The 72,089-nt window shown below is 34.1% G+C and overlaps 1 protein-coding gene across 7 annotated transcripts; it reads left to right on the top strand.

The window, feature by feature from the left end:
* Window positions 1-12,019: 12,019 nt before the first annotated feature.
* LOC108973044 lies at window positions 12,020-50,868 on the top strand. 7 transcript variants are annotated; one of them, XM_018940048.1, is made up of 10 exons: window positions 12,020-12,040; window positions 13,585-13,758; window positions 26,909-26,994; window positions 41,395-41,619; window positions 43,093-43,176; window positions 43,234-43,371; window positions 43,432-43,571; window positions 43,710-44,075; window positions 44,130-45,933; window positions 47,520-50,868. In XM_018940048.1, exons 4-10 carry the CDS (start codon window positions 41,464-41,466, stop codon window positions 47,664-47,666), a joined length of 2,835 nt encoding a protein of 944 aa, XP_018795593.1. In that variant the 5' UTR covers window positions 12,020-12,040; window positions 13,585-13,758; window positions 26,909-26,994; window positions 41,395-41,463; the 3' UTR covers window positions 47,667-50,868. The 7 variants fall into 7 exon arrangements, with proteins under 7 accessions (XP_018795593.1, XP_018795592.1, XP_018795590.1 ...); XM_018940047.1 differs by having other exon boundaries at window positions 12,022-12,186; window positions 13,640-13,758; XM_018940045.1 differs by having other exon boundaries at window positions 12,022-12,186.
* The last annotated feature ends 21,221 nt before the right edge of the window (window positions 50,869-72,089 follow it).

Here is a 72,089-nt window from a genome sequence, read left to right as displayed (position 1 = left end):
AAATTTTTGTTTTATGGACGAACAATATGTATGATTAATAGGTCTTAACAAATCATTACGCCTTTCTCTAGATAATTTTGTGTAATAACTACTTTCTAAATTTCAAGTGATAACAATTTTAATATGTCATATATCCAGTGCTGTCGATGAGTAGTAAAGTAAATCAAAAAAAGTGTTTTAATTTTTATACTTGCTCCGGGCATAGTGCGCTCGCTTGGTTCCAAGACAGTCCCTTTAAAAACATTTCCGTCATAAATATGTTGCATCTTTTTCCTCAATTCATTTTGTGTATTTTAATGGGAAAAAATTTTTTATTGACATTTCTAGTGGTGCAGCCAGTAAGATGACAGCTATAAATATTCCACGTACATAATTACTTACTATTAATATTTATTTGACTTATAGAACATATTTACCACCATTTTATGAGAAAATATATTCATTTAATGTTTATAGCAATTATTTTTATTAATTTGTGTTGGGAATCATAAGTTGGTGACTAAAAAGCGTAAATTCTTGTACAAGCTACCAATTGCTATATTTTAGTAATGCAACACAGTAATTTACGCCAATTTCAGTTCAATACAAGAAAAATTTAAATTTAACATACAAATTTATTTTGTAAGAGTTTCTAATATTTGAATAGCTAAGGAAGAAGTTCATTAACAAATTGTAGAAAATTGTCACTCAGATAAACACAATAGTTGTAGTTCATTTACTTAGTTAAAAAATATCACTTAGATCAATTAAATATTATAGCCAGCATAATTATCGCACTTTAATTAAACCAGAAAATAGCAAGTAACTAGGAAATGAGTTTTTGTATATGCTTACGTTTTAGAAATTTAGAAGACAATAATTAGAAAGAAAGTATGCCCTATGCTATAGCGCAATGTATTTTCACATTTTTACCTTAGCATATATAAATTATAGCGTGAATTAGTATACTTTTAGGCGCATCTTTTGGTATTTGGTATCTTGCTTTACATAGTTGCACTAATGCGTATTCTTTTAGTGTTGCCTTAGTAAAGAAATGTTTCTCTGCTACTTATAATGCATATGCAACGCTGTGCTTGTAAAATAAGACTAAAAGCATATAATGAGCCAGTTTCACCTTTCTAAAATAATTCTAAAGCAGACACAAGATGGTGAACCTTCACTGGCTCTGGATATTCTCTGCTTAAAGAAGATTTAACATATGTAGTTATATTAATGATCTACGAAATAACTGCATTTGTAAGAACATATGAATGTACAAATTGAATTGTAGATTGAGGTAAGAACGGCACTTATAAGGGGATGTGTGACAGCAGCTATGAACTTATTTGTAATGTCTAAATTTTCACATACTCAAACAAGATTAAATATAAAAAAAAAACGATATTTAATATTTTGTTCTTCTACGTATGTATCTTAAATATTTGCAATAGCAACGTTTTGTACTGTTCTATTGCACTTCAAATTCATACTAAGTTGCCTGTAAAAAACTATTTAGGTGGGCAAAAATTTGATTGTGAATAGTTTTAAACAAAACCACAGCGCTTCTTATTTCGCTCAAATAATACTTATTCAAATTTGGAGAGTAAAATTATATTTTTCCAATTCCGAATTCTAACACAGGTTTGATTTATGCTTCTTGTCGTAGAGCAATTTAAGATTTTAGGTGCGTTATAATGTAGTATTACTGCAAAATGTCACCGCAAATGCATATATCGACGATGTGGATATAACAATACATGACTTATTATTGTCCACGGTCCAGCCACCTTTAAGTTGTTGGGTTGTACATGAAATTATTTTCACAGAGCATTCACATTTATTTTGCTCGATTTAAATTAATTTTGTGGCTAGTCGGTACCTCCAATATTATCATAACATATTCATGACCAAAACAAATAACTTCACGATGTTTTATAATATGTATGTCCTTATATGCGAACATTTACGCTACATTTCCTAGCTAAATTTCAACTGAATAAGATAGCAAAAATTTTACATATATAATCGTATGTGCAAAGCAATAAAATTAGTCACTTAATATTTTTCTATCCTCTCTAAGTCACACTCCTCGCAAGCAATACGCACTTTATATTAAAAAATCGGATTCAATAATTTTTTTATTCCTTGGAATACTAATAAAATTGCCTTATATTCAAAATAATAATAATAAAATTCAAAATAAAATAATTATACATTATATTGTAATATAAAAGCAACCCTATTGAAATCTTTAGCAATAAATTGTAAAAATAATTAGGATATTATATACTATTAGATGCAAAGTTATAAACTTACTTAGGTCAAACACATGTACAAAGTGTATATATCTATTTTATTTAGTAAATAATTACCTAATATATAAATTAATGGTATATAAATTAAAGCATATGGTATTCAAATATAGCATAGCACACACATAAATTCGTACATCCTATTTTGTAATATTCAGTAAATTATTGACTCATTATTTACTTTTCATTTCTCAGTACGTCCACATTAAATCACTTCTTTGAATACCGAAAAACAGTTTAAAAATTTTAATAAGCTAAACAACACACTGTAAAGTAATTGCGTAAATAATTTCAAAAACAAATTCGCCAATTGCCTTCAACTAGAAGAATTTCGATCTAAAACCATATACAAAGCAAAAGCGATATACATAATAAAAATAAATAAAATAAAATAAAATAAAATAAAGAAGGGCAGATGATAAATACAGCATGCAGAAAATATTAAATCAATAACTAAGTGAGAATCCAAACTAAAACAAAAACCAAAAATATTATATTACAAAATAACTTAAACCTATCAGTAACTAATTGAAGCAGCGCGACAACTGCTCTCGGAAATACGAACAAAATTTACAGAAACAAAATATACACATATACATGCATATATACAAACTGAAATAAATAATAAAATAGAAAGATAGCAATGCAAAAGTTTACGTAAGCAAACAAATTATTAGACTTTAGCATAAACAGCAACAACCACAAAAGAGAACTGAAGTAATTGCAGAGATTTTATTGCCATATTTGAATTATATAATAAGCGGTAAAACAAGATAATATAGACTAATATACATATATAGTATATATACAATATACATACATATACACACATATGCGAGTATATATAGATGACGTGAAACTTTAAACAGAAAACTTACTCGATTATTTTATCTACATACATGAGAATACTTATAAGCAAGAACAATAAACAGAATCATACGCATACAAGTAAATAAACCGTTACTTACATATTTAAATGTATCATTAATTGAAACAACTAACGAAATAATTAATACATAATCATGAAACAGAACCAATTAAGTGAAACAAAAAGTGAGGAAAAGAAGTCGATTTCATGCGCAGGAATTTATATCAATTACGAATATAGCAAAAGCAAAAGAGTATTTACATAGGAAATTACGTAAAAAAAGCTTCAAAAATGCTGAGTTTTGTAATTAGAGGCCACATGTAAAAGGAAAATATCCGAACAATGCTTGACAAAACGTAAGGAGCATATAAATAAGCAGAGCGTGGAAGAAAGACGAATTTAGTCCATCTGTGTAGCTTCAATGCCCGTCATATGTTAATTACAAGTACAGCGACTGCGCTATAATCAACCAAACATTCAGTTTGTAATCAAAACTTATTCTTCAGAGTTCATTTCATGTGTCTAACATCACTTCGAAAACACTGTGTCAGAGGCTTCCAAAAATGTACAGCAAGCAATACGTATACTGTGTTGACTATGTTAAAGGGTTCCATTTGCAGAATTCGATATAAAAATTATGTTTTTTGATTTCAAAAGTCAAAGTGCAATAGCACCACATTTCTGTGGTTGAAGGAACGATTACATAGAATATTAAAGGAAACAACAGGTGATTAATTAGACTGTAATCTCTGACATGAAATCACGTTCATTTCAGGTTATTTTATTATTATATATTATTCCGCTGTGCACATATGTATAAGTACTAATAATCAAAGTTTCAAAAAATAATTTCTATACGGAGATTGGAAGCAGATATCTAAGATTTCTTTGGAAAAGTCATGACAAGTAGAAGTTTTGACTTCTGTTTGGAAATAAAAATAAGCTGAATAAATAATTTTTTTCTGAGAAGCTTCTTCAAAAGTGTTCACATTTAGTAAAATCTCGAATTTTCCTCGAAATAATATTCCAAATTAATTTGAACGCAATATATAAATATTACATGAGGGTGCTCTTTAAGGGTCAACCGCTGCGCACACTAATTTTGCTTTTGTTTTTGTCATCAGGATCCCCAAAACATCCGTTCCTTACCATTTGCATATGTTTGATAAACCAAATTTATTTTCCCAGAGATCTTACTCCAGAAGTTGATTTTTAATTGTGAGAATGCGTTAGGTTTTCGAATATGAATTCAGCAGTATTTCGGTACTAGTAGTATTTTAAAACATTAACGGAAATAACAATGAATCGCAGAGAGAATTTTCATGCCTTTACGAAAATGGCGTTAAAGATCGGAGAAAGTACTTCGGCTTGAGCACTGAAATGACTTTAAGATTACAAGCATCCAAACTATCTACCCGATGATGTTCACTTGACTTGACTTGAGAAAATGCTGCTTATTCGTTACTGAAATTTTGCTTGAGTTTTTGACAATGAACATGATAATATACTTCGCCATAATTGTAAAAGAATTAGAAAACCAAAACCAAACTTTAACAATATCTTTATTTCTTAATTGTTCGTGTGAAAATAAAATTAAAATATTTTTTGTTTTAGTGTAAAATTAACTGTAAACTGGCATGAACTCACCAGCTTCCGTAGCTCTGTAAAGTCCTCACTTTTTGTTTGTACTCTATCGTCTGCTATCAGATTTGATTTAATCGCACAAATACACATAAGTTGCTAAATAAATATTATATAAAGAAGTATTTTCGATTTAGTCTTTTACATTTTGTTAGTAAATCCGCTGAAACTATTATTATTAAAAATAGATATTATATTCTAGGGTGAGCTTATGTTTAGGTGTATAAGTGAAGTTCGGCAATTAACTAAAGCGAGTACTCCGGAATTACTTCAGAGAGAGCCGTTGTCAAACAAATACCTTCCAAGTAGATTCTTTTCGTACGCTCATATTTTGACTTGTTCTTATGTAATTATAGAAATATTAGGAAATTTTAAACAGTGACATAAATTATTAAGCTTATAGATGAAATTAGGGATTATACTGGATTTTAGGAAGCATTTTAAATTACTCATCACAGTTAGTGGTTATGATTTTGTTCATAATAAATGCGAGCATGGTTAATAAAGCTTTAATTTGAAAAGCTGTAGTGAAAAAAAAAACAAAAACACAAAAAAAAAAAAAACACATTGCAATAAAGAAGTATTGAGTGACGCGAAATAATGTATGATCATTTGAGTTGAGCGTTTAATGCATATTCAAACATACATTTTTACATTCATAAGGAAAATTTAATTAAAAAGCTAACGTATAAGAACCAACTTAAGTGGCAATGCAAGTATCGAGAGTTTTAGCAATATTTACGTATTATATACATAGCAACCCTCGAGCTGAAATCTTAAAACGAAAAAAATAAATAATGCGGAGCTGCTAGAATTGAAAAGAATATTTCTGTGAAATATTTATTACAATAATTTATACTTGCATATTAGCATATACAATAACACTTGCGTACATAGAGGTATGTGAATTGTAGGCGTGCAGACAGAATTTATTGAGTAGTAATTTTAATGCAAATTTGAAATCTGAGTCAACATCATGCAGACAAATCGTACATAAGTATGAACAAAATGGGAATTATCTGGCTCACGTTGGTGAAATTTATGCGTGTCATGTGAAATTTAATTTGAGTGCAAAATCAATTGCAGTATATTGCAATAACATTAAGCAATTTATCAGACAACAAGTAATAAGTATAATACTACCTAATTTATAATATTGATAAAGCAAAAAAACAAAAACAAAAAACCAATACTGTATTTAAAATGAAGGCATATTTAAGAATAGCCGACGGGAAGGTAGTCTGTCGAATATCACATCTTCATTTTCAGGATTATGTAATCGTATTACGAAATGTAGTCAATATACTTACGCATAATTATAATTATTACTGCTAACATTATCAAACACATAAGTAAACCTAAAAAGCAAATCGACATCATTATAACAATAAATAGAAGTAGAAGATTTACAGTTCAGTCAGAAAAAAAAAAACCTCACCTTACGAAGGTGAACTTGAAAAACGAATTATTGAAAAAGGAGCACATGCAATTCTTAAAAATTATATGGGGAAACCGACGTGTGAAAATGAAAAGAAAAGAAAAGTAAAAGTGAAATTATTATAGAAAATCTTACTAACGAAAGAATTTAATTCAATAAACTTGTAAATAAAACACATGCACCCATAATATACATTTAGTTATTTCATATTATTAACGATATGATTAATAATATTGTATAAAGACCTAAAAACATATATAAAGAAATACAAAAACAATATAAGATTAACATGAAATTTCTTAAGGTAACAGTAATATATTGAAATATTATTATTAAATTATAATATAAAATAATATTATACGATATTAAGTAAATGATGAGAACGAATTGACAACGTTGTATGATTTTGATCAGAAAGTACATAAATAATAAAATTTTTTCGATTTGTTAAAAAATATACATACAAAAGCGGTCTTTCTTCTTACAAAATGGAATATATTGTAAAAAATATAATTCACGGTCCATAATTACCTGTCGAATATGATAAGCTGTGAAAATAATTAAGAACATGAAAAAAATACTAACGCTATAATATCTTTTACAAAATCAAAAGGTTCCTTAAATTACCCAAATCATGGTAATCGTTCAGTTTGTATGGAAGTTATATGCTATAGTGGTGCGATATCGCCTGGATTGAGAAATTATTATTGCTTTAAAAAGTCGAAGTCGAAAACACAACATAAAATCATGACAATATTAAATGTTATGTTGACAGCTTTTTTCGATTATCACATCGTGCCGCAACCACGTATTAAACTGCCTCAGCTGTGTGACTTCTGGCTGTTCAGCAAAATCAAACGACCTGGAACTGTTTTGAGTCAATGGAAGACTTTAAACATAGATCGCTACACTCATTTAAGGCTATTTCGGTAAATTGGACTACATAGACGTTTAAATTATGAACAAAGCTTAACAATTTTGCTCATAGTATCACGAAATATTTATCTAAGGTATTTGGTTCATTTCGTTTTTCCCAAATTTAGATAAAATCCCATTGTTTTATTTCAAAATTAGTTTTAGCTGCAGATGATGAGACGAGTTGAAATCCAAGTGAGTGTCTTTCCATCCATCGTCTGTCAGCTTGCACAGGCTTGAATAACAATTGATATATCGTAATGAAGTTTTGTACACGTAACCCTTAGTAAAAAAGGACGAGTTCATAGATAGCTGGCACTGGAGGGCCATATAATTCCTTTGATCGAAAATCTATAAAATGCCGTAATTAAACCCTAAATTAAGATATAAAACTGCAAGTTGGTACAAGGAATTTGGCAAGATTTGACAATTTTTAAAAGTGGGTGGCATTAGACTCTCTCTGATAATATAGACTTACATGTCGACTAGTACGTTAGAACCTGCCTGCTATCTTTATCGATTATCCAGTGAGAATTTCATGACATTTCATTTACTGAAAGTGAGGTTATTGCGTTTTAAGTGTCAGTATCTTTGTGTTATCGGTGCGAAAATGAGCTTCGAACACAGCGCCAACAATAAATTTTGTTTCAAGATTGGTAAAGCCTTTAAAGCAATTGATGAAACAAGTTTATGGCGATGATTGCCTATCCCGTAGCAGAGTGCACTAGTGGTTTTAACGTTTTCATGGTGGTCGTGAGGACATAAATGACGATGAACATGTGGGAAATTCCATCGAAACTGTGCGTAAATTCACCAAAAATCAGAAATCATCATTGAAATTCATGGAAGTGGAATTGGACATCTCCAAAGCATCGATTTATCGTCTTTTTACGAAAGGTCTGTGCACAGTTTATTCCGCACAAATTGACTGACGACCAAAAATTGCTCAGAATCCACATTCGAAGGACGATTATTTGACCAAAAATCACATTTTAACCATTAACCACTAACCGTATTCATCTGATATGGCATCATGCGACTTCTGCCTTATCGGAAAAATGCATTTGCCTATGAAAGGAAAGCGTTATGTAGACGTAGAGGCCATTCACAAGGCTTGCACCGGCATACTGACATGGTTTTGGGCTATGCAAAAAACTGTATTGAAGCGGAAGGATACCATTTTGAATAAAATAAATTGATTTTGCCGAAAAAACCTTTTCTTTTTTTTTTAGAGTCCTGTTTACTTTGGAATGCACCTTGTATATCAGCATAAATTAGAGCTATATCACCCAAATTTTTGCAAGCCATACATAAACTCGTTTGATAACCATGGGTTCCCATATAGCGATTTTGTTCAAGACTACTAAAAGTGCGACAAAGCAATAACTATATGTGTCATAGAATCAAATCTAATATCCAGAATGGTACAATAGGATTTTATAGGGGCAGGTATCGAAAATGGGTGATGGGCGTGGCACCGTCCACATTTAAGTGAAAATCTTTATCTCAGGAACTACTCTACCGATTTGAAGCAAATTCGGTACATGATATAATCCTAAAATTCTTACGTTACGGTATTAAAATGGGCGAAATCACAAAAACAGCATGCCTACTTCTCATATAACACAATTTGAAATTCCATCTGATTATTTAACTTTGTAGCATACAAATGGAAAAATATTCAATGTACCTGCATAAATCTTTGCACAAGTCAAGTGCTCAATAAAATAGAGGTAATTCATTTTACATTCAAAAATTACTTTTCATGCAAATATTGGATGTGAGATACACCCAGACAAGAAAGTATCGGAAATTCTTCATTTCACCTTTCTCTCCCGCTTACATGGAAGAAATGTAAATTTTTTTCCTATGTTGGTACAACTGTCCTTAATTATGGTGACAAAAATAGCAACAAATACGATATAAGAGTTGAGGTCGACTGAATACACTGGTCGACAGATAGTGTTAATTTTTCACATCATAATTAAGGATAGTTGTACCAACCTAGGAAAAAATTTAACCTGTCTTTCATGTAAACGGGAGATTTAAATGAAGGCAGGGTGTAAAATATTTGGTTACAGTCGACTTAGACGCCCTTTACTTGGTTCAACTACCTTTACCTATGTGCGATACAAAAATGGAGATTCAGCTGTAAAAATTTACCTATAAGGGTGCTACTGAAAGCTGACCAGAGTAGCACAAGTCGTTGAGGCTTTCCTGTTCAGCAGCGATTATGAGTGCATCATCTAAATGTAATTATTTTGTACGAAATGTATATTGTTTTTAGCAACTTAACCTATGAGTTGTATGATATTAATCTCCACAAATGAAAAGACAACGGAGGAGTTGTTCAAATTCAATAATTCAAATATCCGACATTTGAACATTTATGTATTGGCAATAGATAACTTGGTACTTAAATGGTGCTTATTGATTAAAGTTGCAAGTTCTCGCTTAGATAGTTGATGAAAAATTTTCTAACTATTCTCATTATAAGCAAAGGCACTTTTATGCTTTGTAAAAGTTTTGTAAAGTTCTTATTGAAAGTTTAGCTTATATTTACCACAATTATCGAGCTCCTACTGAGCGCTCTTCAAACACAGAGTACATTTCACATGTTATTAACTTTTCTTTTATACTTTCACAACAACAAGCAAAAAATATTGAACAATAGAAAATAATCATCATACATGGAGTCGCTTTAATGGTTTAATTAATAATTTTTTGATTTTCCCCAGATAACTCTTGTTCAAGATCTGTAATTTGTTTATATGTACCAAAGATGGGTAATCAGTTGTCTTGTACATTTTCTCATTATTGTATCTCTAGTGCACACGAATGAGATGTATGTTGTTCTTTTCATTAACCTAATTTTGGATTCGATTAGCTAAATATTTTAAGGCAATCGACGGAAGTTAATGATTTTTCTTTGTTGAAGAGACAGATCTCTAAAACGTTTGAGTACGCACACTTAATAACTGCATCAGTAGATAAACAATAATGATGACTCAACCAAAAGCACTAGAATACCTGAAGATGAGAGGAGTTAAAGAAACAGCAATTCTTGTTTGAACTATTTAGTTGGTCTAGAGGTAAAAAGCTTTTCGGGCGTTTTTGTTAGCGAGCATAAAAAATTGATACTCCGGCTATAAATATATTTATGTTTATTTGCTTATAAGCACGTATATGAGTGCAGATATTATGCGCGCATAAGAAAGCTAAAAAATATTAAATTACAAGCTAAGGTGCTTAACTCCGCCCACATGGTGCTGCACGATAACGACACGTGTGGACGATGGAAAGTATGACAGTAAGAAGTAGAATTGCGCGTTCGTGGCTTAAGTCTATTGTACCGTACTTCCAGAATTTATTATAGCGTATTTTAGTGTTATTAGCCTATGGCTACAAAATAATAACCAGGCGGAAGGAATTTAAAGAACTTGTAGTAAAATAAATACGAAAATAAATATCATGTTGGATTTATATAATGTAAGCTTTAAGGTTGCTTAATTACTTTTCCCTCTGCGAAATTGTCAAATAATTTGTTACATCCGCGTCAGCGCTTTACGCCACTAATAACACCTTTCGAACTATTGATTTTCGTTGTTGATTGTTTATTGCATATACATATGTATATTAAGATTTTGTTTGAATTTTTAATGAATGCCTACCTGGGCATTTACCTTGTTACCTTTCTCTCTTTTATTCGCGAATTTATGAAATTGCAAAATATGGAAGGGTGATATCATTGCCAACTTTATTTTGTCTCACATACACCATTATGATGAACTAGTAGAGTGGTAGGGGATTACTCAACGAACTCAACAAATCACATACGCTTGTGCGTAGCTGTAATTAGCCGTTTTCGGGTAATGCAATCAAGTACTTCTATATTCGGCCAGCAATCTCTTATTACAAAAAATTAAAAACCAAGAAAAAACAAAGCCACAAGAGCTTTAGGTGTGCATAAGAAACCTGAAATTATTTGGTTTGCTGTTCATTTAAGCCATTGGAAGCTGTTATTGAAGACTTTAAATTGCAAAATTTGTACAAGATTTAAAGCTGGAGTGAATAGGGTTCAAAATGAAATCGGAAATAAAACAATGGAATCACCATAGCATTAGAAATAACCGGCTCTATCGAAAACCGGTGGTGTTTTCGTAAAGTTTGTTGACAATAAATATTCCACAAAAAGCATAAAAAATAAGTATAAAATATACCAGTCATACATCACTCATGCTTATTGTATCTTTGAATTAGTTAGATATTGGCCAAGTTATGCTGTGGATGCGGGATTTCAAATTTTTATTTTTACTTTTATACATTACTTTTTCTATTATTTGTTATATGGCTACACGGAATATGGGCAGCCAACAAACTGAAACGAGTTTCTTGGTAACAAAATATTGCATTTATTGACAGTGTAAGTTTAGCAACTCTACACAATATGTACATATGCTTTTGTAGAATTAAGTAAAATTTCAAATTTTAAATATCTGGAAAAGAGCGTGCAGCAGCCGCATCAAGGCAACATCAAATCGTGATTCTAATGAACGCGGCTCTTGAATTCACCACGCAATAGGAGGAACTCACTACCCCATAGCTGCTCTTGCGTCAACGGCCCGCGATAAGTCTACAAAAACGATCACCGAGTTTGTAGAGAATGAATGAGCGAAGCAGTTTAAAGTGTTGGATTTTACGTCTGAGCGGGCAAGGCGTAACTAGCGCTTTTAGACGTGATTCTGTCTAATGCAACAAGTTGTCCGCTAAGCTACAATGCGTGTGTGGAGAGTCCGACCATTGATATTAGCTAAAGCGGCTGCAGGTAAGCTTTGAGGCGAGTGGCTAAAACAGTCGAGAGCAGATAATCAAACAGTGCGGGCCAAGGTACGGATCATTGTGTGGTACTTACTATCATTATTGGTATATACATATGTATATACTTTTGGCAGTTGGGGAGTGTGTTGTGTTTTGCTAGTCGCTTGATCGCTTTTGTGTTTCCAAAACAAAAGACGAGCAAATATTTAAATGAAGTGAGTAAAAAAGATGAGTGCTTGGCTTAAACTATTTTGAGATACTTTTAAGCGTGAATCGTTAAGGCTTTCCACTGAAACTAAACAAATTTTTCAACATGCTGAATTCCTGTGTAATGATAGTTGTAATAAATTCATTTAAGAATTAACAATGGAGCATGTGTGGAGGAGTGGGTGTGAATGAGAGCGCGAGCTGAACGTTAGCGCAACAACAACAAAAGTTGCCAATTTGTACACTATGCAACGACTGACCCTTTATGTAATGGCAAATTTCGTGCAAAGGTGTGGAAATCATTAGCAAAAGTGAATAAATGTGAATAAAAATACAACAAAAATTAATTACTTAAATATTGCACAACAATGGCATGAGTGTAAATGTCAGCAAATGAGGTCAGCAGTGAAAATGCATACAACAACGCTTGCGATTTAACACCAAAAATAGATATTTTTGTACAAATTCGTGAGCACAGCTTACTTGCACAAATCTAAGTTTTTCTCCTTAAGTTTTAACGGTTTATTATTTTACGAGAAAATTTAAAAATTTCATTACTTGTACACATAAAGATACCTCTCACAAATTACACCTACCATCGATCTGATGAAATTAACATAAATACAATAACTCAGCTGTTCCATAATCTTAAGCAATAAAAACCGCTCACACTTATAAAAAGAGTGCTAAATTGCACAGCATCAAACTTCCTCAATGGAATCGAAGTTAAAATGAATTTCTTGCTTAAAATATAAGCTTATACTGTTTCCACGTATTGGCTAATTTTTAATAAGTTCCCAAGGAAGTGTGTGAGCGTAGCTACATATGTCATTTTAAATTTTTGGCAACTCAAGGTGAACGGGCCATGTCGGTAGGTAATCACTGGCTTGTTTCGCTTTCACAGTGTTGTTCGTGTTATATGCACATATGCGAGTATTGCTTCGTGTGTTTCGTGCGATTCTTCTGAACTCGTCATCAAATAAAGCTTTTGAATAAAAAATAACTGAGAGTCATTAGTTGTGCTTAGCCAGTTTTAAACAACTACAAAGTGAAATAGACAAAACGCCAATTTACCAAATGCACCACAAAAACAATGCAATAATGCAAAATCAAACAAATAATAATAATTAAAATAAAAAACACTCAAAACCAGAACAATAAGATATAACGTCGTAACGTCATCAGCCAAAATTTTGTGGCAGTATGTGGCAGTGAGTGGCGGCAACAAGTTTTGGCTTAAACTTGCTTCTGCTTCTGATGCCAAGCTTGACTGCTCGGCTTGTTGCCGCTGTTCATATGTATTTTCATACTTTTGCCCTCTTTGTGTAGCTGTATATGCGCGTGTACATACATATGTACATTTTTTCGGCTAATTCAAAGTCTTTTCGATCGTATTTGTGTTGTAGGTTTCGTGAACTTGTTTTAATGTACATATATTTTTCTCCGATTGTCAAATAACAGAGACTGAAAACATTGTTTTGGAGACTTTGGCTACTCAGCAAAAGCAAATTTTTCAACAGAGCTTAAATTTGTCTAAAATTTTATATTGGATACACATTTTGAATGCGTGCAAAACCGAGGTGAGTTTCAAATTAGCATACAGTTTTCAAAATTTATGCAAATTTATTATTATATGTACTATTTGAAATATTATTAACTATTAACTATTTGCATGTCTACTTATTTCTAACTATAAGAATATTATTTAAAAAATGTTAGATTTATCGTTTTCGTATGACTGTTACCTAACATATTTTCATAGCCTCATAGAACAGACGGATACTGAGAAATTACTTTTCAGTTAGTTTTTTCGAACGGATAGAGGAAATTTTCAATGGCTAGCAGTACTTTTTTGTATGCTACGTTCATATGTATTCGCATGCATGACACACATATACATATGTTGTTTACTAATATATGGATGCCTCCTTGATGGTTACCACTGAAGCGTGACGACTGTTAGCTAACTGATTTTCAAGTAGTTATGCCAACGGGTTGCATGTGCAACTCGGATAATTATTAAGAATTGTGATTTGAGCCAAGCACGCAACTGACAGACGAAGTGTGTTGCATTGAATTAACCCATTTAAAAATTAACTTGCGCTCCTACAATACATAAGTGGGCTACATTCATTATGTTCGTACATAACTAAGAGTACAACATGAGTGGGTACGTATGTAGGTAGTACTATATATTATGAATGTATAATTTATATAATGATAATTTAAAGCATATACATACTATTTCTAGCTGAGGTTTTAATAACATAGGGGCTTAGAACTTACAAACTGGCCGCCAAATAACGATACAGCCCGTCTGCCTTTTTGCTGATCTTCTTCTTTATAAAAAACTTTTCTCTTTTGCTTATTGAAATGCAACAAATCAAAGGCTAATATCATACAACAACTCTCCTATAGATTGATTTCTAAAGGAACTAAAGTCTAGCTTCGTCTGGGAACAAAATGTCATTGTCAATAGCCATAATAATTAGAATCAAAAGTCACTAAAAGGTTTTATCTCGAGGTTTAATAACTTACATTTAACTGTAAAATAAAACCACCGTAGTTTTGTATTTGTACAAACTTATTCCAATACAACAATAATTATTTTTTCGGTATTCCCTTAATAAACTAGGGGATTTGTGTTATGAAATGTCTGTCTAGATGGCAGAAAAACCTAGGTTTAAAAGATTATACAGATTTTAGAATTTTTTTTATTTTACTGGCCTGGACACCGCTTAAACGTGTGAAGGTATTGATCAAAATAAAACACCGTTTATTAACCGAGTATATTTATATTTAATTGTGAATATTAGAATGTTTAATTTAGTATATAATTCAAGAATATTAAACGTAAAGCTCTAAAAACCAAAGTTGCACGTCTTACTTCCTCGCGTTTGCTCTCGATAATCCCCCGCAAGCATCACTCGTCTTGCCACTTGTTGCTTATTTAGTAGGCTTGCCATCTATCGTTGACAAACGCTTATAGCTTAGTTAAGAGGTTTCTAGTCCGAGGCTGTTGTTTCTTTTCCATTGGGGGCGTATTTTTACGTGGCGGGTCCCAAACCCCGCGCACAACCCTATGTAGGGGATATTTCACCTTCTCACTTTAGCTCGCCTTCAAACGGATTTTCTTTGGCTACCCGGATGATACTTGGACTAAGACCGGACGTAGAGTGCTGCTTGAGCCATACGTAAGAGAATCATTTTAGGCCACTCTCAAGTGAATAGTGCTCCGAGACTTTCCTCACTTGCCCGAAATTCTACACATGACTTCATTCAAAACAGATTTTAGAACTAAGACTAAAACTTTTTTCGGAAATTAAAATACTTAAACATATACTATATGTAAATATATTATTCCAAAATTCATATCTTCGAATCAGAATCGTGTGATCTTAACAAGGAAAAAGGCAAGAATACATTGAATAATTTGTCATCTTTCAATTTTGCAGGGACCACCGTCTTTAATTATACTCTAATTGTTAAAAGCATTTTTCAAACTTTATTATACATTTTAACCAATTTGTTTGTGATAAATACAGTTCCATCCTTTATTGCAATGCATAACACTTTATTAAGTGCGTGTATGGATAAAAAAATTTCACAAAAGAAAACGATGTGGGCGAAGTTTTGAAAACCTTCGCGAACTTCTTCTGCAGTGACTTCAATGTCATAAAGCATGTGCCGCAATGCCAGGCCGATCAATCTATCTTGAAGCATGTTCGTAGTCAGTCATGTTTTCATATGCGAGGTTTCGAAAAAGAGCGTCTACAGCTGGCATTCGTCACAGGAAGTGTGCAGAATATGTGACGATAACTATGAATTATGGGGTATACGTCTACATCGCAGTTTTTCAACGATTCTATGCAATAGTCGGTAATTTGTTGTATGTTGACTTTTGCTCCTGCCCCAAAGGCATTGCCAGTTATCAAGTTCACTTTTAAGCTTCAAACGTTGCACGACGTTGTCATTATCCAAAGGTTTTCAAAGTACAAGCTTTTTCAGGAAACAGCACACTCGGTTGAAATTCATTAGACCCTGTAGTATTCTTCGCAAGTTCTCACGCTTCGCAAGTTTTTGCGTTTTCTTTGTTGGCAGCAGATTCTTGGTTTTTCTTCGTCAATTTTCACTTCTGTCGCCATAATTCTCGTATCTGAATAAACGAATCGAAAATGTTTTTTGACTTCGATTTCGGACGGTACAAGCATCGTATCTATCATTGTTGATGCCTATTATGTGGGAAAACTTGGAGTATTGTACTCTGTGGAGAATGTATCAATCGAACAGATACAGATAGAGCTGAATTCCCATATTCCCTCTTCTGAATCCGCAACTGATATATAATATATATATATATTTTTTTTTTATTTTATAAAAGCTTACATAAYAATACAATTATTATACAAACTTAAGAAAATACGCAGCACTAGCATCATGGGCTATCGGCCGAATATAATATATTATATCATTTATAACAACTAATTCACTGATGAACTCTTTTTACTAAAGCATACAACAATCCACATTGATTTTCATGAACATTTTCTTTGCTCAGGCATCAAGTTAAAATTTTAAAATTCTTAACAAACCTAAACACATGCCACTTACTTTCAATAAGAAGAGACATTCGAAGTATTATAATTGAATATAGTTTATAGTATATTGGAGATTTATTATGATGATTTAAAGAGATGTGAGGTTTCAGAGCTTATTGCGTACAGGAAAAAGGTAATGTTGCTTGCGATTTTGATCTTAGCACCAATATGAAAGTAATCTTAAGCTGGTATATGTATGACGCAACATTGTAAAAACTTTCTATACTCCTTATCGCCTAGTAAATTTTAATGTTGAATGCATTTTTATGGCCAAAACTAAAAAAGTTGGTTTCCATTAGCACCTATCAAGGCAAAATCTCATTTTTATGGCAATGACAGCTGTATGACTAGCAATGGTTACGTGACACAAACATCGAAACACCACCAACATGGAAATGATGCGGTTTCTGCCACATAATCACTCGGCCGAGTCGTGTACATATGAACTTATCGACCCACACTACTTAATAAAGCTGGTAGGTCTCATAGACCACTCGACAAGTTCTACGAAACATTCTTGCAGATCTTATGGTATTGGTGGGTGTTTGTCGATCAATCAAACATTTGACTGTTTACGCATTTGAATCTCATACCTTCCAGCAAAAATCACATCATAAGCCGCATTAAAATTTTAAAAGCATTATTTGTTTGCTGCAAAATTTTCTTAATTTAACAGAAATGCGATCGACCAAAATCGCGAAATGAACATAAACTGGTAACACAATAAAACGCTGGCTTGTACAAGGTGGCTCATACCAAAACTGGTGACACAATCGTGGGCGTAAAGTCTATAGTTGGCTCGTTGATTATTCAATTGGCAACTTGTTTGACCATTGACGCTTGCGGATCGCGTTCGCGTTGCTATGTTCGTTTCTTAAGTCTTTCTACATTTTTATTTCGCTGCTTGCTTTTTATGCATTCAAAATCGTTCTTTGAATTTGTGACTTTTGCCAGCCAACGCAGCGAACGACTTCAACGTCGACCTACCCATGTCTGAGATTAACTGCTACTAGATATTTTCATACCTACATGAGCACATATATAGTACGCAGAAGCACAAATATGTATTTGGTTATGCGACGCATCGGTCTAACTTTTGCATAATAAATTTCCAGTGCTGCCATTGCCAACCAATTGTAAATAAATATTAACGCATTTATAAGGAGAAGGCATAGACTCATATGCATATAACTATTTACAACTTATACATACACATATGTATTGATTTTCTTGTACTTGTTTTTTTCTTTTTGTTGCTTTTGCGGTAGAATGGAAATTCTTTTGTACATTGCAACATAGTATATTTCAGCACTGTTCAATTATTCAATGACTTCATTATTTTTGTTTTGCTCATTGAATAAAATTCAATAAACTCAAAATTGTTCGAGCTAGTTGTTTGCGACAGAAGTGGTGCCTTATCGAATGAATTGTATGCAAATTTTATTAAAATGCAGTTGTTAAAATTTGCTTACAGGAACTTACATTTGTATTCATATTTGTATTTAAATGCAAATCCTTTAAAGAATTTTATTTTTCTTACAAAGCCTTGGTCTTTTTTTTTTTTTTGAAAATAAGAAACCCTAAATTTTTAGTCCGATTTTAAACCAATTTTTCAACATTTATTGTAACTGCTTTCATTGTAGACAAGGTTGGTAAGTTAGAAATATCGGTTATAATGAATATCGTTGAGAGAATATCTAGGTTATTGAAAATATTTTGAAAGGTTTACTGAAACACAATTTCCTAAGGCAGAATTAATGTTTTTGAGGCTTAGTTAATATTTTTCTTCAACTAACTTGGGTTTACATAAATTATCACCTCTAGCCATGAGATCAAGAAAGTACACGATAAACGCATGTGGAAAATTCGTTAAAACTGGTGTTCCAATAAGTGTATACAAAAAAGAAAAGTAACTCATCGAGAAAACTTTTCTTTAACATTACCCATGTTTTATAAATTGTCATACATATATCATAGTGGTTGCCCTCTTACATTTCAACTGTTGTAATGGCTGAGCCGAGAAGCTCACCGCATGCGGTGTTATGCTACTTCTGCTTGTACGACAACCATTAATAAGATCCGTACTTCATAAAGCTAGATTCAATTAGACTTCTGCAGGTAAATGTTGGCCCGACACATGTGTTTGTAATGTTCTAAATAGTATATGTATGCATGAAGCTAGTAGTCCTGTACTCAAATATGGTATACACGCCTCTGTTGCAGGCTGCAAAAAGTTTGTATATATCCACTAGTAAATGGGAAATTTATGAGATCCTCTTGGCATGCGTTAAAGCTACTAGGGCATCCCATCGCTCATTTGGTTTATGATCTAGCCGTTGCAGGAGTGATGGATGAGCATGCTCATACATAAATATGCGCGGCACGCATCATCGCAGGCGGTCTCTCAGCGCTGACACATCATGAATTAAATACCCTACCAACAGGGCAAACCACTAAGTAATGCTGGTGGGGTGGTCGCGGTTGTCCTATTTAGCCACATTGAAATGAGATAACTGAAAGCGATGTTCCATGCATTTTACTAATCAAACTCAACGTCAAGAGGAATCTAGACAGCGTATAGCATATTATGCTCTGCTTGCCACATAGTAAGTTTTAGAACCTATGAATGTAAAGTAGTGTGCAGAAAAACTGCAGCCAAGTAAAGGCAAGAATAATATAAAATAGTTAAATCCTGCAGCCGCATAGAAGAGTATTTTCAGTCGAGTCAAAAGAAATGTTGTGAAAAAATTACTATGTAATTTAATCCATTTTAAACTAGGTTTTAGATTTTATTTATTGGTTAAAATTGCGAAAACTTTGGGCCAAATATTAACCTTAGAAAAATAGATATAAAAGAAGGGTAAGTTGTTGAATTTGAAAAAGTAGTGGTGCTCAATCTGATAATATTTGTTATAGCTCCAAAAATATATTTACTTTTATCCAAATGCATGTATCATATATAAAAAACTTCGGTTTCTGGCTGAGTTAAAGGAGAATTTATTTCTATGATACCAAAGCTGTACATTTGTGTCAAAGTATGCTCATGTCTAGTACATTAATATTTGACGTCCAATCTTTGCCCTTAAATTCCAAAGTTATAAGATTAATTAATGACTATTAAATGAAGGCGTGCTTTTATGCAAAGTAACCATGTCTTGGCATTAAAAAGATTTATTACACGTCAAACTGGGTGATTTCTCTTGTCTACATTCTTCATACTCCTCATTATACCAGTTAGTTGACCATATCAGGCACTAAAGGCATTTATTTTTTTTTTTTTTATAATATATACAAACTTGTTTTAGTGTAGGTATATGCTAAGTTAGCTGCATTCGTTTACTAATTAGTACTTTAATTTATGTACTTTTTACTATCTATCTTATAGTATATGAATTAAATTATTAACAGAGTGATTAAAATTGATTAAAAGTATGTGTAATCAAAAGTGATTTGTTGATTGCCTATATGAAAATTATTTTGTCTTCGTTGTTGTTTGGAGTTTTGGAGCGAATAATAATAGGAAAAACGATTCCTTCAAAATCTAAAGTAACAACACTGTGCAACACTCGAATGGTTATTGAACCAATCTAATTCGAGAGATTGAGTTTAATGTAAGAAAAAGTAATTTCTCCGGATTTAGAAGTTAGCTTCCAAAAACATTATTACTAATTTTAGCAAACTTCTTCTTATATTGTAACCAAAATCGAACCATTCACATTATAGTTAGTGCATTCAGAAAATAACAATTTCGTTTTCTAAAGTGTAGGTAGTGTATACTGGAAAAATGTTGTAATTATTACGTTATAGTTACGTTTATCCAAAACTTGATCCAAACCGCATAGTCAATTTTAGCCTGAGGGCTTTGATGGCTATTGGCAACTAAGCTTTCTGTCTCTCCGTCAGCCGAATAAAATTTTTGTTTACGTTTTCCTGATATTTTGTCTTTCATTAAAGATCAGCATTCTCTATTGGAATGGCGTTTGATGACTGTGATGGTCAATCTAAAGTAACAATATGGTTTTCTTGTTTCCTTTGAAAATAGAGTCTGCTTCTATGTTTCAGATCATTGTCAAATTGCAGTATCCATTCATGGTTGTTTTTACAGTAAAGCAATGCTAACCTCGATAAAAATTTTTTATACGAGTACAACTTTCTCATTGTAACAGCGTTCATTTTTCTGCGAAACACCTCAAAACATCGAATTCCTCAGCAAAGAAGCATCCATAAACACTGAAACCTTAGCAGGTGCTTAATCCTTCTTTGAATTAATAATTATTGTTCTTAAACTTTTTTTATATTGTGCAATGGTTTCTTCTTATAAAGAGAATAATAGATTTGTCTCTACTTTTAGATGTCATCTTCATTTCCAGTTTCACCACAAATGTGCAACACGTATTTAAATATTTTTCACTTTTTGAGAGTTTTTTTTTTTTTGTGAAAAGCAATCATGTTTCTTATTTCTTTACTGTGTGACTCATCCAGAAGATCGAAAAAACTAACCGAATCGTACTCGTTACAGATCAGTGACAATGTTGATAATGTTGGCTCCATCTTCGTCTTAAAAGCCAAAACTTTATCAAACGATGAACTATTTGTTACCTTTTAGATACTTGTTGACCTATACATGTGGTCAGTGACAGATCTGTGTTCTTAAAGTTTGACGTACAGAGAATCAGCATTTGTAGTAAGTTGTAAACATTGTTCTCTTGTTATTTCATGCACAATATACATGGAACGTATGTAAATATCAATTAAAAGCCTTTACATTGACAACTAGGTAGAATGATATACCACTAAGAGACGCCACATCTCCGAAATATGACGTAAATATTGAATTTTATGGAATTCGCACAATATATGTATATATGTAGTTCAAAAAATTCTATGGGAAATATCACGTTCATAACATATGTATTTTAAGGTGTGAAAGTATAATGTTTTAAGTCAGCGATTGCATCGCCGCAATCTCTTTGAATTTACTGCAACATTTCGCAACACACGCTCACTTAAGTGCCTGTAGACAGACAAAGCAGGAAACTTTGCGGAAGCTACTCCTCTCGCATGTACATAGTATAGTATACACATTAAAAAATCACATATATATATATATATATGTGCGCTGTATATGTATAAAGGAATTGTTAGATAAACAATAATAATGAGACGGAAGACAAAAGCTGGCGAAGACAAAGTAAAACCACAATGACTTAAAACGGTGTTTACATGCAAAGTCATTTCTAAGCACATTGAATGCTTTGAGATCATTCCGACATACAATAACAAGTATAAGTGATCCAGGCAACAAGAGTGGCAGTAAGTCTGCATCAGAACATAATTTAGTTTTCAGCCATAATTATTTTCTCATTATAGTAACTATAAAGAAATTTTGTTTCTTCATTTTGGTATAACGAATACACAATGTAAGAAAATTAAGAAAACGTGTGGAAGCTTAAATATAAGAGTAAATATAAGGACTTCGAACAAATTTAAAAAACTCACAATTCAAATCTGCATTTGAAACCGAAAATGTTGAATTTAACTTTTTCAAATTAAAGAGCAAAACACAAGTCAACAGGAGCTTTATGTTAGATAATGAGCCAGAAAAGAATGAACGTATTATTTTTTTTTTTTGTTTGCTCTTTTCTTGTCTTCATAGAAAAAACAAGAAAAAGAGTTAACTTCGCTGCACCGAAGCATTACGAAGTACTCTTGACAAATAAAAAAAAGAACTTCTTACAAGAACTTGATTTTAATCGATCAGTCTAATTTCTACGAAAATTGTAGTAGTGTCCAAGACGTGAAGATATCGCGTCAATTTAAAAAAGTGTTCCTTACAAGTCCTTTACTCCGATGGTTCAGTTTGCACGACAGTTTTATGTTTTAGTAGTCCAATATCAAGGTTTCCGACAAATAAGAAATCTCTTGGAGAGAAATGGATGTGTACAAAATTTCAGATCGATACTTCATATGTCATATACAGGCAGACGGACATGGCTAAATCGACTTATTTGTATTTATCTGACCTTGTTTTCTTGGTGATACAAACTTCGTGGCAAACTTATAATATATCGCGTACAACTTCAATGAGTACCTGGGAAAAAGGTGGTATATGACGTAACTTTCTAAAATACAAACTTTTGTTTACAGTACTTCAATTTCATTCATAATTTAATAATATAATTAAGCAAAAAGTTTGTCAAGAAAATAAATAATGCAATTATGTCTCACATCCTTGATTTTTAATACCCTTGACCCTTACATTAGTTACTAAAAACTGCGGATTTTGCCTACAATAAAATAGTTGTATACAGGAATGTAAGTCTGGGTTGCGATTCTCATTCCTTCTCCTTCCAAGGAAAGGACCGCGCATTTGTTTTCTTTACAAAAGTATTCCGACTCACCACTTCTCAACTTAAATATTTTTCAACTTAAATATTTATCTGCAAATTGTTGTGTCTACTCGCTGGCGGACAGCTTGTTATCGGAAGACTTGTCTGTCTAGCGGCCTGTCTATTCATCCGACAATAGACAAAGGTAGTTCGTATGGGCATAATTTTGCTGATTTACCCACAGATATTATGGGCCGACGCATTTATTCGCATGCAAGCGTTGTACTGCCGCCAATGCTTTGGTTGTACAAATATATAAACACATGTACATACATATGTATGGACACGAGACAGCATCGCGTCATTTATTGTTTAGCCGCAACACGCCAACAATTTCCTGCTGTTGGCATTGCGCCTCACATGCAACGCTGCACACCGACTAACCTATCAACCAACAAATCTGGTTGAAAAACCAACTTAGTAATGCAACCAACGCACCTTCCGCCCCAAGTAAAGCAAAATACGTACATATGTATGTACTTATGTTCCCGTATGTAACACATATTGTTTTACCAACGCCAGCAGCCTCCGTCGGTGTTACACTAGTTCCGACCACGCAGAAGTCACAAAACTGTTCAGCTGCGCTCCGACAGCTGGTATGTAAGGTATACTGCACGTTGTGCAATTCCTCTGGAATTTCCGCCCTTGTATTACAAAAAGCAGCTATCTTATAAAATTCAAAGTCTGTACAATTGGCTGTTCACTCGTTGGTTGTATCATTTTGTATTTCGCCTGCGTCGGGTAAGAATGTGAGAAAAATTGCATAGTGAGAAATAAATATAGTAGAAAAGATTTGACAACGTTTGAACCATATAATTTTTAAACTAAGATAATGCTTCGATTATTCTTTAAAATCATCATTTTACCAGTTATTAATTTTTTTTATATTCTACTAAAGTTGAAATAAAACCATCGTACATATACAGCATACCAAGGTTCTATAATAGCATTTCTATACCCTGAACAGGGTATATTACGTTTGTCACGAAGTTTGTAACACCCAGAAAGAAGTGTGGGAGGCCCTATAAAGTGTCTATATAAATAATCAGTATGCGGAGCGGAGTCGATTTAGCCATGTCCGTCTGTCTGTATATATGCGAACTAGTAATTTTCTCTTCAATAAGCTGCTCATTTGACGGAACTACCGCTATCGAACCAAACTGTCAAACTGTCATAGCAGAAACAGTCAAAACGCAGAATCGTGTCAGCTGATTCGACCTATCTTATGGGCGCGCAATGTAAGTGCCCAGTGAAAAACGCTACTCCCTTCTCTCTTTGACGTCGGATGACGTGAGAATCTACAGCATTTTGGTTTTTGCCGTCTAAACGTGTCAGCTGATTGCTCTCTCACAACCCAGGGTTGCCAATATCTATATACTGTAGTAATTATCAACTTTTATAATTCAATCTGTTCAATATGTTTGAAATTTTCTTAAAATAACTCAAAATTGGAGTCAAATGCTATTATTTATAAATATATAAACTATTTTGTTTCTAATTTTGATATTTTATATTATAAAAATTTGTAATTGAAAACATAGATGTGTACAAAACTATATATGTGTATTGAGCAATGGTAACATTGTGCAAATGAAAACAAACAAAGATGGCTGAATTCTGCGTTTTTGCCACGTTTTTCACTGGGCTCACATTTTGCCGATGAGGAAGGAAAAGGGAGGAAGGCAGTAGCGTTTTTGACTGTTCCTGCTATCATACAAACTGAACGATCGGAATCAAGTTCTTGTATGGGAACTTCCTCATTTGACGATATATCTTTTGGTATGAGAGAAATAATGTAATATAGGAAGAAATTGTTCAGATCGGCTCACTATAGCATATAGCTACCATACAAACTGAACGATCGGAATCGAGTTCTTGTATAGAAAACTTTCACGTTTCACGGAATTGGTTATATATTATTTTCTAAGGCAACAAAGTAATCTCAGGAGAAATTGTTCAGATCGAATCAAGGGCTTGTATGGAAAACTTTCGCATTTGACTTGGTATCTTCACGAAATTTGACATGGATTACTGCTTAAGGTAGCAATATAATCTCCAAAAAAAAAATTGTTCATAACGGATTACTGAAAGAAATGCAACAGTGAAGGCTATATTTACTTCGGTGCAGCCGAAGTTAACGTTTTCTTCTTTTTTTTCAAGCGGGAACACTATATTTTAAAAAGTATTCGACGTTTCCTTCGGGGTATTAAGATTTACTTCACGGTTCAAAGATCAAAATGACAAATGTTTTCGACTTTCAAAGGTCAATCAGTTATAGATCAAACGGTATAAGAACAAGTTGTAATCATTGTTAATCGGTAAAGTGGGACGGTAAGGGTTTAGTTGAACTTTTTGGGTTTCGAGTGAAATTATTTTAATTGTCTACCTCGCACATGATAACACAGGACTATTGTACTCTACAGCTGTACTATTACTGTGTGGCATCGGATGATTGGCCTGGGATAAAAGTTCCACAAAATACATCCGTTCGACATCCATAAATTCTACACGAGAAAACGGGCTTATATACAAATTCCACCAATTTTCGGAGTTGAATCAATCTTGCGACAAATTTTGGATTATTTCTAATTAATTTACTTTTAAATTTGTTGAATAACATATGCGAGTATCAACGCTGTGTATTTTAAATTAAAAAAATAACTGGTTTTTATGGTCTTTGCTTTTTATGAAATATTTATTATTCAATATACTTAGTACAGTTATATTATTTACATTACTAAAGACAAACTTGTTTTTGAAGGAAAAATAAAATTGCACTTCTTTACTGCTGAGTGCTTGACTCTCTGACCTTGAAGTGTCTCAAATGCGATAAATATGTAGTCATATTTTTCTCACTTGTGACGTGCATCACGCATCATTAAAGCAAGCCATGTTTCAACGTATGTAGTGGACATATGTACCATATTTATATTTTCTCACATATCGGGGCGATAAAAAACTTGATTATTTACTTTAGCGAAGGCAATTTCAACATTTGCAGACTCACTTCAAATATAAATTTTGCAAAATATTTTATTGACGGAATGTATATATATATATAATTACATTATAAGTAGTTATATAAATATATTTTATTATGAATAAGTATATACTCATAGTCGCCTAACTGTTGAAAATGGCTATTTAAACGAGTTTAAGGAATAAATTCATGTAAAACCAGTTACCTACTAGCGAATTGCGACAAGTTTAAAAATAAATGTAGAAGTATACATTTATATTTTGTATATATATATACATGTGTTTTTACATAAGGTTATCATATTAAAATAAAATTTAGCAGTAAAAACTAATAACTCGACAAAGGTTGGTATATTATCACCAAGTCCAAAACATTTCAATAAATCGATCAAAATATTTTGCAATTTCAATTTGCCGTAAACATCTTTCAGCATTAAAAATAGTGAAATGATTACTCATCATAAATATACTTTAAAAGATGACACACATGTTATATCTTCCCAGAATCAAAAAGTGTCATTATTTGTATAGTAATTGCAGTAGAGCTTTAAGTAGATATTCTACATATTTGTCTAACCAGTAATAGTAAATTGAAATAGTCGCCTATGACAAACGTAAATTTTTATATTTTTATGGTATAGTTTTTACACAAGTGATAAAGAAATGTACATATGTATGTATTGTATTTTGAATATACGAAGCCTCGATTACACATCTTTTTAAATTCACTCACGTAGTGTTTATTCTCATCTCGCTTTTTTCAGGTAAGAATTGCCAGGCGTAGCGTCAAAGCGGTAAAATTTCCTCATGAACGCAAATCGGCTTTTATTTGGATTAGTCACCATAAAGCGTATGTGAATAAATCTCATAAAATTATACCTACATACATATGCATATAGAATTTTATGTATACATATATTAATTTCCTACCTATATAATAATATATGCAAGCACATACGCAGTGCTGTGAGGCTTGTAGTTTTTGCAGTTGAAAGTCAAGAATTGAGCTTATATGAAGAAATATGAATGCCTAACATTAATAGCCCTGAAGCAGCACTTATATTTTTTAGGCTTGTTCAACAAGAATTCGTCATTATCTGAAATAAGGTGTGTCACCACGCAATCCTATATAAAGCTGCTTACGGTAAGACAAATAATCACTATTTACTGAATCAAAAGAGTTCGAACACGTATTAAGAAGTAGATAGGAGAGCAGCTCAGGTTCGAGAAACTTGTGCTTTGATTCCCTTATTTTAAAATGGTCTTATTATCAATCGGTATCGATATACGTAACTCCATAACTTAGATACAATATGTACATACATATTTAGTATGTATTAACGAAACTAATATTCCCTTGGAAAAACCTACTGAATCTAAGCTAATTCAACATGATTGACATATTAATTTACAACATAATACAATGCAACAACAAGCAAAAGAAAGTGCTAAGTTCGGGACAATATAATACAGGGGCTAAAATGCCTGTGGTCTAGCAATTCGGCCTAACTTTGGTCTTGACCACCAGCGATCTAATAAGGCACAATAATACTGTTTATGCGGCTTTCACAGGGAAGCAGCCATTATGCAGACTGCCAATTGGACTCAGGTGGGCACTGATCTCTTGTCACAAAAAGGTACATACAGTCGTACTTATTGCGCTTGATAAGGCTTTTCAAAATACGCGGTAACCCTCGAATGCAAATCTTTTTCGTTTGAAAGTGATTTGTGAATAATTTTACCAATGCGTTCCTTTGAACGAATGAACTAACTCACTCAACTTCATTTAAAGCAGTTTGTGAACTTACGTGCTGTTTCCGTTTTCGGTTGAATGTGCTTCCAAGAGTTTAAACCTTGACCCAAACGCGGGACAGGCAAGAAGGAAGTGCTGTCAAGAAGGAAGTGCTGAGATATTTCCACTTCGTTTTCTTCCATAAAGCTACTTCAAATGGCATCTTGTACGATTATCAACCTTACACCATGGACGCCAATAGGCCAAGGCCCAGGTAAAAGCCCCACAACTAGACCTCCTGTGATCAATCTTAGTCCAAAACGCTTTAGCGACAGCGCATATGCCGGTGGTGGCTCAGTGCTGGACGAGATTATGCGAAGCCTAGCTACTTGTCTAGTAGCAGAACACAAGAGGATACGGGAGCACCGACCTGCTCCCAGCGGGTTTGCAATTTCCTGCGCCAGGCATTCATACCAGTCTTTTCACAAAGACACTCTATAGTACCGACAGGAGGTTAGGCACCCCTCGACCGACCCTAAACACACTGTAAGTTCCAGACTAGTCTCGCCGAGCTATCAATTGAATGCTCACTTCTGTGTAGTAAACTGCACTCCGGAGCAGCAAATCTGCTACTACCTTAATCGCTGCAAACTCGGCTTGGAAAACACTGCAGGAAGTCTGAAGATCTGATAGAGATCTCCTGACAGTAAGCCCCTCCACTAACATTCTCCCCAAACTTTGACCCATCTGTACAGAAGTTCACTCTTCCTCTTCAACGGCTTCTTCTCACCCATAACTCCCTCGTCGGGAAAAAAAGGAGCCACCAGAGTTCGGTTATAGAATATAAAAGAAGTTTATTAAATTATGTCTGGCTTATTCTATTTCTTGATGTATATGTTGCGAAACACTCTTAAGGAGTACCACATTTCCAACCTCCGTACTATCTTTAGAGATAAAAGTTTACAGTGTGTGGTGTATTCAAAATTTCTATTTCTATTTGCCCTTCGATATCCGGATACCATTTTACATATCAGACCTAGAATATTTACGTTAAGCGCTGTTAATCAGTTATAGAAAAGCTTATATATATGTATATATATAAATGCCTCATGAATATCATGGCGAATATAAGGTATATATTTTACTTTATGAATGAAGTGGTTAAACCAGTAATGGCAGATTTCTAAGCACACTTTTGCAGACGGCTTTATATATAAGGTTAGTATTTGCGCCTGCCATATACGGCTTTCACGCTCACATTTGTGCATCAGAGTGCAATTAATATAAGGAAACCTGCCAGCTGACATAACAACTTTCGTGCTGCTTAAAGTGCAAGTAAAAGCAAAATGCAACGGTCTCAAGTGGTCAGACGGTATAACCGTTAGGCGCTTACGTGCTAAAATCATATTAGTTCAATAACGCATAAACCGCTTTCACTGTTTACAAATGCAAGTGATTCCAACGGTGCAATATGGGCATAAATTGCGCTTGAAGCATTTCTTGTAAACAAAACTTAGACAATATTAGCAATATATAACTTAAATATGTCGGATCGGCTATGGTTCACTTTGCAGGCACCTTTTGTCTACCAGCCAAATTGTGGTAATAGGGATGGTTCGCTTAGAAAGAAATGTAATTTAAAACAGTTAACTTCGAGAGCTATATTTATCCTACCGAACTTCCAACCTAAGTTACTGAGTCTTTGATGAAACATCAATTTCTTCAACTTTCAATTGGGCCGTTTTCCACGACTTCATTTTTCACATGTTTCAGTCGACCAAACAACAATATCGTTTAAGATGTTTATAAAGAATTATGTGAATTGGACCTCATAAAATACATTTTATGTTGAAGAAACCAAACAATAATGATCACTATTTCAAAGAAGTCGATTGGCAAAGAAGTCGATTGGCCTTAGGGATCTCTCACTATTAATAATGACACATTAGATGTAACTAAATCTAACTAGTTGCTAGAGTGATTTATGAGTAAGATATTTTGCGAACGGAACGTATTCTTTGACGGAATATATCTTTAAAACAATTGAGTTTCGTGTAAAGCAAGTCATTCCATATATTCATATGTACATATATATGTATACATAGTTGTCTGTGGACTAAAGCGCTAACAACTTAATTGTCAGATGCCTAGCTACTTGTAGAACGGTGAAGCTTGTGTTTTTTTTTTTTTTTTTTTTTTTTTTTTTTTTTTTTTTTTTTTTTTTTTTTTTTTTTTTTTTTTTTTTTTTTTTTTTTTTTCACAAACCTGATGAGGGACGATGAAACTTAATTGCGGTCCCACTACCAACTACATGCTGATAGAAACAGATATTTCGCAGTGGTAGGAAGATATTTAAGAGTATGTTATCGCAAAAGTATGCCATTGAAAATCTGTTACTTCTATTATAGAATGTTGTAAATTTTTTTTATCAAAAATATAAATATTCGTATATTCGATTCATTTAAATGAATATGTATGTTAATGATATATTAACTTCCTGTCCGCTTCAGCTGCCAAACCGATTATACCGTGGCTTTGTGCTCAATTTCTTGAAGGTACATTGACCTCTTCTTTCAAAATTAATATGTAATTCTACATTTCAGAGAACTAATACAATACACAGGTACACCAACCGCCATTTCTTTTGTTTTGTATGTAAATACATACACATACAGTTTGCTCTGCTAAAATATTTTATATGCATATGTGAAATTAAAATATGTTAGGAATACATAATGTTATCATATATATATTATACTTACATACATATGGATGTCTTTCTCGCTTCTCAACTACCAGATATTTTTGTTTCCTATGCATTGATTTCTTTAAATAAGTAAATATATAAGGCAAAGTACAATTCTTATAAACAAAGAAGTATTAAAGATGAAAGTTTGTTTTGTTCTAAGTGGAACACTTATTAAAATGACAGATTAAAAACATCTAATATATGGCTATATGAGCACATTATCTTTGTTCATGCATTTTCTATTATTATTAGGGCTAAATTACAAATCTATATGCATTTCTCAGCTTGATATTTCTAAAAAAAAAAATTTTAAATTTTTTAGTTATCCTACTAGTTTTTGTTTGATTGTGGAATGTTTTAGCTTGAAGAAGTGATGTAATTAACGCAAAAAAACCTCTCTAAAACTTCAAACATTCAACTCCTCAGTTTTCATTGTCTTTCGTGGTCTTTTGGTTTTCAAACTAGTACATACCACGTGTCGGCGGTACAAAGAGCATGCCTACAAAGGTGGAATTAATCAGAGTGACTGCTGTAAGAATTCGTTTTCAGTACTGTCAAAACACACAAATGGCCGTGTGCCCGATAATCAGCGGTGGACCACTAATTACGGCAATCAACGCCAACACTCAGTTTTATGTGGCAACATCATTGCTCCTTTGCGTTAATACTTTTTAGCTTTAGCGTTATTTCGTTCTTCATCACTTATGTACTTTATATGTATACGAGGTTGTTACTTAAAATTCTACTTCGGCTTTAAGCTTGAAACCATTTGTTTGTGCCAAAATCAGCACGGCTAATAATCAGAGAGACAGACAGTTTGACACACGTCAGAAGCACATGAGTACAGCATGTGAGAAGCAGCAGCAGCTTATAGGCGGCATGAACTGCTGTTTGGATATGCATGGTGACAGCGCAGGCAGGCGAGACTTAGAGCCATACGAGAAGTAATGATTAATCATTTTTGCTTTGCTCAGTATTTTAAAACATTTTTTCCGTCGGCTAAATGCTAATTTGGCATGATGATGTCAGTACCATGCGACTTGGTTGCAATATTCACTGAATTGTTGAAAGAGGGCACTAACAGTTGCAAATTAAAGTTAAAAATTGCTCTTCCAATATATCTACATGTTTAAAAAATGCTTATCGTTAAAAATTTACAGACTTACCGAAGGCAAGCAATGAAGCTCCAAATTAGCGCGCGCCAATCATAGAAGTACAACATAACTGTTCTTGCTTTGGAAATACTATATATACATAAAATCCGATAACTTGCTGCAGTGTGCTCTCATAGCTCTATTAAATTAAGTGGAGGATGAATTGATGATGAGTTGATATATCTTAGTGCAGCTTGGTACAAATATCCCTTTTAAGTTCGTTAGGGGAATCGGAACATAGCATCTTCAGAGTATAAATCGTTAACACTAGAACTACCAAGAATGTCATTTTGACGGTTTTCAAATTACATGCTTAAAAATTTGATTATTATTTATAAAATTGTTCCAGAGATTTATTATGACTTTTAATAAAATATAAGAGCAGTTAATCATTACTATTCAATTTCCCCTCACCGAACTTAATTTCCATAATCAGTATGACCTAAACCTCTTTATACCAAGACCCGTCAAAATGACGGTCATAATAATTGCAATGATGGACATCAATACATATATATACAACTACGCTCATTATATCGTAAAAACAGCCAATGGATTGTACTCCAGAAAAATCCAAAAAAAGTCATTATGAACGCAAATCTTGCCAAATTCGATTGTGCAATAAAAACAGAGCGTGCATGCAACAAACATGTTTGTGCCAAGTGTTCAACTAATATACATGTAAGATATGTGCCTTATTCAAATAGAAACTGTTTTTGTTTTATTGTATCTATTTGCTTAAACTAACTCAAAAGTTACTATGAAAGCCATGATCAAAAATCCGTCAATTTGACGGGTGCGGTAAAACTAGGTATGTATAATATTTAACATCGGTAGTTCTAGTTTTAAGCGACCTTAAGTTTCTTGTTAGTATTTTTTGATTGGATCATGAGTGGTTTTTAGGATTATTCAGTTGAGTACTATTTTTTTGAATAAAACCTGAAATTTTGACCTTCTTTATAATAATTATTTTAATACTCACTTTGGAGAGCTTGAAATTCTTGCAATATATAAGTATTATATTTTATCCAAGGTAATGTATAATTTTTTCTATTTTAGACTTTTATTCGCAATGTGCCTTGCGAATTTCAGCTTATTTCAATTTCTCTATCTGATGGCATATTCGAACTAAATTTATAAGACGATTTATCAAGAAAGCATTACCTCAAAGTTCATTTCGTTTAACTTGTTGTGGTAGCTTTCTACTTAAGATTATCAAGATGTTTCTCATTTTGCTGGGTAGATCATAACACAATACAAATTAAACAAAATACTGTTTTATAGAAGTGAAACTTGGTGAAAGAAGATTTTATCAGCAATACACACAAATTTAAAAACCAAAAGAAACAAATACTTTTGGGTAACAATAAGATATTCATCATAGGTGCTCCTAAAGAGGGTCAAATAAGCAGACGCCAAATGCAACAGAATTGAAGAGAATCAAAAACAAAAACTTAATAACGATCTTTTGATTTGTTCGTGCCTACAAAAGAGTAACGACGACCACAACTCATTACATGGTTATCACAACAATCATTTACCAACAATTGTATAAACAAATTGGAACAAGCATTAAGTACCCATTATAAGCGTGGCTTTAACAATGTCAACAAGAAAAGACGTTGAACACTCTGAATGCCTTTGTGTCCTACAATATGAAAGTGTCAATTTGGCTGTTTCTACGACTGTGGTACCACAAAACAGACTGCTTGCTGCACAAGCTGCACTCACTTTTCGGTGATATCGCTCTTTACTCTTAGCTCATGATTTTTCAGTTCTACTATTGTTAATGACACTCATCCGTAAATGTATATTTACATACATACAAATGGCATGCMGAGAGCAAGTCAAGTGGCATGGAAGATGGGATGAAGCTACGCTTTCCGCTTTCAGCAATGCGCTTAATTATCTGATGGCATTAAACTAGAATTACTGTGAGACCTTCAAGTACCTGCCGGGCCAAGCGAACACAATATTAAACAAATTGAAAAAAGGTCTTACTGTCACTGGTGGATTCCAATGGTTGCTGTTGAAAAGTCGTCCCTTTGTACGAGTATATTTGTATATGGATCGTATAGTTAATACATATACGAAAGCATCATTGACGGTTTGTGGAGAAAATTATCAATATCAAAAAATATTCCTATCCCTTTAGAACGGTAGGCTAAAAAGCTAGTCCTCATTTAGATAATGTTTGAGTATGGATTAATAAATATGTTTAATAGTTATCCAAACAACTAATATATGCTTTTGACATATGACCTTTCTAGAAACAACAACATTTCCCGGATCACAATTCACAATACTAGCATTAATTACATTTCTAGTCAATGGTTAAATTGCTGCCATCTTCAGTGATTTAACACCGTTGGTGAACAACCGTAACAGAGTACAAAGGGGTCAACATTCTTCAACTTGTAAACATGTGAGTTGGTAATTATCACCAATGTCATTGCGTGAGCGTAACTACCAAATTTAGACACATGTTTATAGACCTCAGGTGCTACGGTGACAAACGCACATACAATTTATTGCGCTGCATTGACGCATGAACTCCTAAAATGACTGTGTACCTGTGTCTGCGTACCAGTTCCACAAATTGTTGTCGCATTCTAGAGCTATAGACGGTTTCATTGACAAAATTATAGAAGCTCTGAGCTCGGCTGGAAGGCACAGAGCAAAGTGTGTACAGAGTTCAAAATAGTTGAGAAGTCAGAGTGTTATGTGCAGATGAACTCTTATTTGTATACTATACATTTATGTTTTGAAAGCAATTTACTTTGCGACAACGGTCATACCATAAGTAGGAATTAAAGAAATTACTGCTTTAATCGTTCATCTTATGATGTAATCAAAACAGAAAAGGTGAAAAGTAAATTGAGTGTAATGCAGTAATAAGTAAGAGCCGAAGAGAAAAGTCGATAGTAAAACGAATGTAAAGTCAATTGTGAGCGCAAATGGATTTAAATGCGAATGTATGTAGAGAAAAAACGTTAACAGCGATGAACATTTGCTAAAGCAAGGCAAAGCAGGCCACAACTAAAGCGGAGTTTGGCAGTGAAGGCCGCGTTTCGACTCGACCGAAACCAGTCAATTTTCGTCAGTTATAGTTGGCTTTAAGCAAGCAAATTGCCACAGCGTCATTAGGCAGCAATAGAAATAACATTAAAATAGAAGCGATATAAAAGAAAATGCGAATAAGAAAAGAAACTAAATAAAAATAACACTGGCAACGATATAAGCGCTTGTCAAGCTTAGAATTGAGGCTACTCTGGAGCGTGCACTGCCGGAAAACCACTAAAACCACTCACGAAGAAACAATAATAGGCAAAAAATGGGGATATATAAAAAGGCTAAGCCAATTACAACAATATAAAATCAAAGTTTTACAGCAAGCTATTACATTCTTTATCGCAAAATGAAAAAAAGCACACAAAATTGTGCCATTGGCAATGCTGGCATCCGCATCGTTGACCGCGCCGAAACTCTTGACTCTTTGCAGATTGACTTTGGCATCTACAAAAATATGGAAAATGCTTCTAACGAATCGTGGCCAAGTTAGGCGAGTCGCAAATTAAGGAATATTAGCTGCTAAAAGCCAAATTTATTTACCGCAATAAAAATAGTTCAATTATTTTCGTGCATTTACATATTATACATCCTTTCTTCTATGTTCCGGAGAAGATAAAAAGTGTTTGTAGAAAAAATTCCTTATTGTCTTCTCATAAATGCATTTTAATGGATGCTACAGTTCGAGGCGGCAATATTATGGATGGCATTGTCCAAAAAATGCAGTATTAAACCCCTGAGTCTGCTGTAACGGGACTGCTTACTAGGGATTGCGGATGCGTGAAAATGAAGTAAGCTTTGGAAGTGCAGTATGAGGCAATGCTTACGACCAACCACCTCAAGATTTTAAGCCATTGGAGCCAGCCTCGGTGTCACTGCCGGAATAGTATCTTACTCGACCTTCGTAGGCGTACTCGGGCTAAGCTGTCAATTGTTTTCACTCCTCAGTAGAGAAGATTGAAACAATGGTTCTGCTATCGACAGTTCCCACGACGAAAATTACATATTAACTGACGTACCAAAGGGTGAAACAGGAATAGCAAGCTTCTTCAGTAGAGATCCATACACAGAAGGCAGCTTCAAACTAAATAACTACAATTCAGTCTTTCCATCTAATATTGTGGGCATGAAAGAAGGTGCCATGTGGGCATCTGCTCTAATCAGCCAAAACTATTTTAGTGAATGCCAGCATTAATTAATGCTATTCGAAGCGCCAACAGGTAGAATATAATTTTCCTAAGCCCCAGGCCATTCGGCTCCATAAAAAGTTTTTTGAGGCAATGAACCCTACAGCAATACCTCGACGTCGTTCGTTGAAGCAAGCAACATAGATCATACCACAAAATAACATTGTACGAGACAGATAAGAAACTCCGACTTGCACGGAGTAAGCTGAGAGCTGGAACTTCATCTATTCGAATGACCAGCCTTCAGCCATACAAGAGGCATTGGGCAGCTCACGTAGAAAATAATCGGTGTTTTTCCCGAATCAATTCGTGTGCTGGATAGGGCCACCCGCTGCCTGCTCTCATGCACTTTCAACCAACCAGCCAATCAATTGTGTTCTTAACTGCTTCTTTAGGATAAGTAAAAATCTAAAAGTTCTTAGTTAATTGCCACCATTTAGCCCAGTTCAAGCTGATCATAAAATTGACCTACTTCAAATGCATCGTAGATTATTCTGTTACCTCTCTCCTAAAAGCAGAGCTAATGATTTATTTCAAAATACATGATTTTATATGTAGTAATTTTTTCTTCTTCTTTATTGGACACCGCTTACGCGTTTATGCGGCTATAGCCGAGAGCTTTACCTTTTTATTCACCGTCTGTATGTTACAAACTTCAAAACACTACTCCGAACACGAGTTGACTGTCGACTTAGTATTTAGAATGGTTGTTCGCTGGTCATTTCACAACCTAAAACACCAATAATTGTGGACATCTACATGTAAAATATGCCATTCCTATCTAAAGTGCCGCTAATATAAGTGTATATACTGCAGTATGTATATTTAAAAGTGTATTTGTGAGTATAGTACTTAGCCTAGAAAGATAGACAAAGTTACTACAATCAACTTTCATATACACACGTTTATGCGCAAAGTAGAATGCGGTCAAAGTGAATTATATCGAAGCGTAAATGTCCAACGAAGTCGGTAATTTGTGCCCAGAACCACCAGGCTCTTGCGATAGACCAAACACCGACAGCATGCATATACCATAATTTACGAACGGAGTGAACTCATGCTGTGCCCTAACTTAAAATACCTATGCGTTAACTACAGACATTCGTACATATGGACAAGTAGTGCTCTACTGTAAGAAGGGCATTTTATCATGCTTGCAGGCTGAAAGTACCGGACCGTCGACAGCAGCTGCAGATGCAGATTTTACAAATAAGTAACTACAGCACGGTTGTCATGTCATGTTGACCGGTTGCTCGGGCGAACACACTCATACACGTTCAACATATGTCTGTGCAGATAGATAGTATAGTTCATGTTACAATAGCAGTTATGCTGATAAGCTTTTTTTTTCTAGACACGGTTGGTACGTGTGCTTTTATGAGCACAGGCATACACATTTTCTTAAAAATTTATGTCGTAAAACAACGCTAGTATCCAGGCAAATAAACACAAGTTAATGCGAGCCCACTTCTTGCTGTGTCATACAAAATTTGTGTATCACAAGGCGGATAAGTAGAAATATTGCTACCTTTCGTAGTTTGTCACGATCTGTAAAAAATATCCTTCGGATAAGCGAGTGCACAAAGTACGTATATTGTATAAACTGTTCTCAGATTGGACCATGGAGTAACGATCTTTCTCTCAGCATGAGAGAAAATAAAAAATACAGAAATATGAATATTATTTCTGAAGTGTTACGGAGTTTAGTGTTTGAATTTCTGACTGGTGAACACCGTAAATGCGTTTTATTTACAAATTGTTTATTTTAGCTAGTTTATCTGTAGAGAGCATTAACGTGGCAATATAATCTAGTTACCCAGGTGGTTTTATTTTTTGATATGTCATCAAAACATCGCCTTAATAAAGAGGTGGATTCCTTTCTTCTGGAATCATTCGAACATACGGCGGGATTAAAAAACAAAACCAAGTGTTATTTATCGAAAAGCATTTAATTATTTCTTAAAATGTTCTCAATTATATCTATCAATTGTGGAAGAACTTTTTCAAATCTCATTGAGGTATCATCGATCGCCTCTTCAGGCGTCGCAAAACGTGGACCTACGGTTTAAATTATTCGTACGGGAATTAAAAGAAGTCATCCATGCCAAGTCATGACTTTACAGTGCTTTACTCATCAAACCCGTTTTTATGTGCTCAGAAATTAAAAACAAAAAAAAAAGAGATCTGCTTCGAAGGTTGTTTTTTGAAAGACAACTGGCAAGGAAATAGTTTTGTATCTACCTCTCAGAACATACTGCTCCTTATTACTCCAGCGGTATTGCTTGGAAATTCTTCTTGCGCGGGTGCTGTTTTTTGGGTTCTGCGTATAAATTCATCATTCATCACCTATCGCGTTATCACAGACGTGTTTTGCAGCGAATATGACACTAGTCTTTTTTAGAGCAATTCACTTATTGTGTGAGATCTAATGAAAAAAAATTCTATAATGACATGTTCGATAGTCCCACTAATGAATATAGTTGCCTAAATGACGATCTTGCAGTATCACTTTGTGCACAACAGCAATGGTTTCCGGAATAACTATTGATTTTGAACGCCCTTCAAGGTATTTGTCTTGCAATCCATCATTGCATCGGTAATCGTTGGTCCTTGAAAGTGCGTCATCATCCAAAATTGAATGAACATGGGAAAAACAAAAAGTAATGAATCATTTACCTAATCGCTCACTTTCGACATTGCAACGTGGTCGGCATCAGAAGTTTCAAAAGGGATGGAGAAATACTCCGAAAATGCATATTTTTTGTGGTAATTTTGTCTTTGAAGTGGTACATAGGAAGGGAAATTTGTAACAATGTTTTGATTGAAGTACAAAATTGCGGAGTACATAAGCTAGTGGTACTTAAGAGAATAATTTATATGTATTTTTAAAAAAGGCGTGAGATGCAGTAATACACAGACATATAAAATGGCACATATGCGGTGTGGTACTTAACCGGTAATGACTGTATATTGATAAAATTAAATATTTTAATATTGCAAAATTAGTATAGCTTCCGAAATCATTTACATCTAGAATAACGGGAGAAACGTTTCTAACGTTCTAACGTTAAATGTAATGCGGTGATCCAAAATAATTAACATGTTGCAAAAAGTGTTTGCAAAAAATTTGCTATTGGGTGTTTTAGTAACGTACTCGTTTTATATTTATGCCAATAAACTGAATTTTTCTTTTATTTATTTTTAATAATGTTATACATTTATTAAAATTTACGTACGAATATTTCTTACATTTCGACCTAAAAATAACTGGATACCCGAAATAATTTTTCTTAAACTCTTCTACTCAAATTTATCTTCTATGGTAGTACTCCTATTTTTCATTGAGGAGGGTCGGGATAATTACTTTTTTCAATTTCCAGCATATGAAAAAAGATTATTGTTTGAATAAATTTATGCTTCTGAAGTAATGACAAAATAACCGTATATACAGTTATGTATGTATGTATGTAGAAATTACAATACAGTATATATTAAGAGCATTTAAATGAAAATTATTGCAAACAAACATAACATAATATTTATGTGCTACATGTTTTAAAGAATAATATTAATTTTGATTATACTGAAGCTATAATACCCTCCAAAAATACAAAGGGTATCTTACAAGAACTTTTATATACCATAACTTTACATATAGTACAAAGTTATCTTATCACTTCGTCAGTTTCTTCGGAGATTGCATAACTCTCTTGGACAGTACCCCATGCCAAATAAAGATATCTCGTCAAATGAAAAAGTTTTCCATACAAGTACTTGATTATAATCGTTCAGTTTGTTTGACAGCTATATGCCATAATTGCCGATATCGCCAGTTCTGACAATAGAGTAGCTTCTTGGGGAGAAAACGCTATCATATTGATATATCAAAAACTCACTAGTACGCGTATATACAGAGAGGCTTAGTCAATTCAGCTCAATTTGCTGATCATTTCGATACATATTTTTTCGGCTCTTCGACGTTTCCTACAAGGTGTTGCCAACGTCGTGGCAAATTTAATAATTATACGGAATTTATATTCTTAGCAAAGTTGAGATTAATATCTACGTCAACAATCTCTCAACCTAGTTTTGTTATATTGTTGGAAAACAAAAAAAAAAAAAAAAAAAATGTTGAGCTATAAATATTATAATGAACAGAGAACGCAATTTTTTGTACTATATAATCTCTATGTAAATGCATAAGTAACATTCATCGACAAATGAACACAGCTTATAGCTGAAGTATTGTTAAGCTAATGATTGGGCACCTGAATACGAGTGTGGTCGAACGCGCCAAGCAAGAAAATGAAACCCACATACCAAGAAATACATACTTTCAAAAGTACGTAGTAAGAAAAATGTCAAAGCTTTTGACCACAAGCGTTGGAGTGCAGCTGTGGAAAATAAAGTTGCTATCAAAAGTAATTGTGGCATGCGCATTTCATTAACTGCAGCTGTGCACAGATCTAGCCAAGTTGGAAGTGGGAAGTTGGCGGAATGGTCGCGACCGGCGACATTGGCAAAATAAGTAAAACCAGTAATTCAAAAGTGCCTTACCATAATACTCAGTCAAATTCACATATCCATAAATGTATCAAACTGCACAAATTAAAAATACCTACATGTAAGAATACTGCATAAAGCATTAGTTTACAGCCGACTTACCAAAAGTCAGCAGCTGCATATTATATATGAATTAAGTATTGTATCTATTGTATCTAGAGAATAAAAAATAAATAGTCCGAATAATAACCTCGTTTTACCTCAAAATCACTAAAATGTACACGTTTTTATCAAATTTTTTATTCTTTCTTACCGAACAACCTTTAAAATTTGCCTTTGATGTCGAAGACTTATGCCATTAGACAAAACTTTTATTTTTAATTATATTCACATATTTGCCGCTAATTATTTCACAAGTCCAATATTATTATAATATTGTAATTGCGACGTATACGATCTGTTCAATTTCGATCGCATTTGCGCCTTAATATCGGTTTTATCAGAACTATTATTTCTAAAGTTCAATAGCCTACCCATGATTCAAGCAAGCTAAGCGCTAAAGCAAGCTAAACTTTTATGAAATGCAGTGTGCTTACTTGAAAGTGCGGCTTAATTTTATTACCTAAAAAGTAATGACACTACAGTAACTACATGGTAATAAAAACGGTAAGGCATTAAGATTTGCAAGCTAAACGAATACATACATATGACAATATTAAATACTGCATGATTATTATCATTTCATTTGACTGAGGAGAACTTGTGAATAGTTACTATAATCTTTTTAATATATTTTACATACAAACATATTTACACCACAAAACCATTATAGTTACTTTCCGTTCTTTATTTGCAGGCGTTAAAAATTAAAAATCACACTAAGAGAAAATATAAAGCGCTTTTTCTACAGGTAAATTAGTCGAAAATGGGCTGGGCGCCTCTGCTATGGTGTCTGCTGTTAGCATTAAGCACAACAGTTCTTCTTAATGGTGTTCAAGCGCAATCGAATTATGTACAGCAAGGAGATAGCGGAAACTACACAACGAACGGGCTGCCTGAGGAAGCTACTTTGGATGGGAAGGTAGGTTCTCTCATAATATGGATATCACTTTGAATATTTTGTGAGCATAGATTTGATTTAATAGAAGTCACTATAGATATATGTATATATGCAGTGCYTAATAGTACATACATACATTCGTGAACAAAAAATACAAAATTTCGGCTGCAGCAAAGAAATACCACCCTTTACATTTTAATTTTTTAGAACATAAAATGGTATAGAAATATCTATATCTTGATTTTCAATGGTCAGTTCTGAAAAATTTCTTAGGAAATTGTAGCGATTGCTTCTATAAAAATCTTTGGCAAATTTCGTAAAGATACCTTATAAAGTAAAAAAGTTTTCAATACAAGGATTTGGATCGATCAGTTTGTAAGACAGGTATATGCTGTAGTGGTTCGATATCGACGATTCCGATTTGAGCAGCCTATTTATTATAAGTGATTCTGAACTGTTTACAAATTTTTAATGACAATATATTTTTCATGAACAATATCCAGTCGGTCACACCTCAAACTTTTTTATTATTGTCACTACAATAAAAAACGGTGAATAAAAATTTGGTCAAAAACTTGATTGATTGGTTGTTTCCAGGATATATTTGTATCATAAATCAGAGAATTATGTTATTTTAAATATTTCCGGTATAAATATTCTGATGAGAGTTGGTTATTTTTGCACACCTCTTTGTTACCGTACCTATTTTTCTTATCCCATGGTGCCTGAGTTGTTATCAATAGAAAGCTAAAAAAGGTATAGACTGACTAGACTATGAGGAGTTCCTGCCGTTACTAAAGGCGCTAATCAGTGTAACCCATGGAAAATTAGGTGATCTTCGTGAATTTTTTTATGAAAAATTGACAATTTTCTACCAATCTAAAAGTTCGTAGGTCATTGTATAATAAATATATTCTAAAATACTTAGTTTTAGTTTGAAGTCGATTGGTCAATTTCTGGTTGAGTTATGATGTCAAACATTTTTAAAAATGTGGTTTCCAGAAAAACGCGTTTAAAGTTTCCACTTCCTGCGAAATTTCTCCGAGCTGCCATTTAGAAACCATTCAAAATACGATTGCTGATTTCATAGTATATTTTTGAAAATATTAACTAACGAAAAACCAAAAAGAAATATACTTTTCGAAAGTGTCACACTGCTATTGCCCGTATGTGTTAGCCGGCTAATTGAGATAAAGTAAATGTTCCAATTCAAAAACCGAACTTTGGGTCTCAGCAGGGTAAATCAATGAGCACCTTGAAGCGTTATATAACGATCAGATGATAAAGATTGATGTGATGTTTCCTATTAAGAAGGCTCACTCTATGAAAAGTCTAGAATCAAAGTATTTTTCGCAAATTTCAACATATGTATGTGAAAAGTATGGGACTTTTTTCTTTTTGTAATATTCGCTATTAAATTGAAATGCTATTAAGTGAAAAATACTGACTTATAAGCTTCAAAACCTTAGAAATAACTAAACATTTTTTTTTCAGGTTACCAAGCTGGATGATATCAGTCCATTGATATTTTTGAACCGCACGAAAGCAGCACTTAATTGTGCCGCCGGTTCAATGCAAGTGAGTATAAACACTCATTTTTTAATGCTTGAATATATTGCGAATTCTTTATCACAGGTCGACATGAAGTTCAATGAACCGTTCCACGGCATAATTCAAGCAGATTATGATCGTAGCAGCGCTTGTCGCGTGAATGGCAAAGGTGCTCTGAGTTATAGACTGGAGCTACCCCTTAAAGGATGTGGTACTATACAGGTAATATCTTTGTTAGTATGAAGCAAAGTTATAGCTAACTTTTCGAAATATATATTTTAGAATCCTACTCGCGTCTTTACCAACAATATAATTGTTCGTTTTCATGCTAATTTGGAAATGGACGGCGATGAAATAATTACAATCGTATGCCGTTATCCGCCGCCCATACCTTCACTGCCACCAGCTCTACCAGCGCCAATGTAAGTTACTTATCCTAAATCGTGAAATATTCGGTGTTCTAGCTGAAGTTACCCGCAAGCTTATTTTTACCTAAAAAATAGTATTAATAATAAAGTTAAAATAAAATTAAATCCTTTGTTTTTGGTATAATTACACAGCTTGAATCCCATCGCCACTGGTTCCGTTCTACAGCCGCCTCTTAAGGGTATACAGCTCCTCCTAATTATTTGCGCCATTATGTTCCTTACATTACTGCTGCTTGGTTTGGCTGTATCATATTACTGTTTGCGCAGTCGCCCAATACCGGTAGTGCGTCGCCTTCCCATGTCCATGGGCAGTGGCTCAGAAATCACTAAATTGAGTGGTAGTAGCATGGGTAATATCAGCGCCTTCGAAGGAGTTAAAATACCACGAGCTATGGTGCCACTGGCGGCTGTACATAGTTCGTCGGGTAGCGAAGGTGCGCTCATACCTTCGGACTATCCAAGCGAGTCACATTCCGAAATCGAAGAAATCGATACGAGGTAATTTTTAACCAACTTATTTAAATGAGTTTCTTTAAAACATATTACTTCCAGATCACTGCCATTTAGCTCAGCAGGTAGCTTTGAAAATCGTGCATTTGTCCAAGAGACTTCCAGCATTTATAGCGATCACTATGGACATACTCAAGAAGTGCAGGCCGCTAATGCGTTAGCCACTTCAGTTCCTCGTCATCCTATTGCCATTAAGGAAACTTCATCACCTAAATTTGACGTTCAAGTCCGCGTCAAGAAGTCGCCACCACCACCACCTTCGCCCGTTACCTCAGACACAGAAAGTGTCGCAACACTTCGCCCAGATCGTAATAATCTATCGACTATTATGGAGACACATGAAGACCGTGAAAGTATTATGACTATGGATTCAATGCCCCCACCAGAGGAGACTGTACATACTCAGTTCACATATGTTCCTGAATTACATTCGGCACCTAAACATACTGCGGAATCATCACCACCACCTCCACCAGAGCCTGTATTCTCCGTATATGCACGCACCCATCATGAAATGGTCGATGGACGTCCTGAAACCTGGTCAGATTTTACTGATGCACCAACAGTTAGTGAGGTCACCGATTTGCAATCTGAAGCACCTGACATGCACTCGGTTGGCGAAATGGTCGATAGTACGCATTTCTTTGAGGCAGATTACCTTCCCCCGGAGCCGCCAATTGTTGTAAAAAAACCTCAAGTCACATCACACACTGTAGATGACGTATACTTACGTACCATTACTGAAAAGAAGACAATTGAAGACATTGAGAGTCATAAACGACGTGTTACCGAATATAAGGCGAAGCCTAAGCCATTGCCACCGCCGATTCCCGATCCAACTTGGGATGTTAAGATACGTAATTATCCAACTGAACGCGAACAGCAACGATGGGAGAACTTCTCGGATATCTCAAGTGCTTCTGGCATGACTCTCACGCCCAAGATGGAGCGCTCCGAACTAAGCTTGCCAATAATACCTAAAGAACCGCCACAACAAATCTATGACAATAAAAAGGAGCTCACCAGTCCACAGTTGGTGGGCAATATGAAACCCATTGAAATGCCACCAGAAGACAAGGCTGTGCGCAACTGGGGTGTGTTAATACGCGTCTTGGAAGAACCTGAGTTCTCCGAAGCCGATGATACCAGTTCCGTGCATTCCAGTGTTCATCCTCTCACACGGTTCATCAGCTATGACGACAAGGCCAAATGGAAAGAGATCATAACTACAGAATCATCATTGCGCACAATGCTGACGGAAGCTGTAGTCCGTGAAGATTTCGAACGAATTCGCCAAGATACTCGTTATGAACGTATATTTGAGCCCCAGACTTGGGACGTTATCATACGTATACTGGCACCACCCGTTGATGATGATACGGATGTGGAAATGCGCGCACCAAAACGCTCAAAGAAAACCCAACCATGGGACACGCGCTCCCGACGCAGTTCCTTGCCAACATTGTACGAGTACGATAGTGACGGCGGTTCGTCTGTGCGAACCATACGCCAAGATCCAAGTATGCCATTGCGTGACAATAGTTTTAATATGCACCGTTCACGTCGCTCATCGCGTACTTCGTATCACACGGATCAAAATGATTTCCGTTCTATGTCTGAAGTTACTGTCGACTTCGGCAGACCTGATCACTTAGACAATGTTTCAGATGCAAGCTCTTTTTATCCGATGCAGTACTACGATGATGAAGATAGACGTTCTTTTCACCGATCGGTTAGTCATCCATCGTTAGCGCGTTCGGCAAGTGAATTTACCGAGCACTGGGCGGCACCAGATGATCTTTCATCACCAGAAGCCACACCAAGATCACGCCGTTCTCAACGTATGGTAAGTGGCTCTTTATGTACATTAAAATAAAAATAATAGACACCAGTTCCACTATAAGCTATTACCTGACTGCATTAGTGGTTTCAGTGGTTAGTTGAATATTTTAACGTACGAGCGGAGCAATCAATTTCCGTAGTTCAATTCAGCTAGTTAATGGTACTTTCGATTTTTTCTCCTATCCAAGTTCAATAAATTTTCGAAGGATTTTTAAATGTATTACACTCTTAAAGGTCAGTTAAACCCTTGCCAAGTCAAAAATAAATTTTTTTAATTTCAAAAATATTTCATATTTGCATACAATATGCAAGTATATTCTATTGTATTTGCATACAATATGCAAGTATATCTTGACTCTTTTATGATTTTCGAAAAATCCGTTAGACTTCGGATTTCTGATTTGGTGGAAAAGTTTTCGCTTGATCTGTGTATTTATTATCAAATCGACTTTGATTATATTTTTAAAATTCTTAATGTGTTCTTCAAAATCTATTTCCTCCCCCTCAAAGTAATCTCAACACTTAAATTGACTCAAAGCGGTTTTGCCGGAGTGGTCGTTTGAGTTTGCTGAATAGCCAGAAGTCACACGAAGCTAAATCAGGCAAATACGATGGTTGCGGCACAATGTAGCTTGAAAATTTGGGAAATACCTATGAGGTGTGCAACGGTTCATTATCGTGGAAAAAAGCCAAAAGTTGTCGGCCCATGATTCCGGCCTTAATTTTACGAATAGCTTCGCGCACTAAAATAGTATTTTTTTTGCCGTTCGGGAGGAATTCGGAGTACACCTCATTTCGATAATCAAAGAAAACTACCAATGTAATATCCGTTCTTCCTTTTTTCGGCTCCGGCTCATCTTTGCCACGATTTTCGGCCGAATAGTCGTCTGTTTCTGGGTCGTAAGCATAGATCTGAGACTCATCGCCTATAAAAATGCATTTTAGAAATATCCTGATAGTCGGAAAGCATTGTTGCACAGACAATTATTTCAAAAAAAATTTACTGATTTGAAGACCAATCGTGCTTTCACCTTTCTTAGGGCCAAATGATGCCTAAGCCTTTCGAAAATCGATTGATGTCTACCATATCTCTGAATGTTAATCGTAATTTTTCAAGCACCAATTATTTTATTTTATTGAAGTTTTGATCGTTAGTTGATCTTGATGTCCATCGTGAACGCGGTTCGTCGTCAACCCTCATTGAATAATTTGTACTTATCAAAACCTCGCTCGCGACAAACAATGATGATCTTTCCAGAAATTTGATTCCACGCACAAAATTTAACGGCTATTCTTCTTTGAATAATTTCACTCATCGTAAAAATCGGCGAATGCACTTTATGCACTTCAGATAGCCAAGTGTATATTAAAAACTCATGATTATTTTGATATGACATTTGACACAGATGTTACTGACAGTCATACCAACTAGAATATAAATTTCTGTGAATGGGTTTTTGCGCGAAATTTATATTAAAAGTTTTGCTATAATTTGCTTACATATACATATGCTAGTATTATGTTTATAAATAATTACGCAAACCCACTTTTGTATTGCTATTTTTAAATCTGATGTTTTTTCGTTTTCAGGCAATCTTCCAGCAGCATATTCCGGCTCCACCGCCACCACCACGTTCTGGCCAAATTGTGGCGCAAACCCAGAGCCAATATGTAGAGTCACGCCGCAGCACAACATTCCACACAGAAAACGAAGCAGCACGATCACGTGACTGGTAAACGTGATGCTATATATATATCTGCGTACACATATATAACCACGCATATGCGTCAACGGCCGAGGGAATTCAGTTCAGAATTTGTGAGTTCGTAGGCGAAATGTAACAAAAGGGTGGAAAAATATAATACAAAAGTCACTGCTTTCAGTAAAAGTCATTGCCACTCTATACCATGTGTATAATAAATACCTATAAGTTTGTATGTATGAATATAAGTATATATATCTAACGGTTGTCAACCTATATGCGATATACCTAAATTAACAAGTATTGAGCTCTACAGGGCTTAATAAACATATGCATATGGCGTACTAGGAATACATAACACAAGTGCCAATTTCAACAATCCTCTTGCAGCTACTGCATGCTTAAATTAAAAAAACAAAACTATTAACGGCTCGTATGGTCACATAGAATATGTACTATATGTGTACTTGTACCCATAATTGTTTTAAAACATTGTATAAAATTAATTGGACCAACAATTTGATATTGAAAGATGAATTTATACATGATTTATTAGATTTAAGCAAAATGCCTCAAGTGAGGTTTTCACATAGATACAATTTTTTGTTTTCAATAATAGAAACTGAATGTGCAAGTGCAATTTTATGAAACTCAACTTCGAAAGAATACATCTCCTTTGAATATATTTAAAAACTTTCGAAAGCAAAGTGTTCACACACTGCCCACAATAACGTTTGCGACACCCAAAATATCTACTTAGCATACAGCAGCCACATTAATTTGAATATACATATGTGTATGTACATATGTATGCTCGAAACTGTTCAAATGTCAGCACATTACATTAAAGCGCATCAAAATTCTATCGAGTTTGCAAATTAGCCTCATGCAGAACTTGGCACTCGCAACCAAATTGAAGTTTGCTAACCGCAAACAGTGTGTCATTCACATACTCACGTCTTTCAGTCAAGTATACAGACCCTCGGTACCAAGAGTAAATCCACAGTGCAAAACCACAAAAAGACCAAAATACTGTAAAAGCAAATAATAATTTTTTTATTTTGCGAAAAGTGTTTTCAACACAAATATAAGAAGGAAAGTAAATCAGCAGGCGATCCAGTGTATGTATGTCTAACGTTTGTAATTATCTCCATAAATGTATTACGAATAGATGAAATGCTTTTTGTGTAAATAGAAATGTTTAATATATCCATTAGATGTTTGTGTATACTTAAATGTTTAGACATACGTAGATCGTTGCATTTTCTTTTGTATCTAAGTTGAACTTACACCGGATTTCATATCGGTCGCACCCACTAGTCAGCGGTATTTCTAGCCTCATTGCTGGCCGTTTCTATTTCTCGCATGTTTAACCAGTTAAAACATCAGTACAAACACAAATTATACACATAGAAATATTTGAAATGTTATGGTGGAATAGTATGGCGTTTTTGCTGCATTTCCTAACTCTTGTGTGACGGGTAGAATCCGAAATTTAGTTGAACAAAATTATTGAAAGATTACAGATGTTAGGCAATGAAACTATAACAAAATTTACAGCAATAGTTCTGAAGCGAATACGAATTTAAGATTATATGAAACTTAAAATGTTGAGTTCAAAATCATAATTAAAACTAGTATAAATTTACCAAAAATTGCTAAGGAACTGATTCTACATACCAGCTTTTGGAATGATTTTCGGCGCATCATGGCCTATCTTGGAATAAGATCATCGATTCAGCTATAAAAAACGATGTTTTGATCACACAAACATAAACAAATTGTATTTGTAAACCCAAATTTTTCAATTTTTGTTAGAAATCATTCCGAATTCAGCTCATTGTGCGGTTATGGAACAACAACGCATAAGTGTAATCTACGGCATGCGATTAGCACGTGCTTTTCTGCTAAAAGCAAGCATAAGCAATGCTCATACGATGTACATAACTTTCCTTGATGCCCAGCAGCGTAGAGCAGTAATTGTTTTTGTTTAGATATAATAAAAGCTTTGGCTTTTGTGTGGAGATAGTGCCACCAGCAAATATCAGTGGTGATATGAATAATTAAATAGTACGAGCTCATCAATCTAAAAGTGTCGTTGATATAAAAATAACAACTAATCTGGAAAATGTGTTCGCATTCACCAAAATTTGATAAACATGGCAAAACATGACTATTATATATTATTTTGCTATTTAAGTGAGAAATAGCAAGCACATGAATAGTGAAAAGTGTTTACCAGAATATTTGGAAGTGTTTATAATGAATTATAAATATTGCACTTACACATACAAGTTTCGTTTTTAGATTTATTCGTATTGATTTTTCTTGCTCTTTCAAACTTTTTCATTTATTTCACGCACTATTATTTCGAAACAACAAACATCTATAACTGTACGCATTTTCTATTTTAATTTTGATTTGAGTGAGTGCGTATTTCTCCTCATGTTCTGTTAGAAAACCCTTTATTCTATTGCCTTCATTAGACTAAGTAAAAAATCGGTGTGAAAAAACTGGAAAAGTTTGAATACTCTCAATTAATTGCATACTCAAATTAATTTTAATGGCTTTTCTGCATCTTAATGCTCAAGATGCGCATTAGCGCCTTAAGTGATAAGTTCATATGTATGGAGGTGGTGGGACTTTACTGCAATCTATTGGATATGTAATTTTCGCAAATAAGCACAAGTTATTTACACTCCTCTATAATTTCCAAAACTGTATATATCAAAGCTTCAAAGCAGCTGTGCCTGAGCAGTGATAGAGAAGTTAAGAGTTTTATTATTTACATATACTAAATATATGTATGAATCAAAACGATCTAGCGCACAATTTTATGCACAAACGTGAAAAGTAAAAAGTCGAAAGAATAAAGTAACGATAATTAACATGCTTAACTGCTTTACTAAAATTGCCTTTATAAACTGCGTTTGATAAATAAATAACCAACGTATAATATTAATATAATACTTGGATATGCTTGAACCACTATAAAATAACATAAAGCCAAGGTTTACGATCAAAAGTTTATGTGTGTGCTTGCATAACAAATCGTGTGTATAAATATGTACATATCTGACCATGTCTATATATAAAATACTCAATTAAGCCTGGTTTGTACTTAATGTCGAATGTGTACAAGTATTTTGAAGAAGCAAATTGGTAGGAGCTTCAAATGATCTAAAGCGTAATATTAATAATGAGAAATAAAAATCAGAAACTATTACTAACGAAAAGTGTCTTAACTGTTGTTTTATTTGTGTCTGGGAACTCGATAATTTCGCGGTATTTACGTGTCGTTAGCTCGATGCATGAAAAGTTCTTATCCCGAACTTATTTAAAGAATCATTTACAAAATGTGCAATAAGTAAAATCTTAAACATAAAAACTTTATGTTTTCCAATTTACCGTAATTTACTTTAATGCAATATTGCTAGATTGTAGAGCAAAAATATATTTTTATGCACATTTTTAATTTCAGAGAATTTGATTAATTGATGCTTTTCAAACTTGAACAATGTTTAAGTAAGCAGACAGAGTGAAAATCAAAAATTATTTATAAAGCTTTCCATTTGATAACACACTGTATATACACGCAATATTACATAACGAAATTTGGCAAATGTTTACCGTTATATATTTTTACCAATCTCTTAAATTCGAAATATTGAGTGTTATGCACGCTTTTCTTAATTTTCTGAGTTAATTTAATAATATTTTTAGGTGTGGATCGAGGTAATCTGTTTTTTTCTCTGCGTTTTTCACTTAAATGATGTCCAAGGCCTTAAAAATTAAAAAAATCAAAAGGAACATCGCTAATTTAAATAGCTGCAGTTTTCGACAATGCACAGTGATCGGTCTTGTATGGAACCAGCGGCCAAAAATACTTCCAAGGCCTATATAAAAGTGAAACTTTTCCCAAAGCTTTTCAAAATCTCCCTCTACCGTTTCCCCTCGATGGTAACAAATTAGTATATTAAATTAAAAAAGTTGATAAACGAAAAACGTATTTTTTTTTTAATATTATTCGACTAAATTGATTTACTTTTGTATAACGGCTTCTTTGACTTAAGCTCTACAGGACGCTAATAGCGGGTTTACGAAGGTCTGCGGTTTTTCCAAATTTGATTGTGCTCTTCATCATTTTGCGATTTTATTATCAGTTATACAGGGACATGTGTCGTGACAAATAAAATATTGTCTTCCAAATAATTATTTTCAAATTTCTGCTTWTATTCGCTTTAACCAGTGTTGCCATCAAAGCCACATATCAAAATCAAGTTTTTTGTTAACGAAGCTTCTAATAAATAGATACTGAAATCTTATTAAATTTGCTTCGCTGACAAGTGATATTTCTTTACATATTTTCTAAACACCAAAATTCAAATATTTTTATCATATTATATAAGCGCGAAAGTTTACACCGATATGATGTGCCTAAATAAAAGTACGTATAAAACAAATATTTGGTAGAATTACATGAATAACAAAGAAAGTTGCAAAAATTTGCAGCCGAAATCAAAAGCATAGACTTAGAAAAAATTAACTAATAAAACCAAACTTGATTCATTTGAGGGCGAGACAGGGATCGCACTTTTTGTATACCTTAAATCGACATAAAGAAAAACATACCACTCAAAAGGGCACTTACAGAAAATTTGCTTTAAAATAACAAAACAACATATTATTATGTAAAAACCACCTTGTTATATAACAAATATCTTTGTTATCAATACTCATTTCGATTTATGGGGATTAAACACGATTTTATATTGCAATGTAATTTATTATAAGAGATAATTTTTAAGCTATTTTCACTGCACAGTCCGCGTGTTTCGATTGTTTAAGCAAAATGTATTTACCGTTAGTTTTATTGGTGTTTTAAGAAATAGCTTTGATACAAGCAGTGGTAAATTTAAAATTTTTTTATTTTTGGCCTATGAAATCGACCAGTGTGCAAAGGAGTCTATAGGAAACTTAAGGGGCGACTTATAACGGCAGCTAGAAAAGGAACAAGTAAGGAAGGGTTAAATTGCGGGGCAACCGAACATTTTATACTCTTGCCACATTTTCATTGAGATATCTAGCCATGATGACCGATATATTCTATATAAAGTCACCTGAAAGCTCGGAAATCGTTGTATTAGGTATATGGGAGCTAAGAGAAGTATGGAACCGGTTCAACTCATGTTTTACCCACAGACATAACATTGTCAGGGAATAATTATCTCTGAATTTCAATTATTTATCTCACACAACGACCGGTATTTGCGATAAAAAGTCAAATGGGGTCCAATGATTCGATACCTAGGGACTTGAACAGTTTGTACTGGAATTGGGCAATGTTTGGTCATCAGGTGACATTTTTTATCCGGTTATATTAAATGTTTATTGATTTTTATACTGAAAGTGAAAGAATCAGATGAAATTTAAAATTGTACATGAGAAGTAGGCGTGGTTGCAATCCAATTTCACTCTATTACATAGGAATGTGAGACTACTAAATTTGGTTGGCATCGTTCGGGCGGGTCGAGATATGTAATTTCACCTAAAAGTAGGCGCTGACATGCAGTGCCTCATCTCTTCATCCTGATCATTTACATATGTACATTATGGTGATTCAAAAAAAAAAAAATTGTTTTTTTTTTTCGTTTGGTACTCTGAAAAGTAGGCTCCTAGACACCTCTAAGGAAGCCTCTCCAAGAATGAGTTCTTAATTGCAACGGGAAGATCCTCCTACTTACAGTTTTCTATTTTTTTCTTATTGGACCCCATTTGACCGTTAGGTGCCCTCTGTAGCAATATGTTGCAAAAGTATTAAAAAACGCTAAAAGGCATTGATGAGCCGGCCATGAGGTTGAAGGGCGGGTTTGTTATTAAAGTACTACTAAAGTCAGTTTATAAGAGATATACGCTGCTCCGGATTCAATCAAATATAAAATATAAAAATTAATCTTTTTAAATAATATATACATATACACGTATAACTACAACTAAGACTTTGTGACCAAATAATGAACGATTTCCACATGCCCATTATAATAATAAAACTCATGCAAGGTTTTGTGTTAAGCACATATATTTTCCTCTCAATACACTATTACGTCTTCGAGATGCGCATTTTTGAACATACTCAATTTTTTCCGGTCCAGTAAGACAAACTTGTTGCAGCTATCGCAAAACATTTCAATCAACAGTTAAGATTACGTATTCGTAGGTACATACATCTAGTTGTTCTGGTATATTCCTTCATCGTACTCGTTTCTACCGGTATACATTAGTAGTATTTAAAGTCATCGACAGTCAATCGTAAAGGTGGTAGCAATGCCGATGCTACCGAGGGGTTCGTTGCTTTTACCAAGGTAATTGACATAGCCTAGTGGTCTGGCTGGCTGCAATGCGGTAATATCAATATATTTGCAACAGTTGTTTTCCTCCCCAAACAAGACTCGCACACACATACTACAGCATATTACAGCTCCACTACTCGAGCGAATGGCCTCGTCGCAATGTCGTACAGCTTCCGTTCAAGGCTGACCAAAATTCAAAGTAACCTTGAGCACTTACGGTTTGCCTAGCTCACCTCATATACTTTCTCTTTTTACTTCAAATCTCTCACATGCACGCCCGTCCGCAACCGAAGCTGCACTCGCAAACCGAATGCTCCTCAATGCCTTGAAGCATATCCTTGCTGTTGAGCTTTTTCGAAATTAGTAGAACTGTACAATATTACGATACTCATGTCGGCAACATGTGCTTGACGTGGCTGTATGTACTAATGTCAAATATTAATTTTTTATCGTTCGCTTGCTGATGTGTTGTGCCCAAAAATGCCTTTGGTGCTTGCGTTTGCCAAAAACATCGTTGCACAGTTGCGTTTGAATCTCTGCTCGCAACGGTCGTACGTCTTTTTTGGTTGGATTGTCGCACATATCTGGCGCGGGTTTCAAGTTCACAGTGCGGGAGCATTAGTGAGTAATGCGGTTGTACACAACTTCCATTCGGAATATGTGTGTGATTGCAAGGTTGAAGTTCATAGTGCAGTGCTTTTAAATTTACTCTTAGGAAGCTAATGATATGCAAATGTATTATATTTCGTGTGTTTTTGTCAAAAGTGTGATTTAAAAGGTTTTTAACTTAAAGGCTAACAAACATATTGCAATAAATCTTAGTCATACGAATTTTTTGTTGGAATTGTGAAATTTTAGTTACCAATTACATTTGTCTCCTATGTGAAAAAAGCCTTCTTCTACTAATATACCAAGTACAAAGATTATCTGGATATCACTTTTTTATGGTAAATATTTAACATCGATCGAAAACTTACCAACAAATTAGAGTGCATGTTTTATTAAAATATGAAAACGTTTTGATCATTTATGACTAACTATTACCAAAGCATTTCTTCGTCAGTCGAATACTCTAGACTTAAATATTAAGTAATATCATTTTAGTTTTTTTGAAACTAAATTTAACTTATTTTTCAGAGTTTAGCTACAAAAAATGTTTTATATATGTATAAGTAGATATTTTTTGTTTTATTCCCCGTCTCAGCATTCTTTTAAATTCAATATTTTGTATTAGTATTAGCTAAGTGTCCCTTTGATTTGTTATCATGGTAAAAAATATAACTGACCAAAGAGTACCCAGGAATTGTAACTTAAATTCCCCGGGTTTCAATACGAGCACGATCTATCAACTTTAGTCGGTACTTCTCAGTAGTGCGTTGCGATATTTACAATGAAAAAAATTATCGAACAAAATTTTTTCTCAAATTATGTATTTCTAACCAAATTTAATGTGCGGAATCGTTGCGAATGTTGGAAAATGCTAACGGTGATTCAGTTTTATCAAAAACACAAGGTTACGAGTGGTACAAAGCCTTCCAAGTCGGTCGAACGACCGTTGAAGACATACCTCGTTCTGGACGACCTTCGAACACCTCGACATCTCACGCGTCTGTTCAAACGTTTTTCGTCGATATTTTGGGTATGAAAGGCGTTTTTGCGCGACATGTCCCGATAAAGCTGAATTTTTTTTTCCAAAAAAGTATTGTAAGCAGGTCCTTTCGACTTTCTTTTCGATTCCTCTACCCTTTCTCCAACCGTTTACGCCAATTCTCGACGACTCGGTGAAGGATTTCGGCTCGAATTTCAACTACACTATAGCGCGTTGATTGTTGTCTTCGAGCTCCTCGAGCGTAATTATTTTAAACCCAGGACTGGTGAGTTTATAGAAACTAAAGAGTCACCAAACTTTGCACACTATATGTCCATGTTTAGTCGTGAAAAAGTCAATTAACATTACAGTGACTATCAACGAATGGTAAATTTATTTCTAATAGACCATGTTTATTCCAAATATACTCAACATTTTCAAAAGAGGTATATGTAATCAACATCTGTCAGAGAATGTATTTATGGTATCATAAGATATATTTTATAGCAATATTTTGCGAACTAAGTCCTATAAGAATAATTTCAATAAAATTTCTTCGATTGTTTTCAATAAAACTATTGATCTTCTTTCACTTTACAGAAAAGAGATAGTCAATCCTATATATAAACATTTTCGATATTGGAGAATGAAAGAGTATCATTATCTCAGTTAAGATCTATAAAACATATTGCTGAAATACAGAGAATATATTCTTCTGATAGTAGTATGTTCTCGCATCCTTATGAAACTCGGAGAATATCTTTGTCTGGTAATAATATGTCGCCATAAAATCGAATCAATACTACTCCTACTTCCAGTTGGACGTTTCCTTATATGTCAGTCAATATATAAGATGTCTTAGCGGTATAAATTGTGCTTACGATAGCTTAATTCAGAAAATTGCTACACGCAATACTCCAACGCCCAATATGCAATATAGCGGATTTTTTTAAAAACTCCCTTACGTAGTTTTTTTTTTTTAATAAAACATAAACGGTTTACGCTATCAATGAAATTCTTTATTCTTGTGAAAATACATTCGTCACCATTGTATCCCAAAAAATTGACGGTTCATTGGGTCGTACTCTTGATCATTACCGGCACGTTACTGTGAATGGGAATCACTACCGCTCAATGATAACCGAATATTTTTCACCCGAATTGAATGATATGGACTTGGTCAATATGTGATATCAACAGGACGACGCCTCACTCACTCAGCGAATGACAGAATCGATTTGTTGAAAACCAAGTTTGGTGAACGTGTTATCTCACGAAATAGCCCAGTCAAATCGCGATTTGACGCTGTTAGACTATTTTCTGTGTGGCTACGTAAAGTCTATGGTCCATGTCAATAAGCCAGCCGCGATTGATGAACTTCGTACGAATATCAAACGTGAAAATTTCCGATTTGTGCTTAAAAACCGTAGAAAATTGGGTTCAGCGTCTGGACTTCTGCAAGCGTGCATGTGGTATCCATGCAAAAGAAGTCGGTTTCGGAACATAATGCAAGGCAATATACGAGTATGTATTTCCACATAAATAAGGAACTTTATTGATATCCCAAACCGTTTTTGAAAACCTCGTTATTATTTTAATAATGATAAAAGTATATTTATAAAATAACCTGGACAAGACTTGCACTCAGTGCAAACCGTCCCCTAGTCCAAATAATGCCGTTACTTACTAAATCGTTTAAGTTGGCAGAAATGTATGAGCTTTGATGGAAGGATAACTGTTTCCTCATATACCTTAAAAGTTTTGCTAAGAATCAAAGCTGAGTTCTTGCACATAGCGAGTGTATAAAATTTTGTATTTCACATGAACTTAGCCCTTCATTACTTATTATACTCTTGCAACCAGTTGCTATAGAGTATTATAGTTTTTTACATCTAACGGTTGTACGATTCACCTACGACTAATCGAGATAATTATAGGGTTATGTATATATAAATGATCAGGGTAACGAGAAATGTTGAAATCCGGTTGACTATCTGTCTTTCCGTCCGTTCGACCGTTCAAGCTGTAACTTGAGTAAATATTGAGATAAGTATATGATGCTTTGTATACTTATTTCGTAGATGGGCGTAATCGGACCACAGCCACGCCTACAATTCGCCATTAACCGAAAACATATTAAGTGCTACAAGTAATTAATAAATTAAGAAGATAACGCGGTTTTTCATATCAGTGCATCTTTGTGACTAAAATAGATAAAGTTGAGCGAAAACTTGACTGACCCCCCATATAACTAATATCAGAACATCCGGCTGACTTCTACTACATATAATGGTTTTATTTTTTCTAACAAACCTTATGTGTCAGCCAGTATAGGAATTGAATATAGTATTTGTGTGTATAAAATTTCTTGGATTTCTCTGTTTGGCGTTTTTCACCATAAAGTATTTCTCTGGCTTTGATTCTTGTAAGTTGCAAGAGTATAAGATATTTGGTTCCACAAGAACTTAGCCCATCTTTACTTGTTTTCTTCATTTTCGATATGAATAATGAAGACACTTGAAATAAATTGATTGCAGCTGAGTAAAAGAACTCGTGAAAGGCTGCAGTTCATTACACTTAAACGGCGTCCTTCTAAGTACGCAATGTTCGCAAATCATTATCATTCGACCTACCTCAAATGTCACTTGTAAGAAACCTGCAAAAATAATTCTGTATATTCTGTTACTCATATTTTCGTCATGACTTTAACTGAAATTGTTTTCTGGCCAACTGCCGTTATGTTAAGTGGATTGCTGAGTATCTACAGTTGTTCAAGCACATGATGTACCTTCACGATTCGCATCTGAAGATAGTGTAGATATGTATGTGTGCATGATTTCTGTATACCAACATTATATACAATTCCTTATTAACGAAAAGTAATATATTTTTATAAAGCAATTGTACTTAAAATATATTTTTATGCGCCAATTTATTCTGCAAGATTATTAAAGAAACAAATAGTTTTATTATAATTTAATTAAGGTTTTCTTTATTATAAATATAAGGATATTCTATTAAGTTTTAAAAATATTTCGAGAGGTCCAATTTTGGGCCACTTCTTTCAGCAATTGAAAGCGTATGTCAACAATAATAAAACGATTTTAATCTTCCAAGACGTTAATCGTCTCGTGCTTAGCTGCGTGGACAAGTAATTCATATAAGTCCAACGAAAATAGTCCAGAAATCGCAAGATTTTGGGGCTCCTCCACATGCCCCCACGACGGATAACGCGCTTATCAAAAGTTTTATTCAGTCAATTGATTGTTTTGTTGGATGTATGGCATCCAACCGTTTCGTTAGAATCAAAGGTCGTCCACATCAATATCTTCTAATTCAGGCCAGAAAAGTCGTTAATGATGGTTCTTAGCGTCCCTCATTAAGTATAATATTATGGGGCTTTACATGGGCAAATTAGTTCATCTGCCCACATAGAGCACACCAAAGAGTGTATTTTTAAAGATGTAGCGGCGTTTTATAAATGGCTTCTAACCATTCTCAATGATAAAATTTTGTTTATAAACATTCTTCTGAAAATCGGTATCGGCGGCCATCCCGATGTTGGTCCATGCACCGAGCGTGCGACCCGGTTGGTGACCCATCGGCTGAAATTGTTGTTATTGTAAGAGCCCGAAAACCAAAATACTTCTACAAAATATTCAGTAAAGTGGATGAGCACAGCTCCAACTATTTCGAGCGATGCCGGATGGACTCATTTTTTCCCATCCGGTACTCTGCACCACAACTGTGATGATATGCGCATTATCCACTACAGTAAACGTGGTGCGAAACTGTTATTGACCTAACATTGAACGGAGTGCGAGATGCGTCGCTCAAACCAAACCGTTATTATACTCTTGCAACATGTTGCTGCAGAGGATAATTTTTAAATTTGCATGGTTTGCAAATGCGGTTTCTTAAGAAGTATGTTCATTATGAAATGACAAATAGAAATTTAATAAATCCTTACAGTTGTATTTTAATGTACATTCCTTAAGTTTGAACATTTTATAGAATTAGGATTGTTGCGCGCAAACACATACCTTTCCTGTTCCTTTGCTCAGAAACATAGGCCACATTCTCCTATTTTAGCGTATTGAACGATACATGAGTAATGTATACTGACATTTAAAGAGTTACATGGGTTTAAAAAATATATCTTTTTGTTGTCCTATTAAATTCTACTATTGTCCTAAATTTTCATTTGCTCCGAGTAGTATCCGAATAAAAAATTTTCTGGAGAATTACTCAACCGATCTTCATGAAATTTTAGACAGGTTTTTGAGAAACAATTGTATTAGTCTTGGAGGAAGGATTTTTTTCGATAGCAACTATTTGAAAAAAAAAAAATTCGCGAAATTTTAATAATTTTTAAATGTTTGCCAAATTTCAGTTTTCAGTTGTTTTTCCTTCGTCCAAGTTCTAAGTTAAGGCTTTCACTAAAACACGTATTTTTTCAATTTAGATTATTCTGTTAAGGCGATCATTCCGATTTAACCATTTTGATAGCTTAAAAGTTATTCATAACTTAAGCAATGCATTACTCCATTACAGACATCAGCTCGTCAGGAGTTAGACACTTCATGTTTACGATGGGATATCTATTTCTGGTTTACCCTTGCCGGTTTATCCGTCAAAATTTCATGTCGTTGACCAATTCCAGCTTCCAGACTTGAGAAATGTGTATTTTTGGGTAATTCCAAATATAATGAGTAATAGGCATTTTTGTATTCGGCAATTGCCTACTAGATATTCCTGATCGCTTTGGAAGAATTTGATGATAATGTTACCAAATTTAATACAATTTTCTGGTCGAAAGAGGATAAATTATACCACTTTGTCGGAAGTAAATTTGCAGAACAGTGATATATTGTCGATGTCCGGAAATGAAACGGTATCTATTTCCTTTTATCAAGCTAAAGAGGAAACTGAGAAACGGAAATTGCTTCACAAAAACCGAAACATATGTGTATTTGTGGGTAATTTCAAAATCAAGATATCGTATTTACTGTCAGGATGCAAAACCAAAAGCTGTACAACGTAAAAGGAAATCAACTCAAAACCAGAATAAAGTTTTCTCCACAAATTTCTAATAAAACAGCTTTACAGGAAGTAACAACTTTGTTTTCCCCTTTTCATTTTCCTTTTTCCATTTCTAGTTCAGAATTTTCAAACTGCAAATATAATACCGTTATCGGCCCCAATTATGTATAACTTCTGATTGGCTTTATGCCGTACATATCGATCAATAGTAAAAAATTTTGTCAATTTTAAATGAACATATAATACAAGTATACACCTTATAGTGAGTCTGACTTTGCACAATACTTTAAACTTGTACTGACCATGGATAATAATGAAATTAATAAGTTAATAAATGTTAATTTCATATACAACATTTGTTAATAAAAAGTTTTATGAAAAACTCAGGCTTTTACTATTTCGAGAGTATAAAACTCACTTTCATTAAATAATAAAATTATCTTAAAGCAGTGCTACATGTAGGGTATGTAAAAGCATGAAAAGTACAACTTTAAGATTTTTATTTCTTTACAATAAAAAATACTAAACTTTGGCGAAAACGGATGTAATAACTCACATTCACTACAAAAAAAAAAAAAGAAGAAAAATGACAGCAGTTTTGCTTATACATACACTCATAAGTAATAATTTTACTGTTAATAAAAAATATTTCATTGCCATTTTCCAAGGGTTTTATATGGCATACATAAATTCGTTTAGGTATCTGAAATCCCGTTATCAATGTTTCAGTCAGACAACTAAGTCGATATTAAACTCAATTTTAATACTAAGAAGTGCTTGGCTTTGTTGGAATTATTGATACGAGTATGCAAATTTTTTGATTTTTGATGTTTCCCCGTAATTTAATATATTTTGTGAATGTTTTTCCAAGTTCGCAGGACTGTCCTTAATTATCATGCCAATATAAGCGCTATTTGTTTACAGCAGATGTCGAAGTGTGTATACTTCAGTAGTGCGTTGCGATTTTTACAAAGAGTAAAAATATCGAACAAAAAATGTATCTCAAATTTTGAATTTCTAATCAAGTTTCGTGTGCAAACGTTTGAAAAGGCTTCGGGATGATTGTGTTGTATCGAAAAAACCAACCCTTAGCCTTCAAAGACTGCCGAGAGGTCGTTGAAGACAGGCTTTGCTCTGGACGACCTTGGCTTCTTTAACTGGTGAAAATATTAAAAAAGTGAAGGATATCGCTCCTGAAAATCATAAGGCTAGTGTTAAAAAGATTTCAAGAGAATGCGACATCTCTCTTTAGTCCGTTCGAATAATTTTGGTGGATATTTTGGATATAAAACAAGCTTTTGTTTGACATGGTTGCCATGATTGTGACCAAATTTAAAGCCGAAAACGCAATGTTCAACTTCGGTATTCACCAGATTTGGCTCGGTGTGATTTTTTCATGTTCCTCAAACTGAAAAATCTTTTTCACAAGTGTATTTTCATTTGGATTACTTTAAGAGCGACAAAATAAATATTGATGAATAATTAAATATTTTGAGTTACATTTCCCAACCCAATAAAAAAATCTTTGGAATGACGCATATTGCCTTCAAATTCATTGTCAAAATGCTTTTGACACCGTTAAACTGTGTGATTATTATACTCAAACATCCGGCAAATAAACAAACACTCAAATCCCAAACTTATGCTTACTTGAAGGATGCGCAATTGTTTGTATGGAAAATTTGCCCAAGTCAAATATGAAAGATTTTGAACTTTCATGGTTTGCATTAACTTTTAACTTCGTCTGTTGGTGGTTTTTTTGAAAAAGGTGGAGTATGAGCGCCGGACCGTAGGCGACCGTATTTAGAACTTCATTAAGCCAACTGTGATCCCTGTTAAAAAATGTTCCAGTTCTCACAGTAGCAGCTTTTTGTCTGTTTACCATCAACACTACCCCATTATAAGTTTGCCTTTTGCATATTAGTTGTGGGACAGCTCGCCGCCTTTTCTTTTCCTTCTATTACTATATGACCGGGTACACAGATTATAATAACCGAGTTAATAAAAGTCTAGTTATTGTCTGGTTGCATAACTTAACGAAATGAAGTTTAGTATAAGCGCTACGGCTGACCTTAATTACCACTTGGCAATTCATTAAGATGTTTATAGACTTCCTGATTAGAGTAGAAGCCTACTTGGTTGTTATGTTCACAATTTCGGCCTGATAGACTGAATTGTAGTCTTTTAGTTAGAAATGGGCTTCTGTATATGAATCAGTACAGAAGAAGCCCGCCTTTGTACCTGTTTCACTCTTTGATGTTACCTTGATGTTACCAGAGTATAATATGGCGATAAGGCGATCCACAATACCACTGCACTATATGTTAATATGCCACTTCTATAGAGCCAATAGAGCATGTGAGTCGTAAAGCCCACTTTGGGGCAATGGCTCTTCTGATTCCATATTCGAGGTACTTTCGAAGCCCTACTATCAATTTGTTCTCTCCAGCTAAGTTTTTTATTCAAAATACATTCGAGCTATTTGACAGAGCTCGAAAGTATAGTATTTCTAGACCTTGAGCATGGGATATAGAAATACCATGCTTTTGTTTTCTAGACTCTCCATCCAGTCGGTGAAGATCTCAACCCCGAACAGTAGATGATATCAATACAGCTGTACTAGCGCTGTTGGATGCACCCTCCACGTCAATGCATACCGCTACTTACTCTCATAAAAATCCTACACAGTAAACTTTAATAATTAAATTTCAAAATATTTCAATACCACCGGAGTTTCAAACTTTCCTTAAACTCAACTTAAACTGTTCTTTCATACGCCTATATATACACATATGAATATTGTTTAAACACACACACACTAAAAAGAAATTGTCGCAACAAATTCAAATTCTAATGACACTGGAACGAGCAAATCATGCGTGATCAACTTCAACGGCTCCTAGAAATGCCGGATTAAATATGCATGACACGTGTGGCAGACAGGCGTGGCTAAGTATATTGAATAAGAAGGTAGGCGCGCTCTTCGAAACAACAGAAAAAGTACGAGTTCAGCTAAATGTCAGCAAGTTACATCTCGAACATATATTTTAAGCGATTCTGTAGGCATTTAACTATCATTTACGGCAGCCAATGAAAAAAGTATGCTGATGAAATGTGCTTATAGAGCAGGTGACATCGTGCTCGTCAGGAAAGCCGAAGCAAGTATAACTTTGACGAAATATAATGAATTTTACATGAGTGTAAAGTTGTACAGTTAATTTTAAGTGAGATTTATTTTATTGATAGTAATCAATCTCGATACTTGCTTAAATTGATTTGTTTCTTTTGATGTTTTCAATACATACAGCTGTGATCGATGAAATAGTAGTGGGGATGTTAATCTTTTTTGACTGTTAACAATTTTAAAAAGTATTGGCTGTGTTACTTCGCAAATGTAGAATTACTAAATTTTTTCGAATACAGGCCCGAAACGTACAATTACTGGCGAGGACTGGTATTTATGCTAACGACGGATAAACATACGATAAATTGGCCGAATATCGTGGCAAAGATGACCCGAATTCGAAAAAAAAACGTCAAAGGAGGTCAAAAATAAAGGTTAGGTTGACAGATTTCTTCCATTATCGTGGTGTGTGGCACTCTGAATTCCTTCCGACCGGCCAAACTATCAACTAGGTATATTATTTCAGTGTTAGTGTGCTTTATAATGTTTTAAACTAAATTTATTTTGTTCACCGTTTAAAAAATGATAACTGTAAATGGCTCTACTTATGCGTATTAAAAACTATCTTCCATCTTGGCGTGATATTAAATTTTTAACCAAGTTTCTTGCTACCACCCATAAGTAATAACTCATTACGGCTGGGTACACAACTTTCGAAAACGATCTCCTTAAAAACTTGTCCATGGGAAAACGCAAAGGGTACAACGTGTTTTGAAGCAACTAAAGTCCGATAGTTTTCACGAGTAAAGGGAAATTTCAAAATTTATGCAATGAATTCACACCAAATTTAGTAAAATTTTTAGCAACTCCCGATTTAATTTTTAAGCGCATTAATTTAATGTCCTCCCTACAAGTTCTTAAATGCCTTAGAAGATACATTAGCGTACATGTTAATGTAAATGTGCATCAGCACATATAAAATTAAACAAAATTTTAAATGAGATGAGATTTTTTTTGTATCAGTTGGATCTATCGCAATTCCACAGGGTAATATGAATTTTTATTTTAATAAGCTCTCAAATGATTTCAAACGGAAGTGTGTTTATATGTTCATGCAAACGCTAATCTTTTTTCTCATAAACACCGCGAACATTTAGGCCATGTCTGCCGTTTTCGAGGCTATCTTTTGTTGCCTTCCAGCTAAACGTTTATTACTGACTTGTATATACATATATATATATGTACATATACATATATATGTATACGCATATATGTATATACTACTGAATTTATTGTACTATTGAGTGTTTACAAACACCAATTACCTTCAGGGAAAGAATAGAGAGGAGATTTTTCATTTACGAATGGCTGAAGATCACATAAAGTCCATGAGAATATATTCCAGCTGCCACCAAATATTACATGTACATGCATGTTATTTAACAATATACCTTAGAATTTAGTTTAAATATTAAAAAGATGCTTCAAGTTAAATTTCAAGTTAAATACCTCCCAACTGCCCACCGAGTAGATAAGGACGAAAAATTAAGCTGACTCCAAAAAAATTCGGTTGAAATAATCAATATTTAAAATGAAAACCTTTTTTTCTTTAAGCTGGTGTAAATAAATTATAACGATTTTCATTATGAGGTTTATTTTAAGCGGTTTTTAATTTTAGTGGACAAGGGTTCCAGGTAGAATAACTTTGGGGGACATATTATAAAATTGTTCCTCGTAAAAATTATGAAAAAACTCTGTTCATGTGTTTTCAGTAAGTACTTGATAACTACATTTTTATAACTTCTAATTTAGCTTATGTTGTTGTAGAAAGTTTAACTTAACTCTTTAACTTAATAAGACGTTGTTGTTGTTCGCTAAAGCTGTTAGTAGGGATATGAACACAAAATAGGAAAGCAAAGATAGCTTCAACACCCACTTTGGAATACACGATGGTGTCGAATTGCCTTTGCAAAGTCCCTTAAACGCACATGTGTCTTTAATTACTTACCACGTTGTCTTTACTATTCATTAGACTGCTGAAGATAATAACAAAGTCAGCCGAAACCAACAGAGAAACATCAAGCCAATGGCAAAATTGCATTCAATCAATCTCAAATATTGAAATTTGCTTAAAAAATTGCTATAGCGGAAATGTGTAGTAACAAATGAGAGCAGTGATGCTAAGCGCTGCTTTCGCATTGCAAATTCGGTTCATGTGTAAGACAAGGACAGAGTGACATGCTATTTCTTGACAGTAGCGCGCTTGATATGCTGTTTATTTCGAATTTTCTTTAGGAGTATGTCATACTTTTAATTAAGGACTTATAGTCGATTCTCTAAAGGCCTACGACTTGAGCTCGCTAGCGAAGCTAGCTTCTCTGCCTTCGCTTGTCGAACACTTGGTTCAACTGTCGTTCATCACACGTTCTAATACAAAGCTGAACATGCCGACAGTACTGTTATCGACGAATAGGACGTCGATTTTTAAACTAAGTTTCAAGTAGTAATTATTAAGAATAACATATAATTACATAACTGATAAGAAGTTTCTATTTGTATTTGACTGCTATATACGAATCCGAAGCTTGTACATACTATATATAAATAAAATAAATAATACCTTATAAAAATTATAAAATACTTCTATAACACTCTGTCTGCCAAAGTATCAACGCAGCATGGCCAAATATTCTTAAAGTTATAACGTTGACTTTTGGGCAAAGCGTCTTTAATTTTAATTCATTTATTTTCGAACATATTATATGCGAAACAAGCACTTTAGAGATCTCAAGTGGAGTGCAAATATGCTAATAACAAAAGTCTAGAATCATAACACTTTAAGTTTGAACTGCTTCGATTTACTTACGGCATAAAATCACGAAAAACTTTCACCAAAAATCTTAACACCTATCTGGCAGCACTATGTATAAGTAAAAACATATATTCGAAGTTTGCTCTTTCTCTGTTTACATTTTGGGAGCTTTTTCGAAGTTTGAGCACATCACGTTACTCATACGCCAGAGTACGCGCTACTGTACAGCGCGATAAAGAGCATATAGTACTCTAACCTAATACGAGTATATTAAACATCTCTTTACAGTGTTGCATAAATAATAGTAGCACTGAATTATTCAACAAAACTTCTTGAAAGTAACTTTATAGAAAAGAATAATGTCAGCTACAATAAACAACGTTGCGTATTAATTTATTCGTTAATAGACGAAATTGTGAATTGTATGTACAAAAGTTATATATTATTACCCGATGATTATTCATTTTATTGAGTTGTGTTGCATTGAAACCAATATAGGAAGTATAAGATCGGACAAAGGTTTGTAGGTCTTTATTAATAACAGTCGACCAAATGCGAATTTTGTGAAAACTAAACAATAAATATTCCTTTTTATAAACAAATATATGTGCACACCCTTCTGTTACTCCTTCATGTGTACACAGCATTTTTAGAATCTTTACTCGATAATCACAAAGTTTATATACTATATAGCCGAAATCATTAGCAAAGTAAGAAACTAAAGGCGTCTCGAAGTTGTAAACATTTTGCACGTGTCAACTAGCAACATAAAAAATACTAAAATAATTAAGTTTTCCTAACTGCATTAGGGCACCAAAAAAGTTTCATTGAACTTTGATTGATGAAAAGGCAAAAAGTTTGCGTAACAGTATTTGTTTGGGGTCATTTGCCGTGGCATCTATAGAATAGCTGGCCTTGCTGTGTACTTGTTGATTACAACAAATTGTTTAGGATAATTCCATTGAGGTTCACTGAGTCACATTAATGTTTACTAGCAGACATACATGTTTCCCGACTGCTACTATTGCTCCATTGATTTTGTTTGTCTCTTTTTCAGCACACTAGGTACCTGCGTAAATACAAAGTTTATATTTGAAGCTATAGCCCCAAAGCGCGAAGGAAACAAAACTTTACCCATTAGCCACTTTTCCAGTCAGCGTGGACCACCTGCACACGAATATGTATATAAAGTAAATACAAGTTGCAAATGAATAACTAAACCAAGTACCTTCTGCATACCGATAATAAAGTACTTTCTATAAAAATAAACAAGTGTATAAGTACAATGTACAAAAAATATTAAATAAAAATGGAACGTGACGAAAAGCTATCACCTTCCGCTATAACAAATCAAACAATAGGCGCAGTGTCGGATGCCAGCATGATGCTGCCTGTTCAAGCAGCTACAGACAGCAAGCCCAAGGCAACAAGTCGACATACTCCGTCGCCATTACAAACGCTAGTAGCGGCGCCACCTTTGCAGCCACTGGTGCAAACATTTACCACACCAATGCATAGAAAAAAAGGGCGCTTAGAACGCTCGGAGCGCTTGCAAACTGTTGAAAACAGTACCGCTAGTTACAGCGCTGCCCACTCGAATAACACAACGACAACGCCAACACCAACATTAACATCCTATTCAGCTTGGGAAGCTTTGGTTAAGGAAAGTTTCGGACAAATAGCATGGCCCATTAAAATTACTTCATGGGAACTGGTTGACGACCGAGTGAAAATTGTGCCAAACAGGTGAGTGTTAGCCAGTAAATGAATGCAGAATAACAATACAAGAAAGAAATTTGCTTTACAAGTTTTTGCAATGTTTTCGCTTTCAAGTGATTTTAAGCTAGGTGGATGTTGTTCTTTAGAACAAGGCGACGAAACAAACTAGAGCTCGCGATTAATTTTCTCCTTTTTGCGATAACCAAAGAATTCTATAATAATTTTTAAGTAAATGTAAAGAAAATACGTAAATCGGTGGCTTTGTATTGCTAACTTTTTGCAAAGAGTACGGGGTTTTCAACTCTAGCATAAAAGGGCATTTATTATGTGGTAAAATGATTCATGTTAAATTCATCTGACGCTATATGTGACTTAGTATTTAGTAAATGGCTCGCGCATTGTCGTACACAGCTCACTCAAAAACAATTTCATAAATTGATATATAACCGGTGTTAGGAATATTGAATGTCATATTCGTCCAGAGTATGATCGACAGAGAGGTATATCATATATGGTACAGTTGGCAGCTAACAGTGCGTAGAGGGATATCTATTTTAGAGTTGAAAAAATTTTGACACCGGTGATATTGTATTCTTTGTACAGGTGGTGACAGTTCATAAATTCTCCCCTCTGACGCGTTAAGATTCTTCTTAACCAGTTTATGAACAGATTTTTATACCTAAAAATAATGATTTAAGTTTAAACTCCTAAATTCCATAAGTTTACTAAAAGCTTAATTAAGATTTTAAAAGTAACAGCCTTTTTAACAAATTTTCGTAGTCGTCTGTACCAATAGCAATTGTTAAACAAATTATTATTAGTTGTATTTTGAGGTCTTGTGAAAAACGGACAAGTAAGCAGAACTATTAACCCTGTAATATAAGTAAGGCTTATGTTCAGTACAATAGTAATTATTATTTAATTGGGTAGAATCTTCGAAAATCCTGATATTAGTTAAAGGGCCAAGTTTTCCTTCAAATCTAGTTTAGGCACAGCGATACACTGAGTAAAATACGCTTCTTCATTTTCATTGAAATAACTCACATATTGGTTGATAGATGCGGTACAAAGTCAACCGAAAGTTCGAAAATCTCACTAGAACACTAGAAACATATAGTATACCACAGAGCGTGGACAGACCAAAAAGCTTCTAATTCCTGGCAAATATGAACTTGGTATTATTCTAGGGATCATTACAGGGCACTTACCCATCCCATCTTTAAAAAATGGGAAAAGTAGATTTGGCGGAACGCAGAGCTTATGCAGATCTTCATGAGGCCCTGAGGTCTTCAGCCGGCTGAGACGTTATATTCCATGGCTCTCAAAGCTCCAAAAATCAGGTTTTTATTGAATCTACCGAATTCTTGGATAAGGCTTAATTTGGTTACTACCATGGAGCCCAATGTGCTTAAGATGTTTAATCTGCTATGGTGCTCCTGCGTCTCCCTTTTCAATCAACCAAGCAACTCTAAGTTTCAGCAGCGAACCAAGCGATTACTCACACATTCCCAAACTATAAATTTTATAAAAAAAAGTATACCTATACCGCGCACTTTGTTATACGAAAAACGCATCTCTAGACCTTCTGAATTTAAAGTTGCAATTTGTTGAACATATGTGTGCAGTAGTAAATTATATATCTACTTAAAACGCTATCGGTATGTTCGTCGGACGAAATGGAAGCGCTAACGGAGAAATTTCCTCGCTTAATATGCTAATTGGAGTGAATGGTTTCCAAATAATTTGATTAATGCAATTTTCATTCGTTGAAGCAATATCTATCAGCGCTTTAGCAAATGGAGATAGCTAAGGGTGAAAAAATAAAATCGCCACTTGAACGTTAATACAGTGTTGCAGGGTCTACAGCAAATATGTTGTTAGTATGCATTTTATCTATGTGAGACTGAGTGAAAAGGCGGTGTGGCAATATATGCAAATTGGTTGCAATAGTGACCAGAAGCGAGTGTGATTAAATAACGTTGATTAAGTTTTTTATGGTTGGGCGATGGTTGAGTGAGTGTTCCATTTGTGAACAAGTGACATTTAAAAATAAATCTGATACATTGTGAGAAATGTGGTGGAAAATGCTATTTCGAAATACGGTAAATAGGTCACTAGTTGATAACAAATGGTGAAGAAACAATGAAAATGCACTTCGAAAAGTGATGGTTCGCTCAGTAATATAATATTTGGATTTTGATATTCATGTACCATATGACAATATGACAACTGAGATTAGGAGACATTTAACTAATCATCCTAATCTACCCAATAGTATCTTTTAGTCATATTTAATATTGTCGGTCTTATTCAGATATAGTATCCCTTAAATTACATAAGATTTTTGAAAAAAAAAAAAAATTTTCGACCTAAAAGTTTGCATTTACGTTTTTTTTATAATTATTGCAGTTATTCGAGACTTATTGCCACTAAGTGCAAATCTAGAATTTCAAAGTTTTCATAATTTATCTTCTATTGTAATTCTCTGCAAAAATGTATAAATAAAAAAAAAGTTTTTGATGTAAATATAAATTAAACATTAAGTCATACATTATTATTAATTATAGGTTTTTTAAATTTTTGAAGTGTACCTTTACTTTCCCACGTATAAAGACTGTGTTTTTTTATATATTAATCAACTCGTATATATTATAAATATGTAAATGTGTAGAGAGCATTGTGATTATGGGCTATTTTGTGGGCAACATGCTGAAGGGTGTTTGCTCAGGTTTTTGCAAAGATATGCAAATCAGTTCTCCATTGGTGGTCTTCCTGACGATATCAAATAAAACACTTGTATTTCATAATACAACAAATTAATTCAAAATAACAAATTAATTTTGATTATAATTCGAAGCTAGTCCTGGCAGCCAGTGCTCCTTTTTWCGTATTGTATTATTTTTTTCCACATTTATAAATAAATAAATAAAAATTCGAAGATACATAGCTAAGTGGTTAAAGTGCTATTAACGAGAGCGTGTGCTCCTGCAAATTAAATCAAATAATCTCTTAATGGAATGGTGGCATATAATTATGTAGAAAGAAATGAAAGTGGGAATCATCCACGCTATTTAAATAAAAATTAATATCAGTGCCTAGGCTTTTATTAGTTACATTGTGGAGCCATAGCTCATGTGCAAGTGATTTAGAACTCACGGGCTCAGCACTACATGTTGCCCATTTATCTGAGAAATTTCTAAGTTTTATTAAATTTTAATCGTTAAAGTGAAAATTTATTTTCTCCGCCAAATTATTTTACAAATTTCTTAGTTTCATTAAAATTTTAATCATCAAAGGGAAATTTATTTTCTCCGCCTTGCGGTCGTGAAAGCAGTCGAAATATGTCAAAGTGGTCACTAATGCGCAGCGAATTTTTTTCGGCAAAAAATTCAAACAACCATTTTTGTGGCTCAACATCGACACCCGAAGGAAAAACGTCGCATACTACACACTCACTGCCGTCATCACCACTGTGCTCACAACTGCGTCCGAAACAAAGTCATAGTCAATCACCGAAAGCAATCAAGAAAGACAATAACAATTTAACTCAATGCAGTCACAAAAGCACATGCGCTCATAGCCGAGCTTCTTGCTCCAAACCCAATGCTGATGTATTTATTCACAACATAACACAAGTGACAGGTGTCGAAATAGCGGCCGCAGCTGCTCATGCAACCGTAACGCAAGCTACACAAACCGCTGCGGTTATAGCAGTTACATCGGCAGACAGCAGTGACAGCGCCGTTACGGTTGCTCGTAAATTCTTGAGAAATGTTCACGATCAAAATTCGCACTCCCCTAGTAGCTCTGCTCGAGCACGT

Source organism: Bactrocera latifrons, unplaced genomic scaffold (genome assembly GCF_001853355.1).
Source record: "Bactrocera latifrons isolate USDA-ARS-PBARC rearing strain unplaced genomic scaffold, ASM185335v1 scaffold_45, whole genome shotgun sequence".
NCBI classification, from domain to species: Eukaryota; Metazoa; Arthropoda; class Insecta; order Diptera; family Tephritidae; genus Bactrocera; species Bactrocera latifrons.
Note: the sequence above shows the minus strand (reverse complement) of the source record. Positions and strands in the feature narration are given on the sequence as shown.

Coding starts and splice junctions, on each gene's coding strand:
- LOC108973044 (XM_018940048.1), top strand. CDS start 41,464: ATGGGCTGGGCGCCTCTGCTATGGTGTCTGCTGTTAGCATTAAGCACA. Junction 43,372..43,431: donor AAGGATGTGGTACTATACAG/GTAATATCTTTG, acceptor TATATATTTTAG/AATCCTACTCGCGTCTTTAC. Junction 44,076..44,129: donor ATCGAAGAAATCGATACGAG/GTAATTTTTAAC, acceptor TATTACTTCCAG/ATCACTGCCATTTAGCTCAG.